Genomic DNA, 68,402 nt, shown 5'->3' with positions numbered 1-68,402 from the left:
CCGGGTGTTTCTCAAAAGCAGGCTCGGGTCTCTTCCACGAAAAGTTTAGGCTCTCGGTTTCCCAGATTTTCCTTCTGGGTTCCTGGGAAATGCCCAGTTGTGCCAAGTGCTACATTTGGACGGAGCGTTTCCCCCAATTTTTGCGTCTTTTTGTTTGACTGGCTATAGTGCCGCCCACCTCAGGCAGACAGGCATAAATGGAGTCTCGGGGGTGATCGGTGTCCCTGGAATGGGGGAGCTCCTGGCAGAAGTATCTATGGAGTCTTCATGCTTACATGAGATCTGCCAGTTTCATCAGGACAAGGTCCGGGTAGGTGGCTGGGACAAAAGTGTCTACAGGTGCCCATAGGAAGGCTGGAAGTGAAAGTCCTTCTGCGTGCCTAGCCATCCCCTTTCCCTCCTTTCACTGTGGCCTGTGGTGTCCCCATCCCCCTGGATGCTGCAGATTTGCAGGGCTGAACAAAAAGACCACAGCCCTCCCCCAAGGCCTCAGGTAGAGCACAGTTGTCCAGGCACCCTTAAGGTGGACTACAGTTCAACTATAGTTACCAAACCAGCCTAGCTCGGGGATTTCCACTCAGGATCTCCGTCCCGAGAGAGATGAGTGTTGGTGGGGTATACAAGGAGCATTGGGTGCCCCAGCCCTATAGTCCTTGGGTTCCATAGGACTTACTCCATTTGCAGGAGCTGGGCAGAGGGGGTACTTTGCTAGGCAGAAGACCTAATCCTTCCTCCAATCTCAAGGTGGGCTGTGACAGCCTCCCTGTCTGTCCTCTGCCCTTGTCCACTCGATGGTTGCCAGCCACACTTCTGCATAAGACAGCAGAGATTCCATAGCAGTTCAAACCTACAAAATTTGGACTTCTCCCTGCCCTGTCTTCTGAGAAGAGGCAGGCCAGGCCTGCACCCAGAGCCCAGGGTAGAGGATGGCACTTGTGCGCAGTGAGTCACCAGCATCTTCCTGAGGAATCCTCAGGGCTCACTCAGGTTTCCACAGAGGAGACTGCGCACTCTCGCCACTCCATGCTCTCTCCCCTGCAAAGACCCTCGTGGTGGCGGCTTCTGGTTTCACACCCAGTGTGATCACCCCACTCTGCACTCACACACTCACCACGGAGCCTGTGTGACAGCGCACCTACAAAGTAAGGAGCCAGGGTCTAGAGAGAGGGAGCATGCAGTCAGGAGAGGGACTGAGGGCTTCCCTTGGGGAGACTCGACTTCAGGAACATAGGAGGAGGACCACCAGTCCAATCATAACACTCTAGGTAAGTATTAATAACTCATGACACAGGGGACAGGGGAGAATCTAATTACAAGGACGCCGTGCCGTGCCAACCTGCAGCACTGCAAGGGAAACCACACTGCCCTGGCAACCCAGAGGCACTCCCACTCCAGGAGGACATCATGCCTCTCACACTAGTCCCTCTGAATCTACCTACCCCTTTCCCACTCCAGGAACCAGCTGTAGCCAGGACACCTCTCCCTCAGCGGACCTTCTCTGTCCTTCTGAACCACACACACACACACACACACACACACAGAGTGCCACGATGCCTCTACTCCTGTTGTCTAAAAGTGCCTAGGGTCAGGAACCTCCATTGACCATACCTAAGTGGGGCAAGCAGTTGGGCGTAGAACCATGGGATGACATCATCAAACTTGACCTCTTCCTGTCCCCGCAGACGGTTCGTACACGCACTGTGCGGCTTCAGGCGGCTGTCTTGAACATAGCCCTTACAAGTCCTAGGGTTGGGCCTGTGCCTGACCTCTGCCCTCCTGGACAGTTGTCAGCCAACAGGGTCTCTTTTCGGGGGAAGAACAAACTTCGATCACTTTCGATGCAGTGGCGTTCTTTGGCCAAGACAGCGAGATGAAATGAGGAGAAAAAGCCAAACCAAGCCAGCCTCAGACCCTCCCTGGTCGGCAGAGCCTTACCTGGCTCTGGTTCAGCCTTCGCCTGGGCCCTGGGTAGATGGACCCTGTAGAGGTAATACCGGGCTTCTGGGCCTAAAGAGTCCCAGGACAGGCTCCTCCTCTGAGGTAGAGGAGTACGTCTCTGTGGACGCACACTTCACCACCTCACACCAAGTACAATACTCGCAGAAGAGCACACTCCTAACCGTTCCTTTAAAACCAAGTTCCTCAAGGAGGCAGGAGGCCCAACTGCCACTGACCGTGTTCCCCAGGAATGAGGAGCAGGGGACACACTGAGCTCACAGGATGGCCTTGGGGACCACACCTGCTCTCTCCGGGCCTCAGACGCCACCTTTGTGTAAGTCACAGCTCTTGGCTGTTTGCAGAATAATAAATTAATAAACCAGGGTCCTTGGGGGGGTGGGGAGGAGGTCAGCCAATAGCATCTCGTTGGAAGAATGTCACCACCAATAAGAACAAAGCCAGGGTACACAGATCATAAAAGAGACAGAGATGTGTTGATAAGATTGTCCCTCAGGCATAGAATCTGCCTGAAGCCCTGGGGTTGGTACCCACTGCACATAAACTGGGAGTGGGGGGGAAGGTGGGGAGTGTACCTGTAATTCCAGCAACTGGAAGGTAGAGGCAGAAGGATCAGAAGTTCAAGGTTACCCTCAGCTTGCTGTGGTCTATATAAGACCCTGTGGGGGGGGGTAGGAATTCAGAGTCTTATTTACAGACCATCAAGAGAGACAAGGGGAGATGGAAGATGTCTTCTGTGCACAGCCAGGCCTGAGAACTGTGCCTTGTATTCCATTCTAGGAATCTCTTTTGCTGTGTGACCTCAGGCAAGTTGCTTAGCTTCTCTGAGTCTCCAAAACTTACCTGCATACGGAGAGTGACAGCACCTAATTTCTCCAACTTGTTCTCCACAACAAAGAACGGACCCATAGCTTGACCCCTGTGTGCTCAGTTATTTTGTGGCAGCCTGAGGACTGGGGGGGGGGGTGTCTAACTCATTGAAGAGAGCCTTAGAGAGAGGGGGTGGATTGGGTGGAGTTCTACCTAAGTGTCTCCATCTTTTGCTAAAATTCTTTCTGGGAGGGGGAAGGTATAAACAATGTCTTCCCCTCCTCCCAAGGTCCCAATGACAAAGGGAGGCAGGAACACACTCAGAGCTTGCTCTGGGAACAAATGAGTTTATTGGGTTTCCTTAGAGAGCACAGGCGAAGGGTGACCTGCAGGGGTGCGGGTGGGTGTTCCTGCCACAAAAGCCAGCACTGGAAAGGACAGGACAGTCTCTACTCAGCATGGGTGACCCATATTGGCTGTCATCTTTCATTCTACCCTGGTCTACTACGTACCCTATCCCTTCTCTCGTGCACTTAGGGTAACGCAGGCAACAGCGGTAGGGAGTGGCTGGATACTCAGGTGACCCTACCCTACCTCGCCTGGGGTGGGGTAGGTAGAGGTGGGGGCAGGGCATCAATAGCCAACAAGCCCAGCTGTGATGGTCTTTGCAAGAGAACACAACTGCACTCCCCAGCGTGACTGTCACTGGGTTCAGAGGACAGTCACACGCAACACTGCCTCAAGCCCCAACACACACAGCCAACCCTGAGCCTCCATCACCGCAGGCTGAGGCAACCTGGCCACGGGTGTGATACAGACGTGGCCAAGTGCAGGGGTCCGGAAGTCTGTCTGTGTGCAGTTTGTCCTTCTTGGAGTGCCTTCTGCTGTCTGTGGCTCTTGCACATCTCTCAGAGGAGCAGAGGCGCTAGGGTGGGGCTTGATGTCACCACTCAGCTACAGAAAGAGGGGCTCCCATTCATAATCAAACCATAGCAGGGACAGGAGACTCCTGGCCAGTCAGGGATGAGGACACAGAGGGGCAGAACAGAAGATACCCCAGACCTAGGCCACTAAGGCCTGGCTCAGTCTAGGGGCAGTGTACACCATGATCGACCACCGTCTGTGGCTCTGGGGCATTCAGGTCTCCAGTGGCTCAATCCTTTGCCCACAGCCTCTTGCTCTGGCTAGGGGATCATGAAAGCAAGAAGGCCTAGATACAGCCTGACCTTGGTCATGGCAGAGGCAGGGTTTCCATGCAGCATCATAGGATGTCTCCCCTAAAACTGATGTCATTCTCAGTCAAGGGGTAGTGCGGTCAGAGATAGTGATTGGCCCTGATGGGTTGGGGAGTGGCCACGTTCCCTGGAGCCTTGTAGAAGGCTCTTAAGAAGAGGGGGATCCTTGGAAGAGGATGGCGGTGGGGCTGATGACCAGTGACCCCACACTGGGGGAGGGACAGGCTGGGACCCTAAGCTAGCAGACTGGGATACTTCAAAGGAATGGTTGGCAGAGCTCACTGGCTGTCAGTCAGCTGACCCCCACCTCCCACCCCCCCACCTCCACGACTCACAGAGTAAAGGACACGTGTGTGACCCGGCATCAGCCGCCTGCTCTCAGTGAGAGCCAGCACAGGGACTCACTGATAGCTAGCACTGGCAAACACAGGCACAGGATCCCTGAGGTGCTGTCTGTCTACAAAACTGAGATCTGGAGACACACCCCCATACAGTCTAGAACTGAGCCAAGGAGCCTCAGTCCTTCTTCATCATGGCCGGGAGAGGGAGAATGGTTCTCACCCCCATTTCCCAGATTGGGAAACTGAGGTACAAACAGACTAAGGGAAGTGCTTGCGGTTCCACAGCAGTTCTTGACTAGCTGGATTCAAACCAGGTGGGACAGGTGTTCAGCTCAGTAACAGGTGTTCTGGGGGCTGGGCGGGAGGGGGGGACTGAGGTCCCCAGTGGGGAGTGGATCACTGACCAAACCTGGGACCCAGACCGGAAGGGAAGGCAGCTTCCATGAGATCTCCCGGGACTGAAAGAAGAAACGTGGCCACAGAAACTTGGCCTGGGTTCTCCAGGTGCCAACTGAGAGAAATGTCCAGATGGACATGGGAAAGGGTGGAGAGCCTGTTGTCACTGTCCCTAACATACCAGACGGTCCAAGGGACAGCCTCAGAGAACAGAACACTGTGGTCAGAGGGGAGCTCTGAGCCCTGGCTCCAAGCTCACGCCCTAGAAATGGCAGCCTCTCTCCCTGCCTCTGTTTCCTGTCTACACTGGACACAAATGGGATACAGGGTAGTCAGTATGTGGCTGCCAGCTTAGAGTGGGAGACAGACTCTGGGTTGGTGCCATCTCACTGTCCTGACCCCCTTGGGGCACAGGATGTGAAGAGAGATAGACACAGGAGTCTGCAGAGCTGCTGTGGAGGGCGGAGGGGGCCGTCCCGAGTCCCTGGCGTGGTCTCTACTATCTCGGGTCCTTGAACCTTCTGTTCTGTTTTGCAATTGGTTCACAAGGCCTGGTTTCCTTTCCTGCCTCTGTCCTTATCACCCAGACTTCTAACAGGACCACAATGACTGATTGTGCTCCTGCTGGTGCAGCAGAACAGCGGGACACCCCCCCCCCTTCCCCAGCCCTACTCTCTTTCTCTGATGGCTTTGGGACTATAATGGATCCCATTGTGAGTCATTCGTTCAGGTGACAGTGTGGCCCTTGAGTTGAAGGGCAGTGGGGGCTCTGGAGAGAGTAGCAGAGAAGCCCTCACTCCCACCCTGAAGGTACCAGGGAGGTGAGAGAGGGAAGTCTCAGGATAGCTGTTTCCTGTGTCTAATGGAGAGGGCTGCTCACAGGCCGTGTTTAAAATACTCGGTTTCTTGTGAACAAAATACATTTCTTTCTTTTTTTTTTTTAAGATTCAGTGTTGACGAAACAGGATAAGTTGGTGACTTATATTCCTGCCATGGCTGGGGCTTGAGCGACTCCAGGGTGACAGAGTTGCTGGGTGGGAAAGGTATTCAGACGGCACCTTCAGGGAGTCACTTGCTGCCATAGGGAGCACCATTCAGCCATGTCCTGAAAACAGTGGCCTGGACTAGTTCTGGTCCAGCCCCTGTGGACCCACCCGGGTGCCTCACTCTGAGCATTACCAGCTCTGTAAATAGGTCAGGTGGAATCCAGACAGCCATCGAAGTGTGTCCACAGTCAGAAGCCCCGGCTAGGCCTCCCAAGCTACCTCTCTGCTCATCAGTCTGGCCCCTAGCTAAAGCTCTCCAGCCCCCCAAGAGTTCTACGTGCCACCTGCTACTTCAGCCAGGGCCAGGGCCCCAAGGCACTTCCTGCCTCACGAGGTTTCTAGAGAAAACCCCACAGGGGATTTCTCAGAATGTTCTGCAGTTGCTGCTACTGCTGCTGCTGGAGGGACTTGGCAGCCGCCCCAGAGGACTTGGCAGGAGCCCTGGTGGCCTGGCCAGAATAGAGAAGCCATCCAGGTTCCAGTGTCTGGTATAGGGGACAGAGACTGTCATCAGGTCCTACCTCTCTGCTCCTTGGTGACTGTCTACACTGGATATCCCTAGCTAACCGGAAGCCTGTGCAGAGGACTTTAGCATCATGCCTGGGGGCACAGACGGCAAAAGAAACCAACATCCTCAAGGACTCGGTGTTGACCAGCTTCTGCTTGTTTGTCTGCTGGGCTCACTGGGTCTTCCTGGTGTGGTTACTTTGGAGAAGAAATGGGATTTGTTCATGGCTAGACGTACAATCAATTCCCCACCCACTGGGGCATGAGCTAAGGAGGCCTCCTCACAGCCCTATCTCTAAGCCCTCACACCCAGAGAAAGCCTGAGACAGATGGGGAAGAATATCCTCCTGAGTGAGAGGAAGAGGCTTTGGGCTAGAATGGATTGAAGAGGAGATTATGTGAGAGACCACAGAACAGACTGGGAACTGCCTTTACTGGGCTTGCCCGTCTGCGCTGGGTAGCCTTCTGTAGACAGTGTGTAATCTGGAAATCGATCACTGCAAGAAAGGACCTGGAGTCAATGACCTCCCATCCCTGAGCAGCAGTGGGAACCTAAAGAAACTGCCCAGCAGGCCCAGAGCCTCCCAGGTGAAGCTCTGAAAGGCCAAAGAGAGCTCTGCTTAGATCAGAGCTGCTGTCCGGAGGGAGCCCGGGTTTGAGGGAGCCAAGAGGACTTGAAAACCTGTTTGTACCATGCCTGGCGGGGTTAAATGACAGCACCCAAGAGCTGCATGAATAGAGCCAAGCATAACGAGGTAGGGGACTGGCCCAAGTGGAGACTTTGCAGAGTAAATAGCCAGGGACCTGTGACTACAGCTCATGGTCAGGTTCAGGCGGGTGGTCTGAACAAATGCAGGGCTGGCAACGGTGTTCCGAGGGCCACCAGGGTGGGTGGGAAGGCTTCCTGAGGGAGGTGACCTTCTTGCTGGTGGTAGGGTATCACAGTATTTCTTCGTAGCTGTGAGTGGTTTTTTTGTTGTTGTTGTTGTTGTTGTTGTTGTTGGTTTTTCTTTGGTTTGTTTGTTTGTTTGTTTTTTTGAGCATAACCACAGACCAGCTCTGCAGAGACAGGATGGACAGAAGTGTAGGACAGAAATGCCTAAGCAGTTTAGTTATTTTCTTTTTTCTCTTTTTAAGAGACTGATTTATCTTGTTTTATGTATACAAGTATTTTGCCTACATGTATGTGGCAATGCTTGTGTACCTGGTGCCTGGGGAGGTCCAAAGAGGGAGCCATATCGCCTTGGGATTGGAGTTAAGAGATGTTTGTGAGCCGCCATGTTGGTGCTGGGAATGGACTCCAAGTCTGTAAGGGCAGCACGTGTTCTTAGCTCCTGAGTGGTCATCTCCCAATCCTTGGAGAGATGACTTCTGAATGTCACTGTCCCCATTTCCAAGAATATGACTGACTGCAAGGCATTTATGCACACCCCGGGTTGCACGGCCATCGCTGGTGTGTGCCCGAAGTGTTCCTATCACCCGGGAGGAAAGTCGCCACCACTGTGGGTCTGTCTGCCTCGTTCCCACCGCTCTGCAGCGCCTGTCAGTCATGCTCAATCATGTCAATCAGAAGCCTTTGCCACGTCTTTGTCTTGGTTATTCTGGAGGTGGGTGTGGTGTGTGCATGGGTGCCTGCTTTTGTGTTTGTGCACAGCGTGTGGAGGCCATACAGCCATGTCAGGTGTCTTGTGTGTGCACACACTTAACTGAGCCAGGTCCTCGAGGCTCTTCCCTGTTGATTTCGGTGCCTGGGGTGTTTTGCCTGTACATACATGTATCTCTGCAACACATTCCTGCCTTGTAAGCACAGAGGCTGGAAGAGGGCATCGGAGCCCCTGGAACTGGAGTTACAGGTGATTGTGAGCTACTGTGTGGGCACTGGGAATTGAACCTGGGTCTTCTGCAGGAACAGTTCGTGCTTTAGCCACTGGGTCACCTCTCCATGCTCTTGGTCTATTTGGTGACTCTTGGGATGGAATGGGTTTTGTACAAACCAGGCAAGTGCTCCACCACAGAGCCATATCTAGCTCCTCCTGTGGCATTAAATATATATATATATATATATATATATATATATATATATATATATATATATCTTTGCTGGGATTTGCTGGGGTTGGTGGGATTTGAACTCGGGACCTCTGGAGAAGCAGTCAGTGCACTTAACCAACCACTGAGCCATCTCTCCAGCTCCTCCTGTGGCATTTTTAAAGGCATGAAGAGAGCCAAGAGGAGGCACTGGGGCTCTGTTTGAACTGTGTATTTCCAGCTGTGCAGGTAAAGGCATAAGACTCTACCTCCTGCCTCAGTTTCCTCAACTGTAAAATTGACTTAAGAGTGCCTATAAGAGGGTCACCTAAGAGGAATGCTGAGTATCTGTCACTGGGAGTCCCAGGGCATGTTAGACTCTACTGTTTCGGGGTGAGGGGTCAGACTGACATGGGACAAGGAACGTGGACCTGGTTCTCTGGTAGGCACAGTGCACAAGGACAACTACACACATCACAGGTCTGTCCCAAGGCTGCATCTGTCCCTTCTAGACTTCAGGACATTGGGCGTCAGTTTCCCCATCTGTGGAATGGCTTCTAAGAGCCCACAGCTCGGCAGCACATTTAGCACATTAGAGAGGGGTGCCCAGGAAGATGTCTTCTGTCCCACAGCAATGGGGAGGTACTGGGGTGGAGGGGATGGCAGATGCCCCAGGTCAGGGTAGTAGGGAAGGTTGTGCCCGAGATATGCAGCAGGACCTGGATCCTTCAGCGTGCCCTTTGGCTATCTGCGAGCTTTAAACAAGTGGCTGGATGCCTCCGGTCCTGCCTCCCCTTCCCAGCGATCCATCAGCTCAGCTATTACTGTCCAGAGTCAGCTAGTGGCTATAAACGCTCTGAGCCCCCCTCCGCAAGTCACCCAGGTTTTATGTTGTAAGAACACTGTGGGGCATCTCAAACACACCGCTAATGACAGGCATCATGAAGCAATAAAAGTGAGGCGGCTGATGGGCGGGGGCTGGTGGGCGGGAGCTGGTGGGCGGGGGCTGGCGGGAAGGACTAGGACTGCCATCCCGGTCCCGGCTCCCCTGGCGACTGCAGGAGCTCTCTGAGAATTGATTAGTGTTGGACGTGCTGACCTTTTTGCTCTTGAAAAATTGCTTTTGAGCAGCTGAGGCAATAAAAGTAAATTGATTCAGAGAGGGCGAGGATGAAATTTGCGTTAGGTGAGGAGCAGTAGATAAACGCCCGCCCGTGATGTCAGCGCAGCCACCCCCGCAAGGGGATCACAGGAGGGCAACCCTGGGGAAGGGGCAGTGGGCGCTGATGGGGATGCCAGTGGGGCGGGCCCTCTGCAGTGTTTGCTTGTTTGGAGAAAGGAGACCTTGCAAAGAGAGCTGGGGGGGGGGGGGGAGTGGTGCTGACAGTGGTGTAGAGAAACAGGAAGGAGCTGAAAGAGAAGAACCTGGGCTAAGGAAAGAAGCCAGGGGGAGCTGCGCCGAGGCAGCAGAGACCCAGTGCTGAACAGCAGGACAGATGCCAGTCAGAAAAACCCTGTGCGGTACCCAGAAAGGCCTTGTGTTGCCCCCATTTCACAGAGCAAGGAAATGAGGTCCAGGGAGGTTGAAAAGCCACTCAAAGTGATAGCATTGCTGGGGCTTTAGGAAGAAGCCTTCTCCGGGTCAAGAGAGGCTTTAAGATGTTCAGCAGTAGGAGCAGGGGTGTTCTCCAGTCTGTGGAGAAGCAGGTGCAAAAGATGGCCGCCATGGCCCAGAGATTAGCTGCAGAGAGGTGGCATTGGGACACCATCCTACTTAACCCATTCTACGGGAGGATACCCTCGGACCAGTCTGAGCTTGTTCTTGCCCCTCCCTGAAGCTCTGCCCCGTCCTTGCCCAGGGACCTTGGGAAAGGACCTCTCGCTGCTCCAGTCTGCGTCAACTGAGACTGTACACCATGCTAAGGCATGCCACAGGTTGAAATCCAGTGCAGGCCCAGGGTAGGTAGGGGAGAGCTGGACCTTGGCCCCGAGGTGCCCAAATCCTGCTTCCACAACTCAAGCGAGGGCTCAAATGATTCTCCAAGTTCAGGGACCACACACCTGGACTTGGTAGTCCAGATTTGAAAGTGCTGATTAGGTGGCTTTGGCAGGTTTTCGGTGGATGTTAAACAGGTCTGGTTTAATATCCTACTGAGGTTCAGGCTTTCACTGCAAAAGGAAACCCAGACAGAATGAACGACACCAATAGCCTTGGACTAGATGGGTGGTGGCCCCAGGGTCTGGAAGGAGCAGGCCCTGCCGGGTTTAGGCTATCCATCTCCCTCTGTGGCTGGTGGCCTGGTGGCCACCCAGGGGCTACCCCTGCAGCTCCAGTAAGGGGCCTCCCTTGGCACCCATGCCCTGTCCCATCATTGCCAGACATAGGAGTGCCTGAAAGTCACGCAGACACACTTGGGCTCCTGGGGGACCTCTCTCTCCTTGGGGCAATGCAGACTCTGGGGGTGGCAGGTTGCTGGGAGACACTGTTGTTGCCAAGGAGACATCGGATTACAAGCTCCCCTGGTGAGCTGAGACCCATACTGTATAAGGACAAGCAAGGAGTGGTGGGCCTGGCCAGGTAGTGAAGACTCTCACTTCTACTCCCGAGTCCCCGCCATTTGGAAGCCTCTCTGTTGGGATAGGAAAATGACTAGAAGGCCACCTGCTCCTCCAGGCCTCTGTGGTGAATAGAGGGGTGATCAGGAGAGGAAGCAAAGGCAGGCATGTGCACGTTCCCCTGTAACCCCAGTCACCCAGACTCTGGTCTGCAGAAATCCCAGGGAGATGAGGAGAGGCCTCACAGAGAGGCAGATGTTTCAGGGAAACAGAGGCTGAGTGATTCCATGGCTCACGTGGGCTTTACTGTGAGCAACCTGCAAGCTTGAGATGGAGCCCAGATCACTCTCAGGTTCTCTTGCTCTTCCTCTTGGTAAATCAGCTCCCTGGTCACCAAAAGGGATGTCTCCTCTGCGCAGCTGTCAAGAAGAGGTGAGGAGCAGAGAGCAGGACTTGCCCTGGGCACGGCTCCTAGAAGCCACATCTCTGCCCACCTCCCCCAAGAGGCCCTGATACTGGCAGTGTGTAAGGCTTGGCAGAGTGCCACAGGATGGGGCACAGAGGTCAGCGAAGGAGGGGGTTGGAGGAGTGATCTTGGGACAGGCTGCTAGGCGCAGTTGGACCTGTTCTGCCTAGGCCTTAGCAATTTCACCCCCAACAAGGGTAGATCAGGCTCGGCCCTGGGGGGTTTTGTAACATGGCACTTGCCTGGGGCTCACCAGGGCAAGGGAGCAATGCATTGATAAGGCTGAATGCAGTGTCTCACCAACTTCTTTATTAAGCTGGTCTGGAGGCTGGCAGAGACCACTATAGGAGGGGCCATCCTTGTCCTGACAGGTAGCCCCAGCCTGTGAGTCCTATCAAGAAATCACAGCAAGCTCCTGTCATGAATGTCCTGGATGGTAGAAGTTCTAGGCTCTCAAAATTGGGTGGAGGGAAGTCAGGAGAACCCTCCTCTCTGAGTCACTCAGTGGTTTCCAGGTGGCTGAGAGCCACTTAGATAAAATACAAATCCCTCTTAGCAAGCTGGAAAACAGAGACTGAATAGAATGCTCTCAGATATTAGTGGAGATGGCAGTGGGGATGTGAGTTTGGGCAGGTTCATCTCCTCAGGACCTTCTCTTCCTTTTACAGAGCTGGGTCAGAACCCAACACCCCTCCCCGACCGCATGCTAGGGAATGGTCACTCACTGGATCACACCAAAGTCAACTCCAGGGTCAGCATGACGGTCTCCAACCAGGAAGGAAGGATGTGCTGGTAACAGTTGCTGAGACATGGAAGAGGCATTCCAGACATGCCACAGGCTGAGCTGAGCCTGTCAGTGTAGAAACAGCCCTGACCCGTGTGCTACCATCCGGCGTTCCTTGAGCACCTGCTGCCCGTGCACTGGGGGTGCCTTGCAAGCAAAGTAGAGAAAAAAGAGCCCTGCTGTCCTGTGGGGGAAAAAAGTAACTATGCCCTCTTCCTGGGGTGAAGCACTCTGTGTCCAGAGGCCAGGTGGCTGCTTGTCTCAACCTTTATGTCCCCTCCTCCAGTAAGATCACAGAGCCGATCAAGACTCCAGACAGCCAAAATACACTATGCCAAATTGCCACGTAGCCACTATTCACCATTGCCAGCTAATATGGGGGGCGGGGTTCGCAAAATGTGTGCAGTCTCAGAAGGCCTTTGCATGACAGGAAAACACCCAGTGAAGCAGACCCACAGAGAGAGAAAATAGTTGGGGTTTGCCCCAAGGGTCTGGGAAAGAATGACTGCTAACAGGCACAGGGAATGACTGCTAATGGGCACAGGGGTGCTTTGGAGAGCTATTAGAGTGCTCTGGAATTAGATGAGAGTGGTGTTGTGCAACTGAAGATTTACTAAAAACAATCAGATTTTTTTTCCCTCTCTTTCTAGAGAAGGAATCACGGTCGGCTCTTACATATCTCAGTATATCTGTTGCATGTTCAAGTGTCCTGGGGAAATGTTGCTAGGGTGGTTGTCGTCATTTACGCATCAGCCTCGTTAAAAAACGTGCACCGATGTGCATCGTAAAAAGACCAGCAGGAAATATACCGGACGGACGCTAGCATCAGTTTTGTGTGGGTAAAAGAATCGTAGAACATTTTATGTGCAAACAGCCAGTGGGTAGGATCCACCCAAAGTCCATTGGTAATGGTGACGTCTGAGGCCAAGCCCCTGGACCAGCCCCTTTCTGCCCGAGGCCAGCCCTGTGACTCACAGCAGAGGCATCAGGCGACCAGGGGTCAGCTCCTCCCTGGGGAGGGAATGCTGCAAGGCTGGCAGGGCAGGCCATGCAGCAAGCAGGGTAGGTGTGGTGGGTACAGGCTGCCTGTGGGCTCCAGGATAGCCAGCTACCTCGAGGCAGGTGGGCAGGAGAAGAGCAATAATTACCCCGCTGGGTGGAGCTTGGCACCCTCCTTCATTCCCAAGCAGGGAGGTGACCCGTTCTGGTAGATTGGCTGGCAGCAGCCTCAGCAAGGTTGCACGTGACTGGCCAGGTGGCAGTACAGACCTAGGAAGGAGAGCATCAGGGCTTGCAGGAGGACCTAGGCCCACGCGTGCACTGGGCCTCTGGCAAGCCCTCCCAGGCTGCTGCTCCTAAGTCTCTGTATCTGCTCCCTGTCCATTCAGCTGTACCCAGAGGACAGCTCAGAACACTCCGGGGAACAGCAGGCCCTTTCCCCTCTGCTCCCTGCCCCCACTGGCCTCTTCCTTCTGCCTCTACACTGGCCTTTGACCTGGCCCTTAACCCTCTTGGCTTCAACTGCCTTTCCCTATAGCCTCCCCAACATGCCACACACACACACACACACACACACACACACACACACACACACACACACACACACGAGGCGTTAGATACCCCATGGACAAGTATGTGGATGGATATAGGATGTGAGCTGGAGCCCTGCAGGTCACCCCTGTTGGCGGGAGGCACTTGTGGCCTTGTAAGGGAAGGTACGAAGGGTGGGATCACTGTCACCAGGACCATCTGAGTCACTTGGTTATTCCTGGCCATGGGAGTCACCTGAGGTTGGAATGGAACTGGGAATGGGAGGCAGAGAACCTGGGGTGTGCGTGGGGGATGGTGGGGTTACTGGCTTGAAAGGAAGAGTACTGCAGACCCGTAGCAAAGGACTTCAACTTTGCAGGAAGCGGGATGGTGTCAGAGGCTGGGGCAGGGCTTCCAGAAGGCAAGTCGGGTAGTCCCAGAGTTAGTGCATAGACCTCTGGGCACAGTGCTTGGAGCTAGGAGGCTAAGGCTGACCTGGAGCTGTCTGTATCACCCGGTCAGTCTCCTAATCTGGGACAACTGTAGGCGGAGATGCAGAGAGGCCCAGCTCCTGAAGCCACTCAACACCCACACAGCCACCAGTGAACCCCTCCTCAGTCCCCTGGTGCTCAGGCAGCTGGATGTGACCGTGAATAAGGACCATTGATTAGTCTGTCAGGACACTACCAGAACATCCTAGCCAGCGTGGGAGAGGAGCAGCCCTGCTGTCCCCAGAGCCCAGGGGAGCCCAGCAGATCACAGACATGGCCATTGCCAGGGGAGATGAGTCGAAAGAAGTTCAGGGAGTAGGTTGGTCACAGGCTCCCATCAACATCAGGGTGTAACTGGAATTGATGACAGACCCTCGAAATCAATATTTAAATCTGTTCCTCTGTGGCTGTGCGGCCTCAGGGACGTTACCTCCCATCTCTGATCCTGTAAGGTGAGGCTACAAACATTGACGTCTCAGGGTCATGTAGGACCTCACAGATTGAGGGGCGGTGGAGAACAGAGGTGAGCTAACACCAGCTGTCATCCTTCTGGGTGCTTAATGAAGTCATGGTTGTCACGGACCAATCCTTTGTCCCCAGGGTCCACCCTGAACCTTTAGCCCTGGTCCCTTTGAATAAGCTGTAACTTCTTGTCAAGCTGGCTGAGTCCCCTCTCCAACCTTTGATAGCGCTTGCCAGTGTTATGACCAAGCTGACTGGCACCTTCCCCGGTCCCTGGAGCCGGAACAGGGGTGGCACGAGAGGGTCCACTCTAGCTCTGTCCTTGGGCTTCTTAACTTCCTGGGGAGGCCTGAGCAGTAGGAAGAACCTGTGGGAAGACGACTAGGTCAGCTCTGTGAAGTCTTCTATTTTTACCCTCTTCCAGCCTGCCATGCATGGGTGCTTAAAGCCTCAGACCTAGGCTGGGCGTCAAGCGGTTTCCCTCAGACTCGGAGCCTTTGGCCTACAGAATCATGGCGGCTGCAGGTCTGCAACTTTCTGCTTCCCCGGACCCCCGGCTGTGCTGGGTGGCCCACACCCATCTGCTGAGGAGGACGAGGTGGGGAAAAGCCTTAGAGGTCAGTGTCTCGAAGCCAGCCTGGGCAGTACAATGAGATTCCTTCTGTCTCAAATATATAAGTGACTGAATAAGATGTAAAATGGCCAACTGCTGGGAGGGCCAAGGGAAAGGAGCCTCTGAAGGTCTTTTGGCAGAGGACCCAAGGCATGGATGACAGCAAGGTTAGCAAGAAGGACAGGCCCTGCAGATCCACACAGGATCCAGTCTCCGGAAAGAAATTGTTATCAGGCAGAGGCTGCTGTGGGGAGCCTGACCCGGAAGCCTTGGGTTCTTTTCAGGAAGGTCAAGAGGAGCCATCTGGCATCCTCGGCCTAGAAGCTCAGAACTCGGAAACTCTCAGAGTCTCTTCCAACACAACTGGTGCAAAGAACCACCCTCCTTGCCAACCCCACTAGAAAACAGGTGCCAGAAGGTCTCGCCTGTCCTTCCAGTGTCCATGTGAGAAAGTGCTTGTGGGTTGCTGGAGGGAGCTGGAGGGAGCTGGGGAGAGCTGGGGGGAGCTGGAGGGAGCTGGAGGGAGCTGGGGGGAGCTGGAGGGAGCTGGGGGGAGCTGGAGGGAGCTGGGGGGAGCTGGAGGGAGCTGGGGGGAGCTGGAGGGAGCTGGGGGGAGCTGGAGGGAGCTGGGGGGAGCTGGAGGGAGCTGGGGGGAACTGGAGCAGTTTCTTTCTGCTAGTCCCAGAGCTTGTAGTGGGAGAAGTGCACTGAGTGTTAGGCTTAGTGTTCAGGGGCTTCTGGGAGGGACGGGTATGGCCAGTGTAGGATGCTCATGGTCATAGACTGTGTAGCTGTGGTCTGAACAGGGTGGGTGTGTCTAGCGTTAGAGTGGGCTTGGCTGGAGGTAGGGTGGTATGGTTATGAATGGGCTGAGCGTGTCTGTAAGTCAGGTTGGAGTAGCCTTGTATCGAGAGTATGTTGTCCTGAGTGGAGTAGGCATAGCTGTGTACAGGGTAGGAGAGCAGCCAGACCGAGCTGAGACCCCTTGGAAAGGTCTGTCCATGGAAAGGCCCACCGTGAGTCTTTGGTAGAGGCCGGCAAGGAGACCTCTCCAGTCAATACCTGCTTTTCTATTATTTTTTTAAAGACTTATTTATTGAATGTATATGAGTACACTCTAGCTGTCTTCAGACACACCAGAAGAGGGCATTGGACCCCATTACAGATGGTTGTGAGCCACCATGTGGTTGCTGGGAATTGAACTCGGGACCTCAGGAAGAGCAGTCAGTGCTCTTAACCACTGAGCCATCTCTCCAGCCCAACGCCTGCTTTTCTAGACCAAGCTGCTTCCCACTACCAGCACTCAGGGAAGGAGCTGGAGGTGAGGGTGGGGTGGGATGGAAGGAGGATGTGAGCTTTGACAAGAGAGCCACAGACAAGGGGCGTACACCTCCTAGGGCAGCAGGCATCCCAGGACAGAGGCAAGAGCCTCTTATCTCAATTCAGGACACCAGGCTTTCAGAACTCCACTAAGATGTGTGTGTGTGGGGGGGTTCTACCTCAGGACTCCCTAAGTAGGGTGCATCTTCTCTCCACACAGGGTGCCATTTCTCTGCAGAGCCTCCCATGGCAAGGCACGAGGACTCACAACATTGTTCCAGCCCACTTCAGACCTGAGATACCCACAGATGCCTACCTTAGCAACACGATTAACCTCCAGGATTCTTATGGGTTGAATAGTGCTCACCCACTGACTGATGTGTGCTCAGAATCCCAGGAAGGAGGAGAGAGATCTTCATGGGTATCCTTCAGTACGGTGGAGGCCACCTAGGATTTAGGGTGAGCACCGACTTTAACCACCGGTGTCCTTGTGAATAAGAACAGGACACAGACCCAGAGGAAGAGTGCCACACCTGGACAAGGCAGAAACGAGAGTGGTCAAAAGTCAAGGAACACCGGGGATGTTGCAGCTCTCAATCTGGTAGGAGTGGGGCTGTCTGAATGGAGCAGAGAACTTGGTATTCAGGGTGGGAGTGGTGGCTTCAGAACCAGGCAGCCACTCAGTGATGTGGTGAAGGCCAATAGCGAAGGTCTTTAGCCTCAGAGGGAGCAGGAAGGTGTCAGAGGGTCCCAAGAAAGCACATGGGCTAGCATCGTGGGACCTGTACACACCTTGCATTTCATCCTCTGAAATATACATCCAGGGGATGGCTTGTCTGTGTTTTTTTTTTTTAAAGGAGTGTGCTAATACGAACGCTTGCCAGGCCACAGACTATTTTTTTTTAAAGATTTATTTATTTATTATGAGTACACTGTAGCTGTCTTCAGACACACCAGAAGAGGGCATCAGATCTCATTATAGATGGTTGTGAGCCACCATGTGGTTGCTGGGATTTGAACTCAGGACCTCTGGAAGAGCAGTCAGTGCTCTTAACCGCTGAGCCATCTCTCCAGCCCTTGTCTGTGGTTTTAAGCTTCCTTGTTTATGGTAATTGCAGCAGGAGAATTTTAGCGGCCAAGAGGCCAGTGATCCAGTCCTTTGAGCCTGCTGGCCACCGTCCTCACAAATGCTGTCCTCAGCACACCAGGAGGATTGTGGGTGCTTGTTGGCAGAGGAAGAGGGCCTCATATGCGCAGCTGTGAGGCAGACTTCCTGTGAAGGTGTTTAGGAGTCCTGGGGAGATCAGGAAGATGGAGTGGTATTCTAGAACATATGCCTCGAAGCTGGCATCAAACCTTTGCTGGAGAAAGGTGAGGAGGAGGACTGGAGCTGCAAAAGGCCAGCCATGCATCCCAGCATCTCCTTAGGCTGGGTACCTGAGTGTTCCCATGGGTTTATTGTGTGGAGACTGCTCAAGGGAACAGAGCCGGGTACAAGGCTACAAATGTGGCACAGGTCACAGGGGGCAGTCATTCTTGGGAAAGGCTCACTACTTTTTGGAGAATAGAGATTGTCTTTCTGTTGGATCACCTAATTTTTTGGGACCACTCTAGAAACTGGTCTATGTACCAGAGACAACAGCCAGTGCCCTGGGGGTCTTGTACTGACCGGGTTGGAAACATCCTTGTTTGGAACAGGCAAACCTCCTTGTTGGCTTGGAACAGTTCTGGAAAAGGAAGCCTCTAAGACAGCAGGAACAAATGCCTCACAGCACGGGCAAGTTGGAGATCAAGAGGTATAGCCAAGAAAATCTGGGTGTGTTGACACTTAAACAGTTTCTCCCCCCCTCTTCCTCCTCCTCTTCTCCCTCTCCCTCTCTTCCTCTCCCTCCCCCTCTTTCTCTTTCTCCTCCTCCTCCTCCTCCTTCTTCTTTGGTTTTTTGAGACAGAGTCTCTCTGTGTAGCACTGGCTGTCCTCGAATTCTGTCTGTACACCAGGCTGGCCTTGAAATCACAGAGATCCACCTCCCTCTGTCTCTCAAAAGGTGTGTGCCACCACTACCCCTTAAACTTCTTTCCTGACACAAAGACCATGGGGATGGGGCTGAGGTGATGGCTCATCCAGCAAAGTGCTTGCTGCACAATCATAAGGACCTGAGTTCAAACCCCAGCACTCACATAGAAAAGGTCGGGCACAGTGCTATATGCACCTGTAACCCCAGCTCTGGGTGAATAGAAACAAGCTGAGTCCTTGTGGCTTCCTGTCCAGGCAGTGTAGCTTAAATGGTGAGCTATAAAGTCAGTGAAAGATCCTTGTGCCAAAAAAGGGGGTCTGGATGATTGAAGAGGGCACTTGACCTTAATGAGCAGTCTCAACATGCAGGCATGCACACACACATGCACACACATGCAAACGCACACATGCACACATGCACTCAGGCGAGATCAGAGACATTGAAAAGGTGACAGAGCAGTGCCAGGCATGTTGGTGTACTTCTGAAATCCCAGCACTCAGGAGGCAGAGGAGGCAGAAGCATGAATAATTAATGGAAGGATAGTCTTATCTACATAGAAAATTCGAGCCCAGACTGGGCTATGTGAGACCTGTCTCAAATAAAAGTATCAGGGTAATCAGAAAAGACGGGTAAAGAGTAAGGTATAAGGTGGCTTAGCTGGTAAAGTGCTTGCCTGGCAAGAACCGGAGTGAGCTCATGGGAGAACGCCAGGCTTGATGCCACACACACTAATCCCAGCAGCCTTAGGGAAGCAGAAACAGGCAGCTCCCTAGAGCTCACTGGGCATCGGTCTAGCCTACTGTGAGAGCTCCAGGCCAGTGAGAGACCCCATCTCAAAAACAAGGTGGATGGTCCCTGAAGAATGACAGTCGAAGATATCCTCTGGAAAGCGCGCACACACACACACACACACACACACACACACACACACACACACACACACACGCACCCTGTGGTGAACAGAGCTGCCATAGGGTTGGGTGTGGCCTGGGCATGGCCTGGATGTCCGTCTCTTTGAGACCCTACTTCCAACCCAGGAAATTATCCCAGCTGTGTCTCTTTGCCCTAAATCCCTTCTTTATATTCTTTAACTATTTGTGTGTGTGTGTGTGTTTCACTGTCTGGTCATAAAATGCCTGAGGCTCGTGTGTGTGGGCGTGTGTGCTCGCACATGTGCGTGCAGATGTATGCATGTGAATGTGGACGTCAGAGATGAAGGGCCTTTTCCTCAGTTACTCTTTGTTTTTTTATTTTGTTGTTGTTGTTGCTGTTGCTTCTTCCCTGACACTGTCTTCGCTGAGCCTGGAGCTTGCTGATTGGTTAGTCTGGGGACCTGATTGTCTCTATCCACTGACCCCTACCCCCAGCCTAGCACCAAATTACAGGCCTGTGCGGCTATGCCCAACTTTTTTTTTCTTTTTGAGACAGAGTCTGACTTTGTAGCCCTGGCTGGCCCAGAACTTACGGTGTAGACCAGGGTGACCTCAAACTCACAGAGATCCACCTGTCTCTGCTTCCTGAGTGCTGGGATTAAGAATGTATGACACCGGGTTGGGGATTTAGCTCAGTGGTAGAGCACTTGCCTAGGAAGCGCAAGGCCCTGGGTTCGGTCCCCAGCTCCGAGAAAAAAAAAAAGAAAGAAAGAAAAGAAAAAGAAAAAAGCAAAATATTAATAAAAAATTAATTAAAAAAAAAAAAGAATGTATGACACCACCCACACCTGGCCTTTCACATGACTGCTGAAGAGCATTTTACCTACTAGGCCATCTCCATGGCGCCTTTTCTTTTTCTTTTTCATGAAAAGAAATGGCGTCATCATCACCACCACCACCATCATCACCATCATCATCATCAATACCATCAGTGCCGGAGGACATCTTTGGAAGTCGGTTCTCCTCGTCCATCCACCGTTGGACCCAGGAACTGAATTTAGGTCTTCAGGCGAGCACAGCAAGCACAAGCACTCTCACCTGCTGAGTCATCCCTCTGACCCCTTTATTCTTCTGTGCTGATGCAAGAGATGAAAACCCAAGGCCTCAGATGTGCTCCGTGCTCTGCCCTGGGCTCCAGCACCAGAGTGCACGAACTTTTGCAATACCAAGGAAATTAAACCCAGCGTACACACCATTCAGACATACGCACGCACGTATACACGCATGCCACACTTGCTCCGCCCATTTACACTCGTACAAATCCACGTGACTAAATTTGCATCGTGGCTGCTTGAATCCAGACGGCATGGAAACACACACGTCATGCGATCACACACATGCTTGGATGCTCGTGTGTTGTGTGTTGTATCTATACGCCTAGGTGTGCATCACACAGAGAGATGCGTTCAGGGCCCATTCCAGCAGAAGACTTCGGAACAGAGAACAGACGGACGGGCTGGTGATGACATCAGCCTGTATCTGCCTTGGAAAGGGTTGGGGGTATCTGCTGTGGTGTGTTCTTGGCCTCTTGACATTTACCTTGTGGGACCCTGGCCCCTGCACCCCTGCCTGCCACACCTTATTCCCCTGGCCCCTGCACAGAAGGGCTGTCCCATATGGCAGGGAACAGGGGTGACCCTGTTGCCCTGTGAGAATGCCTCGGGAATCCCACACAGATCTCTTTCTGCCTGATGTCTCCTTGGGGCACTAGGGATGAACAGCTTTTGACATGTTGAGCGGGAAATTGCTTTTCCCCTCCTGCTTCTGAGACTCGCTCTTAAGACTTTAATTGCAGAAGAAGGCTCTGGGGTTGGAGACTGTGCAGGTGTGAGTGATGTCAGCTTTCGGAGCCTGGCAGGGCTGAGCCAGGGAGAGGGCTGTGCGGGGAGGGATGGGGGAGTAGGGGGTGGCACCTTCGGAGCCAGAATCAGCCCTGTCATTTAAATCCTCTGTGCTCCCCGCCTCCAGACCTCAGGCTTCTCTGAGGTATCACACAGTGCCCATTAGGGGCCTTCCTCATCATGAACACCTACCTCCCTCTTACCTTGAAGGAGCCCTCACTGTGAGCGGGTGCTAGGTTTGGTTCTGCAGTCTTGTCCCCAGGTCCTGCCTGTACTGGGCACTGTGGGCACTGGCGGTAGGAAGCCAGAGACTCTGTCCTTCCTCAGGGTAAATAGGAGTCGTTCAGACCTGGTGAGTGGGTATCTTGGCAAGGGGAACCCAGGTAAGACCCCACTGGCACTCACGGTAAATAGAGGGGCCCATCAGAAGCCCAGCCTGAGACTCCCTTCCCCAACCAGGCCTCAGGCAAGGTACTCTCCTGCCTATGGCATCTGTAAGTCAGAGAGATCCCTTCACTCACCAGATGCTTCATTTGATCATTTGTCCTGACTCAGGGATACTCCTTTCCCTTATGCAGCAAGGACTCACAGAAGTAAGTCCTCATGGGCCCAGATAAAGCCATTTTGACGGACACTCAGGCAGCGTTGCAAGGACCTACACTGTGGCGGTAAACGGGGCCTATGCACTGAGCCATAAGGCGGCTGCTGTCGGAGGGAGGGGTCAAAGGGGACCGGAGTCTTCTAATAGAGCTGGCTAAATGAGCCAAGTGTGATGACAAAAATGCATCCATCACTCTTAGAAGGGAGGGCGCTTCCACATGCGTGAGAAGAGCCGTGCTGCTGAGGAGGGGAGTCACAGCTGGGAGGGAGCAGGCAGGGACTCAGAGCTCCACAGGCAGGCTTCAGCAAGCAGCCGCAAGCCCTCCCGCAGTGAGTGGAAACAGAAGCTCACCTCAGAATCACCAAGAGAAGCAAAAGGAAACGATGGAGTGGGTTTGATAGCACCACCCTCATTGTCAGGGAGCAGAGGTGGCAGGGGCCAGAACCAGTGACCCCAGGATCATAGGGAACAGGCCCAGCCTTGGCAGAGCCTCAGGAACCAGTAAGCACGCACACATCACACACTCAATGTTCTGAAATCAGAGAAGTGCAAGGCTGACAGAATATTGGGGGAGACAACAAGGCTGCACTGTGTGTGAAGGGGCCTGCTGCCAAGCTCCTGATAACCCGAGTTCAATCCCAGGAACTGACACAGAGGAAGGGAGAATTGACCCACAAAAGCTGTCCTCTGACTTACACACACACACACACACACACACACACACACACATATATATATATATACAGTCACATGGACACACAGAGACACACACATACACATATATACACAGACACACATATACACATACACATATATATACAGGCACACACACAGACATACAGAGATGCACACACACACAGATACGTATACATACATATAGACACAGAGACACAAACACATACACACACAGAGACACATATATACAGACATACAGACACACACAGATACACATAGACACATATATACACAGACACACAAACACAGAGACACACACACATATATATACACAGACACGTATATACACAGACACACAAGCACACACATAGACACACAAACGGACACACACGCACACGAAAATGACAAAGGCCGAAAAACATGAACTTTGCAAAGCCTCACCCACTTCACTCCAGACAGCAAAATGTCAGCACAAGCAGTTGCCGTCATTTTCTGTAATATCCAGGGCTGGTTGTGTGGCTCAGTGATAATGAACTTGCCCAGCAGGGGAAAACATTCTGGGTTCTAGCCCCAGCACCAAAGGAGAAAAGACAGGAGACTCAGAAGAGCCATGGAAGGGACACAATGAAACGTTCAAGGTCGTCCTGAGGACATGAAGACCGGCTGGGGTGGGGACTCAGGTGCTGGAGGGTTAACCCAGCTCTGCCTAGCCAGCAGGAAGTCCCGGGAAACAGCTCCAGCACGGTGTTAACCGGGCACAGTGTTCCATGCCTGTAATCCCAGCAGGGGGAGGTGAAGGCAGGAGGACCAGACATTCAAAGTCATCCAAGTTCGAGGTCAGCCTGGGACACGTGAGAAACTGTCCAGAAAGGAAGGAGGGACAGAAGGAGGGATGAAGGAGGGAGGGATGGAAAGAACAAGCCCGGGTAGAAAACAGTCTGAGTGGCTCACGCCTGTGACTCCCTCACTTGAGAGGTTGAGGCAGAAGGCTCCCCACCGCTCTGAGTCCAGCATGGGCTACATAGCTAGCTCTAGGCTATTCTGGCTTCAGAGTGTGGCCATGTCTCTCAAAAATAAAAATAAAAAATAAATCTGTGGATATGTAATCCCAGTGACAATGAGGCTGGAGACAGGCTGTCCCCGGGGCTCACTGTCCAGCTAGCCTAGTCTACTTGGCGAAGTTCCAAGTCAATGAGAGCCCCATCCCAAACAAAAATTACAGGTCTGTCCTCAGACCTCCAACATGCATGTACATGCGTGTCCACATGTACACCCACGCATACAAAATGAAAATGAGTAAGATGATTTACTTTTTCCAAGGAAGAGAGAAGAGAAAAGCCAAGATAGAAACTTTAGAAACCTATAGATTTTTATTTTATCATCATTTTTGTGTATGTATACAAAGTTTTGCCTCTCTGTGTCTGTGTACCATGTACAAAAAGAGGAGTTTAGGTACCCCAGAACTGGAGTAACAGATGGCTGTGAGCCACCATGCTGGGATTTGAACTCAGGACCTCTGGAAGGCAGTGCATGTTCTTAACCGCTGAGCCATCTCTCTGTTCCTTTGTGGGGCAAGGGGAGAAAGAAGGACAAAAGGAAAGGAAGAAAAAGTCATCTCTAGGGGGTGCTGTATTGTAGTTACAAGAGAATATATATATATATATATATATATAAAAGGATTTATTTATTTCGTGTATGTGAGTACATTGTCGCTGTCTTCAGACACACCAGAAGAGGACATCGGATCTCATTACAGATGGTTGTGAGCCACCACGTGGTTGCTGGGATTTGAACTCAGGACCTCCGGAAGAGCAGTCAGTACTCTTAACTGTTGAGCCATCTCTCCAGCCCCCTATACCTTTTTTTAAAAGTAGACTCTAAATTCTATTTTAAGAAGCCACATTTTAAAGATTTGTTTTTATTATTTTTTAATTTATATGTATGTGCGCCTGTGTGCGTATGTCACATGTGAACAGCGCCAAAAGGGAGTGTTGGATCCCTGGAGTTGGAGTTTACAGGTGGATGTGAGTGGCCAGCGTGGGTGCTGGGGACTAAATGTGGGTCCTCTGGAAGAGCAGGAAGTGCTTTCACCGCAGAGCCCTCTCTCCAGCCCTCTGTGTCATGCCTTATTACATACAGCTATCTAAACCAAAAAGACCAAACTTTAAAGTTACATATGTACATGAGTGTGTGGAGGTGAGAAAACAGCTTCGGGGGGAGGGTTGCTTTCTTGATTCACAGTGTGGGTCCCAGGGAGTGAACTCGGGTTGTCAAGCTTGGTGGCAAGCTCCCTTTCACCCAGTGAGCCATCTTGCCAGTCCAACACTGAATGTTTTTGGAGACAGGGTCTCATGAAGCCCAGGTTGACCCTGAGCACAGTTTGTAGTCAAGGATGACTTTGAACACCTCCTCCTCCCGCCTCCCTCTCTCCACAGGTGCGAGCCACCACACCTGGCTCTGTTTGTTTGGCTTAATTTTTTAGTCAGGGCATCACTATGCAGTCCTGGCTGGCCTGGGACTTGCTATATAGACTAGGCTGGCCTGGGGCTTGCGATTCGTTGCAGACGAGGCTAGCCTCATATTTGAGGTTATCTTCATGCTTCTGAATCCTGGGGAGGGGGGGTGCTCATTTATTTTCTTTAATAAAAAAGTGAGGACTGAAGAACTAGCTCAGCCATTCAGAGCATTGGCTGCTCTTCCTGAGGCTCTAGATTTCAGAAGAACACCCCATGGAGGCTCACAAGCACCTATAACTCCAGTTCAGGGGATCCAATACCCTCTTCTGGCCCATGGGCCAAGGCACACACTACAATGCATACACCCAAGCAAAATGCCCATGCACATAAAGTAAGGATTTAAAGACAAAGATTTAAAAATTAATAATAAACATGGACCTACTGGCACCTTGAAAACTGCAACTGCCTGACTTTACTTTGTCTGTCCATTTGTTCCTAGCTGCCAGCACCCACATGAGGGACAAAGGTCCCTTCTGACTCCTTTGTTCCTTATCCATCCACCCTCTGTGGCCTACAGCATGTCACTAAAGTCAAAACCACACTTCCCCCCCCCCTGGATTCTTCACAAAAGGAAGCCTATGACGAGATGGTCCCTGCACCAGCAAAAGCCTCTCTAGGAAGTGGTTCCAGGAGCCAGGCAGGAAGCCATCAGCAGCCAGCAGCCGAGATGAATCACCAACAAACGGGGTTACCATTGCTATGGCAACAGGTACCCAGCCCTCGGGGGTCTCCTGGAATGTGCGGCAGCAGATCTGGGGGAGGCACTTTCTCATCACGCCTTCTCTGCGCCCCAGGTGACTGCGATGTGACCGCAGGGGTCCTTCTGAGCCTGTGAGTGTGGCACAAGCCCTTGAGAAGACAGCTTGAAAGCCAGACTTTGAATGCCAGGGAGAGGCTCGTGCTCTTCCCTGACTGAGCCCCATCAGCCTCAGCCTCTGGAACATGCATTTCCCGTGGCCACAATCGAGCAGCTCTCAGGTGGGATTCCAGTAGGATCAGACTTGAAGCGCACAACCGGAGTTTTCCCCCAACCCCCAAATCACCCAGAAACGACCCACTCCAGACTGCCATGGGCCTGGTCTCCTGGGCTCTTGAAAATGTCAGGAACACTGTTAAGGTTTGGTCTCTCGCTGTGTATTGTAATGCCAAATAGTGGCCCCCAAGGCACAGACCTAAATGATACTATGTAACCTTGGCTCCCAAGTTCTCCCTGATTGGTGAATAAAGATGCTGATAGTCTATCGCTGGGCAGAAGAGAGATACATAAGGTTTCCCATCAGGTCTTGGGGTCAAGGAGAAAAGAGAGAGAGAAGGTGTAGAGAGAAGACACATGGGTGAGTCATGAAAACATGGCCAGGAGGGCTGGCCAGTTAGAGTCAAGAGCGGCCCAGATGAAACATGGTAAGTTATAACTCAGGGTTATTGATAAGGAAGTAGATACTAAGAGCTTAGCGGGTTGATATCTGCCCAGCTCTAGTGATCTAAGGCTTATTATAAATATAACGGTTTGTGTCTTTTATCTGGGAACTGAATGATCTAAGGCGGGGTAGAAACCCCTCGAATTAAGATTAAATATTTATTACAACTGGACACCCTGAAGTCTCTGGGACCACCTTGTCTCTCCAGTTTCCAGTTCTAAAGTCCCTGAGAGACAGACGTTTTATCTACCTGGTTGGTGGCCGATGCAGGCAGCATCTTAGAACTCCAAGAAGCTAACCGGGCCTGGAGCAAGAGGGTGACAAAGTGGGTGACTGATAAAAGGCTGGACACATGCCAGAGGATGAGAGGGTAAAGGGTCCTCTGTGGCCCCCGAAAACTGTAGCTCTGAGCCTGAGGACACACTCCAGGCCACGGCATGAGCGAGCTCAGAGAGTAGGACCCGGTGTGCGGCATACGCTACCTGGCGGTCATAGCCCATAATAAGAGTACAGGAGCATTGGTCTACAGACCTTGTGGCTATGGAGAACAGTGTTCAGGATGCCAGACTGCCTGTCAAAGATGGTTACTTACTCTGTGTCAGAATTCGTGCTGGGGAGCTACCAGTGTCTAAAGACAGGGGCAAAGAAGTGGAGACCTCTCTACTTGGAAGCAAAAGCCATCATGATTTCACTTCTGCAATACCAGCATGGGTATGGCTCCCTGGACTTAGGAAGCAGAGGAGGCCTGGCCTGGGAGCTCCCTGGGCCTACTTCATGGAAGAACATTGCAGTCCTTCTTGATCCCTCTAAATCATATCTCCCCCTGGCTATGCCCAGTGCTTGCCTAGCATGCATGAAGCCCTGGGTTTGATCCCCAGCTGTGCATAAACTAAGCATGGTGATGCCTACAATCCCAGTGCTCAAGATGTGGAGGCAGGAGGATCAGAAGTTCAAGGTCATTTTGTTGTTTGGTGGCCCGTAGGCTAGTCAGTTGGTGGAACTGTTTGGGAAGGGTTGGGGGTGTGGCCTTGTTGGAGGGGGCGTGTCACTGGGAGATAGATTCTGAGGTTTAAAAAGCCCGCATTATCCCCAGTTAGTTCTGCAGCCCTCCTGCCCTCCCTCCTTCTTGGATGTAAGTTCTCAGCTACTGCTCATCACCATTGCTGCCTGCCTGCCTGCCTGCCTGCCTGCCTGCCTGCCTCTGTTCTCTCCACCACGATGGTCGGTCGATGGTTGTAAACTTGTAACTGTAAGCAAGTCCCCAGTCAAGTGCTTTCTTTCATTAATTGCTTCGGTCATGGCGTCTCTTAGCCGAAATAGAGAAGGAACCAAGGACTCAACTGTAATTGAGCCATCCTCAATTATATAGTAAAAAACCTGGATAGATGAGCCTCTGCATTAAAATGTAAAGAAAAGGTAGCATTACTGTGACTCTGGCTGGGGCCTGGGCATGACTCCCTTTTCAGTCCCCCCATGGGGGCATGGAACCCAGGGCTTAGAGCACGAAAGGCAGTCTTTTTTTTTTTTTTTTCTTTTTTTGGAGCTGGGGACTGAACCCAGGGCCTTGTGCTTGCTAGGCAAGCGCTCTACCACTAAGCTAAATCCCCAACCCCCGAAAGGCAGTCTTAATTAGGGTTTCTGTTGCTGTGATTTAAACACCGTGACCAAAGCAACTTGGGGGAGAAAGGGTTTGTTTCAGTTCACCCTTCTATATGGCTGCTCATCACCAAAGGAAGTCAGGACAGGAGCTCACACAGGGCAGGAACCTGGAGGCAGGAGCTGATGCAGAGGCCATGGAGGGGTGCTGCTTACTGGCTTGCTCCCCATGGTTTGCTCAGCTTGCTTCCTTATAGAACCCAGGACCACCATGCAGTCCAGGGATGGCTCCGCCCACAGTGCGCTGGGCCCTCCCACACTGATTACTAATTAAGCAAATGCCTTCAGCAGGATGTATGGGGGCATTTTCTCAACTGAAATTCTCCAAATCTGATGATTCTAGCCTGTGTTAAATTGACACAAACCTGTCCAGCAATGGGAACCATTTCCGTGCTCCCAGGCCCAGCATGGCGTCCCCTAGTCTACCCTCCCATCTCCTGTGGGTCGAGTGGCCTTGAGCCTCTTTTGAGGCCCACCTATTCTGCTGCTTTGCTACCCCGGCTTTGAGGATCCTTCCCACAACACCTATCCCTAGGTGGAGAGTCCCAGAGGGCATGGCTGTGCCTGAGAGGTCAGGAGAGGTGGACAGAGCTGACCCTTCCACCTGCTTCTGCTAAGCCTGGACTTCCCCTGGGGTCCCCTGAGACTTCTGTTCCCAGGACAGGGAAGGGTGCACTCCTGAAGAGATCTTGTCCATGTCCTTCTTCCTACCCCCTTATCAGGGATGGTGTACATGTGGGTCTTAGGACCTTGTCCTGGACCTCCCTTAGACTCTCAGTGCCTGGGATCTGCAAGCATGATTACACCCGAGACCCTTGGGAGAGAAAGCCAGAGGCTAGTGACAAAGGCCTAGCCTGGGCTGGGAAACAGCAGCTGGCAAGCCTACCCAAGGCCCTGCCCATAGCCAGGCCAACGATTAATCAGCCCTTGAACTCCTAAAGAATCGTTTGAGGGGCTGGGGATTTAGCTCAGTGGTAGAGCGCTTACCTAGGAAGCGCAAGGCCCTGGGTTCGGTCCCCAGCCCCCGAAAAAAAGAACCAAAAAAGAATTGTTTGAGGGCTCAGAAGATGGTGGTGCCAGTCCTAAGGTCCCAACCTTTAAGGCAAAAGGGGCTCCTTATCTAAAAACTATGTGCTCCAGCACCCCTGGAGGTCTCAGCACATCTCAGAGACCTGCAATAGAAGGCCACCAAGCTGGTGGCACTGGAACCAACCCCAGAGCCTGCCTGACCTGGGCCTTACATGCTGTCCACTCCGAATGCCTGGACAAGCTTCTAACTCTCTCAGGTAAGGGAGCTCCAGTCAAGCGGAATGTATTCAGGACTTGGTGTGCGTGCGTGCGTGCGTGCGTGCGTGTATGTGTGCGTGCGTGCATGTGTGTGCATGTGTTTATATATGGGCTTGTGTGTATGTATGCGCATGTATACGTGTGTGAGTATATATTCATGTGTGTGTATGTGCACATGTGTGTAGAGGCCAGAGGTCAAGCTTAGCTGTTGCTCCTCAGGAGCCATCCACTTTTATGTGTAGGTGTGTCTTGTCTGAATGTATGCCTGTTGTCTGTGTACCATGTGCACAACTGGTGTCTTTAGAGGGGGAAGAGAATGTCGGAACCCCGCCCCCAGAACTGGAGATGCAGGCAGTTGTGAGCTGCCAAGTGAATACTTAAGAACCAAACCTTGGGGGTTGGGGATTTGGCTCAATGGTAGAGCGCTTGCCTAGCAAGCGCAAGGTCATGGGTTCGGTCCCCAGCTCCGAAAAAAAAAAAAGAACCGAACCTTGGTCTTCACTACCCCCCAAACCCCCTGAAGAGCAGCCAGTGCTCTTAACCACTAAGCCACCTCTCCAGTGTCCCCCTTTTTTGAAATAGGTCTCACTGGACTGGAGCTTACCAAATGGACTACGGTGGCCAGTGATTGTTAGGGTTCCTGGTTTGATCCCGGGTTTTGGCACCAATGTTAGGTCTTAAATCTTGGTCCGTGCTGGGACAGAACACACACCGTGGTTCCACGTGGAAAGGTTTAATGAGAGAATAGAAGGGCAGAAAGGCGGCGGGCCATGGGCACGTGGAGGGGGCGGGAGATGGCGGAGGGGGCTGAGGATGGGGAAGGGGGCAAGAGCAGCAAAGAACAAAGAGTAAGACGGGTAAGAGAGGGAGGAGAGGCAAGCAAACCCTTAAATAGTCAGGCACAGTTGGCTGTTGCTAGGCGACTGTGGGGCGGAGCATACCTGGTTGCTGCCAGGTAGCTGTGGGGGTGGAGCTTAGACAGAATACCAACAGTGATCCCCAGGGGCCCGCCGGTCTCAACCTCCCTTGTGCTGGGATTACAAGAGTGACCACCATTCCTAGCTTTTTGTGGTTTTGTTATGTTTTTAATTTTCTCTTTCCTTCCTTCCTTCCTTCCTTCCTCCCTTCCTTTCTTCCTTCCTTCCTTCCTCTCTCCCTCACTCCTTCACTCCCTCCCTTCCTTCTTTTCCTGTTTTTGCACTGGTTACTGGAACTGGGTGCTCTGCCGATACTTTACTCCCAGAGTGTCTCCTTAGCCCCAGAACCTCTTCCAGGTCCAACAATCCAAGACAGGATGAGCCTTGAGGCAGTGTCTGCACCGCTCTCCAGAGGGTTAAAGGAACAACCTGGCCTGCTGCCCAGCAGGTAGCTGGAATCAATCCATCCCCAGTGAGGAATTTTAAACACTGTCCCAGAGTCCACCCTGAAGGTAGGACACTGGCCTAAGGCCCAGTGGCTTCCTCTCAGCTCCCAGAGGGCGGGCCCTTGTACGGTTTATAAGCGCTAATCACGGTTGGGAGCCAGCCACGTGATGCGACCTGGGCGTGTCCCAGTTCTGAATCTCAAAGTGGATGCCGGGGCGCTTTCCTTTGATAAGCTGTGCAAATGCAACCCCACAGTGTCGAGTAACTAGGGGTTTCGGTTTTAGTTTTAGTCACTTAAATCTTCTGTGGTAGAGAAAAGCAGAGTGTGTGGGCGTATCGTCACCATCGCTGGGTTTAAATTTTAATGCGAGTTCCCACAGAAAGAGAAAACTCGATACAGACCAAGCAGACCTGAGATGGAGCCGGGAGAGGTGACGAGAGACAGGAAGTCTATCTTCCATTCCTCTCTCCCGATTCTCGTTCTCTGTCTCGTCTGCCTGTCTGTATCTCTCTCTCTCTCTCTCTCTCTCTCTCTCTCTCTCTCTCACACACACACACACACACACATTTTCCAACATTTTTGTAAATGTGTACTTTATAATGTTTTCAGCCACACACATGGAAAGGACACCTGGAAAAGCCGGAGGAGGGAATGGACTCCAAAGTCGTCTTCTGACCTCTACATGTTGGCACAGCACACACATCATGGACACGTGCAACAATAGTTACTTTTTGAAGAATGATTTATTTATCTTATACATATGGGTTCACTGTCACTCTCTTCAGACACACCAGAAGAGGGCGTCAGATCCCATTCCAGATGGTCTGGAGTCACGGTGTGGTTGCTGGGAATTGAACTCTGGTCCTCTGGAAGAGCAGTCGGTGCTCTTAACCACTGAGCCATTTCTTCATCTCAATGATAATTATTTTAATTAAAGAAAAGAGGTCCATCCATATGAAGAATCCCCTTTAACTGTTTTCCTGTTATGAAGTGAGCACAAAACAAAACAAAAGACCAATGAACAACAACAACAACAACAACAACAAAAAACAACAACAAAAAAAACCAAACCAACCAACAAAGAAAACAAAACAAAAACAAACACAGAAAACCATTTCACATGACACCCTCCCTCAGGAAGCCTCTTTCACAGTTTGTCGGTGACCCGAAGGCTGTCGGCTTCCTCTACCTCCCTGCACCTGTACCACGGGCAAGCACAACTCCTAGCACTGAGCAGATGGTGTGGCCAATGCTCTCAATGACTGGGTGGTTTCCAGCCCCAGGCCCTGAGCTTTCAATCTTCCTACTAGTGCCACTCTCCTTGCTTTCTTTCTCTTTAAAATATTTTATGCGTATGTTATTTTGCCAACATCTTCGTATGTGTACTGTGTGTGTGCAACGCCATTGGGGGCCTGAAGAGGGTACCAGATGCCCTGGAACTGGAGTTCCTGAGTTGTTAGCAGCTGCAGGGAGGGTGGGATTTCTGGGAGGCTGTGAACTTGTTATGGTAATATTCTTGCTGCATGAGAGGCCCTCCCTAGAAGTCTGATGGGGAGAAGGGGAGGGACCCAGGGGCACTTCCAGCCAACCATGTAGAGAACACCCACACTCTTGGAACTTGGGTGCTATGCTCTAGTCTTGAGCTCCAGCTCCTCTCCTGGGGGCAGACTGAAGTCTCGTTGTGGTAAGGGGAGGATTTCAGAGCCTGACATCATTCCTAATCTCAGGCACCCGACCGGGCTAGCCTTTTCTGACAGCCATAGCCAGGGAGGCCACCTAGTCACACCTCTTCTCTCCATCGAACTGGCCACCGTTCCCTTTCCAAGGTGGACCATCATCAGCTCCCATCATCTCTTCCCTTTGCTCCAGCCCTTGCGGTCTTCCTTGTCACATGCACCCCTTTGCTGACCTCCTGCCAAGACGACTACCTCTTCCTCCCTCTGTTCTCTGTCCACACTGACACCACCAGATGTTCACTTCAGTCCAGTGTCCGTGTGTAAGCATGTGTGTGTGCGTGCCTTTGTCTGTTTCTCCATGATTCCCCACTGCCCCAAACTGGTCTATTCAAAATCTCTTATTCCATCCCCAGAGCCCCTCTTTGTGCTCTGAATGGGTTCCCCAAAGTCCCCACTTCCTTCCTTCCATCAGTCTCCTTTGCTGTGCCCTCGGGGACTTTCTGGCCTACATCCATCCCTTCTGTGACTTCCTTCCTCAGATACTCCCCGAAGGCTGCCACTGACCTTCTGCTGGGTTTCCACAGACGGTGACTCAAACCTACTCTGCAATCCAGACAGCCCACAGCAGCACAGTGCCGTACCAGGGCATCGAAGGTTCATCATCCTTCTAAGCACCAGAGTCAGTGAGGCACTGTGTGTGTGTTAGGCTTTGTAAGTGACTGTCACGGTCCAAGCAAGGACTTAAGATCTGGGTACTATCTGCATCTGGGAGAGGCAGGGCTGCAAGTCAGACCATCCGACTGCTGTCCCACCCCATCCACTACCCACCGCCCAGCCCCTCTACCTGTGCCTGTGACCACCGTCCCCACAAAGTGTTTCTTCCTTCAGGAGCATGCTCTGCTCTTGCAGGAGGCCTGGATCTTTTTACCTCCAGCCCTGCCACCACCTTGACTCCTGCGTTGCGCGCTGAAGTCGTAATAACATGCTCTCTGCTGCCCGTTCTTGTCCACCGCACCCCAGCTGCCAGGTTAATCTCCAGAGAATGCCGTTAGGACTGGCGCCTTGATCACCTCGCTTGTCAAATGCGGGGTTCTAGCTCGATAGATCAGCATCTTTAGAGTTCAAATAAATCCTTTGGAATCCTGAAGACCATTATCCCCCAAGATGTGTGTGGCTCAGGGAGACTGCTGGGGGAGTTGGTGTCAGCCCTAGCCTGCTGGGGCTTTGCAGTGCTTAGCCAAGGAGCCAGGCAGTGTGAGTCAGTATGTGTGTGTGTGGGGGGGGTCAGTGTCAGGCGAGGGTGGGTTAGTGGGGGGAGGGTCAATGTGAGAAAGTCATTGTGGGAAGGTCAGTAGGAGAGGGTCAGTGTGGGGGAGGTCAGTTGCAGGGAGGTCAGTGTGTGCTGGGTCAGTGTTGGGTGGGTAGGGTGAGTGGGGCTGTCAGTGGGGGAGGTCAGTGTGGGGGAAGGTCAGTATGGGGGAAGGTCAGTGTGGGGTTTGGTGTGGTGGGGTCAGTGTGGGTGGATCAGTACAGGAGGGTTAATGTTGGAAGGTCGGCATGGGGGATCTGTGTGGGAGGAGGGTTTATGTGGAAGGTCAGTGGGGGGGGTTCAGTGTGAAAGGTTAGTGGGGGGAGAGAACAGGGGTCACTGTTGGGGGTCAGTGAGGGAGGGTCAGTGGAGGAAGGGTTCATGGGAGAGTCTTGCTCACAGGGCAGAACCCAGGGGAGAGGGCTGCATGAGAGTTCTGGCTTGGTGTACAAAACAGCCACACCGCTGACATGTTCTCTTGCCCTTTGGAGCCTGTGGGTGGTGTGTGTGTGTGTGTGTGTGTGTGTGTGTGTGTGTGTGTGTGTGCGCGCGCGAGCGCCTGTGTGAGTCTGAAGTTCAGATGTGAGCAAAGGGTGGAGCCCTGCAGGAGGGAAGGGGAATGCTGCCTCTTCCAGCGTGCGGTGCGAACAGCAGCCCTGGGTGCTTCTTAGCAGCGGCAGTGCTCCTATCTCTGCTTGGTCATCCCAGGAAGGGATGCTACATATCTGTATCCAGATTCTTTCTTCCTCCGAGGACACCCATGACACTGAACAAAGCGCCCACTCTCGGTGGGCTTTCATCTTAATTTGATTATGTGGAAAAAGATCTGGTCCCTGCCAAGGTCACACTCCAAGGTCCCAAGATGGACAGGAGTTTAAGGACAAAGGGATTATTCAACTCAGTAGTGGGCAAGATGAGATAAGAAATCTCAAATGTGATGTTCGGGGACAGCCTAGAAATGTCCCCGGAAGCAGAGGGCAGGGCAGCAGGAGGTGCTGATGCCAGGTAAGCACAGGAGCAGAGACAGCCATTCTGGGCATCCTAGAACTTTGTGGGTGGGGCCAGAGGAGCCCCGCCCCACCAGGACATCCGCAGCCCTCCTGGAATCAAGCAGCTGCGGGCTGCCCTGCCTGGCCACCAGCTCTGCGAGAGAGACACATGCGCAGACTGGTCCTTGAGGACAAGCCCCATAATTACCCTCGGCTGCCAGCACACAGCATCCACGTCAGTGATAAGCCAAGCTGGGCGGGAGGTGCACCAGCCCACAGACACCTCAGAGGTGCAGAGGTGGGCCGGTCCTGCTGACATCAGCGGCTCTCTGCCTGAGACAGAAGCTTTGACCATGCTTCGACAGGAAGAAGGCCTTCCCTAGAGGAAACCTGAGCAAGCCGCCTGCGCGCTGCCAGGCGGGCATCGCCAGAGCCCACAGGAAATTGCTATCTTCTGGGTGAGATTTTTTTGCCTAGAGCTGTTCTGGGCAGATGGCATATTACTGATGCGACTATCCAGGTCCAGTGAAGTCTGGGAAGGTCATCTATCCTGCCTCGTTCTCTATGTCCACCTTTGTAGCCACCTGCAGAGGCAAGCTGGGGCCAGCATTGTCTGTTCACTTTTGTGAGGGACCAGAAGTCACATACCAAGCCTGATTAAGGAGCAAGAGATTGTGTGACCACTGCCACTCATCCCCGCACCTGTGCCTCATGCCACGGGACCTGGAAGGAGATGACGTCAGACTCTGATGGGCCAGATCCCAGAATAATTGTCTGGACGGTGAATATTAAAGTCCCAGATCCACATTGTCCAGGAAGGAGACCGCAAGGCACACATGGCTTCTGAGCAATTAAAAGGTGCCGACTGCCAAAATCCATGAGGGGCTGCCAAGACTTCGAAGGGCCACGACGATAAGAAAGACGCCACCGTAATGTTTATATTGACCCCATGTTGAAGTAAAAATATTTGGATGCCGGAGAATAAGCAAATAGAGTATTAACACTTACTATGCTGACTTCTCTTTTTAAAAACATGTTTATATTTTTAAATTAATTTTATTTGTGTATGATTGCTTGTCTGTCCACGTGTATGCAGGCTGGTTTGCCTGTGGAAGGTAAGAGAGAGAATTACCAATGGCTGCGATCCACCATGTGGGTGCCGAAAATCAAACTCGGGTTCTCTGCAAGAGAAACAAATGCTCTCAACTACTTAGCCATCTCTCCTGCCCTACTTTTTATCTTAAAAAAATGTGGCTACCAAAAATTTAAAAATCATAGCCAGGTGTGGTGGATGAATGCCTTACACTTAAAATCCCAGCGCTCGGCAGGCTGAAACAGGAGGAGACAGTGAGTTCCGGATTAGCCTAGGCTATAAAGAAAGATGCTGTCACAAACAACATAACCACATAGTTGAATTAGTCCCAGAACTCAGATGGCAAAGTCAAGAGGGAGACTACTTGAAACTGGGAGTTCAAGACCCTGTCCTAAAATGAAATAAATCTCAGTATCCATCAATCCATCCATCCATCCATCGATCCGTCCATCCATCCATCCATCCATTTATCTTGAGACAAGACCTCCTTATATAAGCCCAAACTGGAACTGAAATGTTTCTCCTGCCTCAGCCTCCCGAGTGCTGAGTGCTGTGATTACAGATAGACACCACTGTGGTTGACTTAAACATTTTCTTTTGAATGGGGTTTTAGTTCAGGGTGAAGTATTTTCCTGGCATGTGTGAGGCCCTGAGTATTCAAACTGCAGGGCTTTAGTAAGTAACCTAACGTAGTTAGAGTCTTCATTCACGAAGCACAGGCTTCCTGTCCAATACCTAGTGTCAAAAAAAGAAAATCTGTCTAAACACGGGTCATCGTGGGGAAGTATAAGTCACCCTTGCCTATTCCGAGATAGAGAAGAACACCCCAGTCTCTCTCCTTTCCCCCATCTCACTCAGGGTCTGCATTGGCCAGGAAGCTGTTTTCAAACTTCCTGGCTGAAACAATACTCCTTCCTCAGCACCTCCAAGAGGAGGGATGGCATTTGCATCAGAAGATCCATTCTGTAACAAAAGGACAGACATCTCTAACACCCTGCACAGTCAGAAGGGCTCAGACCCCTATAACTTGCTAAGAGACCTAAGCAGGTCTGGTGGCCTCTCTGGGCGTCCTGTGAAACATCCCTGTCTAAAGCATTCTGCATCATCAGGGCCTCGTGGGCGGTCCATCAGCAACCTGAAGGGGATGTAACTTTGTTACTAATACCAGCGTTTATGGCACACCTTATCTAGTCCAACAGAAAGAATTGCCAGGCATGCGCCTGAACCCAGCCTGAGACCCAGGGAAGGCAGGGCAGAGATGACAGTCATACCCCCGCCCCATCCCAGTCCTGGATTTATGGCAGGGAGGAGGAGATAAGGCACGAGTGCACACAGATGCGGGAGATTTCCGTGACCCCATTCCAACACCCTGTGATGAAGTGTCCACCCCAGGGCAGCAGGTGAGCTGGTGAGAACAAACATATTTCCCACAGCAGCACATTCAGAGCTAGCGGAGAGGGCTGGGGGAACAGGGCAGGGTGGCACACAGTATGTCTGGCACACAATAAACTGACACCATGTGCCTGGCACATAGTAGGCCTTCCATGTTCCCTCCTGTCAGATCAGGGCAGGAACTAGTGCAGAGGCCATGGAGGGGTGCTGCTTACTGGTTTGCTCCCCATGGCTTGCTTAACTTGCTTCCTTTTTATTTTATTTTATTTTTATTGGTTATTTTATTTATTTACATTTCAAATGTTATCCCCCTTCCTGATTTCCCCTCTGCACACCCCCTATCCCATCCTCCCTCCCCCTGCCTCTATGAGGGTGCTGTCCACCACCCACCTACTCCTAGCCTGCTTTCTTATAGAACCCAGGACACTAGCCCCGGGATGGCACCACCCATGAAGGGCTGGGCCTTCCCCTATAGATCACGAACTAAGAAGATCTCCTACAGGATACAGCCAGATCTTGAACTTACATTTTCTTTTTCTTTTTTCTTTTCTTTTTTTTTTTTTTCCGGAGCTGGGACCGAACCCAGGGCCTTGCGCTTGCTAGGCAAGCGCTCTACCACTGAGCTAAATCCCCAACCCACTTTTTTCTTTTCTTAACAGTTTATTTTCATCTTATGTACGTTGATGTCTTTCCTGCATGTGTGTCTGTGTGACTATGTCTGGATCCCTGGAACTGGAGTTACAGATAGTTGTGAACCGCCGTGTGGGTTCTGGGACTTGAACCTGGATCCTATAGAGGAGCAGTCAGTTCCTTCAGCTGTTGACCCCTCTCCCCAGCCTCCAGAGGCATTGTCTTAGCTCCCTCCTGTTAGATGACTCGAGCTGTGTTGAGCTGACACACAAGCATGTCACTGTGAAACCACAACCTTCCCTTTCCTGTTTGTCACAGAGAGCATGCAGTAACAATAACATCACATAATAGCCCGCAGTAATCGTACATAATAAACATTCCAAATTATTAAAAGTCCCACAAACTTCAAAAATTCAAACACTTAAAAATTCAGTCTCTCGGGGCTGCAGAGGTGGCCCAGTGGTTAAAAGCACTGGCTGCTCTTCCGGAGGACCAGAGTTCAATTCCCGGCACCCATGTGAAAGCTCACAACCGCCTGTAACTCCAGTTCCAGAGAACCTGCCGCCCTCACGCAGATGAGCAGGCCGAACGCCAATGCACGTGAAAATAAATCGCAAAAAATATGTTTATTTAAAATGTAAAAATTGGGGTTGGGGGACTTAGCTCAGTGGTAGAGCGCCAAGCGCAAGAGCCCTGGGTTCGGTCCTCAGCTCCGAAAAAAAAAAAAAATTACGTTTCCTTTAAAAACCTAATGTCTTGAAACTGTGGGCTCCTGGGTGGGGCAGGGGGAGTCAAATTCTTTTTTTTTTTTTAAAGATTTATTTGTTTATTTTATGTATTCGAGTACACTGTCACTCTCTTCAGACACACCAGGAGAGGGCATCGGATCCCATTACAGATGGTTGTGAGCCACCATGTGGTTGCTGGGAGTTGAACTCAGGACCTCTGGAAGAGCAGTCAGTTCTCTTAACCACTGAGCCATCTCTCCAGCTCCGGGGGTCAAATTCTTACTTCAAGAGAAAAGATCCAGACCACAATCATAATCAAATAGAAAAAGCAAAACTAAAAACTTCAACCATGTAAATCACCCTGTATCTGGAATTCACGCACAATCTTCCAGGCTCCTCCAAAGGGCCTGGGTCATTTCGCTGGCTCTGCCCTCTGTGGCACGTGAGGCTCATGCTGGCTCCACTCCCCTGCCGCTGCTGCTCTTGGTGAGCATCCCATGGCTCTAACATCTCCAAAATGCTGGGGTCTTCTGCTGCAACTGGGCTGCTCCTTCACCATTAGCCTCTCCTCGGCCTCTTCAGGGACTTCATCCTTGTCACGCAGTGCCAAGCCTCAGCGGCTCTCCATGACCCCCTCCTGCCTTCAAAGCTCTTACACTAGCAAGTTCAGCTGCCAGTCGGAGGTACGATGTTGGCCACCTCTGGCCCACAGCTTCTGTGTGCCGACCCCGAGGGAACACTTTTTAGAGGGCTTCACCTCAGGGATGCTGGTCTCTTCATAATCACAGCTGAGTCTTCAGCCCTAGCTGACCAGATACCACAGACTCATCAGGTAAAATGCCCTATAGGATCTTCGCGTCCTCTGTAACGTCACAAGCCAGGCCTCCCTCGTCTGCACTGCCCTCCACATTCTCACTCCTACAGAACAGGAGCTCACTGAGCTCTCAACCCTCGATGGCTTTCTAGCCCAGAGTTCCATAATCCTTCCATAATCCTCCCCAAAAACACGTGGTCCAGGTCTGTTCAGCTGGACACTCAAACCTCCATCTGTGAGCTAAAGGTTTTTCTTCTCAAGGAGAACCCAGGCCCTAACAGAGTGACAGCACATTGTTCATCTGTAACGGCCTCTGCTACAAATCCATCACTCTCCTGCACCCAAGAGCTTCCCAGGAGCAAATAGACCCAGTAGTGGGTTCACCCTGAATAGTGGACAAGAAGTCTTCCCCGTGTTAGCATTCTGTCTAAGCTCCGCCCCATGGTTACCTGGCAACTGCCAGGTGTGCCTGACACTATAAAAGAGGCTGCTTGTTCCCTCCTCCCTCTCTTGCTTCCTCTTGCTCTTCTTCTTCTTCTTCTTCTTCTTCTTCTTCTTTTTCCCACTTTGTCCTCCCTCTCCCCGTTCCCTTCCCCCCCGACTTACTACCCTCTTTTTTTAAAATTTTATTTTATTTATATGAGTACACTTGTAGCTGTCTTCAGACACACCAGAAGAGGGCGTCGGATCCCATTACAGATGGTTGTGAGCCACCATGTGGTTGCTGGGAATTGAACTCAGGACCTCTGGAAGAGCAGCCAGTGCTCTTAACCACTGAGCCATCTCTCTTATATTTCCCTCCCAGTGCCCTAGATAAACTCTATTCTATACTCTAGAGGGGCTGTAGCCCCCCCTCAGGGGGAAGGGATGTCTCAGCATGGGACCGCTGAGACACCGCCTTTCTTTATCCTTTTATTAACACAACACCCTGTATCCAAATGTCACCCACAAGGCTGGCAGTGCCAGCCTCAGATGGTCCTGCTACTCTTAAGTCTGCCCTGAGGTCTCCGCACCTGGAAGGTCTCCACAGTTCAGGGCTGAGACCCCATCTCATACGTGAGATGTCACGTGTCACACATCTGACACGTGTCTCAGCTTCCCCAGGGACATGACAGACTTGTCACTCGGCTAGTGGGGAAGGGGCCCAGACAGTCACAAGACAGGATTTATCACCACAGGTTCAGGGAGGCCTTCCTTGAGCCTCAATTCCACCCCCTCCTGATGTCCATCAGGGATACATGACCGGCGACCTGGCTGCCCTGGTTTCTGCTTTATTTGTTTGTTTGGTTTTTTTTTTCTTTTTTTCGGAGCTGGGGACCGAACCCAGGGTCTTGCGCTTGCTAGGCAAGTGCTCTACCGCTGAGCTAAATCCCCAACCCCGTTTGTTTGGTTTTTATATAATTTTATCTATTCTAGTTTTTATTTTGTGGATGTCGGGTTTTCCTTGTGTGTATGTATAAGTATGTACCACATGCATTCCTAGTACTCATAGACGTCAGAAGAGAACATTGGATCCCCTGGAACTTGAGGTACAGATGGATGTGAACCACCATGTGCATGCTGGGAACGGAATCCTGGTCATTCTCAAGAGCAACAAGTGCTCTTAACTGCTGAGCCATCTCTCCAGACCCCTGTCCTTTAAAACAACAACAAAGGTTTTGTTTTAAATCATGTCAGGGGTGGGGAGTGTGTATGCTGTGAAGGCAGGTGATGGATCCTCTGGAGCTGGAATTATAGGTGGCTGTGAGTTGTCACATGTGGGTGCTGGAGACAGAACTCAGGTCCTCTGCAAGAGCAGTACACACTCTTGACCATGAGCCATCTCTCCAGCCCCTGCCCTGTCTTAATAGGAAAAACAACCAAAGCATTACTAACGAGAACAGCTTGTGTGTGGCACCACCTTCCCTCCAGGAGCAGTCTGAAGCGGTCTGCCTATGAGGCCAGTACCCCTCTCTGAATATCAGACATTTTATCAGCGTAGGGAAACTGAAGCACCAAAACATAGTCCCACTTCAGCTCTATCCTCTGACCCATGCTCTCAGAAAGGAGATGTGGGGCTTCAGGAAAGATGACCAAAAGAGAATGGGCGGCAGAGGCCAACAGCTGGCAAGCACTGACCATATAGGCTCTTTTACACACACACACACACACACACACACACACACACACGCAACACACATGCACACACACATATACACATAGGAACATCACATATACACACACATAAAGCCACACACACACACACACATATACAAACATACATAGACATGCACACACACATATATACATGAACATAGACACATGCACACACATATACACAAATGCACACACTTATATACACACTTGAACATACACATAACATGCACATATGCACACACATATACACACATGAACATACACTTTTGCACACATATAAAACCACATGCACACATATACAAACATGCATACATACACACATACATGCATATATACACATATACAAACACAACATAAATACATACTCATACACATGCACACACATACACCCACACATACATGCATACATACAAACACACACATACACCCTCTCTCTCAATGTAATTAAAAATAAAGCCTTTAGTCAGGCAGTGGTAGCACACATCTTTAATCCCAGCACTCAGGAGGCAGGGTTGGGCAGAACTCTGAAATCAAGGCCAAGCTGGTCTACAGACTGAGTTCCAGGACATCCAGGGGTACACAGAGAAATCCTGTCTCGAAAAACCTAAATAAATGAACAAATAAAAATCAATAAAATAAAAAATGTAAGGCATTCAGGAAGTCAGGTCAGAGCTGGAGTGTGCTGGTAAAATGTTTCCCTAGCATGAACGAAAGTAGTTTCAGTTCCCAGTGCCTCAAAACTGAGCATCATGGTGCATGCTTTCAACTCCAGAGAAATGGGAGGGGATCAGGAGGAGTGCAAGGCTAGCCTGGGCTACATGAGGAATTCAAGGCTAGCTTGGGTTACACAGGATGGCATGGCTAGAATAGATACAACCCTGCAGCTTGTGTGTTCAATGTTCGAGTCTCAGCTGGGAGCACAGCTTTGGTGGGAGATGGGGCTTTGTTGAAATGGAAGTCGCAGAGGCTGTGTCAGTGAAGTTCACGCCGGGTCCCTAACCCCTCACTCACTGGTTCATCAAGCTGGACTCTCGTGGTATCCATACTCTGGCCTGTCGTGGTCTTCCTATCTGAGCCGAGTATACATGTGTGTCGTGTCTCTCCAGGAGAAATTTTGTTGCACAACAGGGTCCCAGAGATTTGAACTCGGGGTCTCACGTTTGCACAGGAAGCTCTATCTGTCCTGCCAGCCTCAATTTTTGGACATTGCTTATCTTGTTCTTAATATAACTTACTTAATGGAAAATTTCTACCATTGATTGCATTTAACGACCAGTTCACAAACATCTTGAGACTGTAGCCTTGAGCGCCAGCAAGCCAGTGCCCCACACACCCCCACACATGTGCTAACCTACCTGCTCTGGATAAAGCCCTGTATATCCACTGACCAGCGCACGGTGTCACCCACTGCATTCCAGGCACTGCTCTAGAGTCTGGGGACAGAACAGAGACTGAGCTGGCTCCTCTGCTGCAGGGCTCAGCAGGAGAGGCACAGGCTGCAGATGACAGAGACACAGGCTGCAGAGGATCCTGTCAGACAGTGGAGACGCCCTGGCAACAGGGCAGGACTCTGGGAGAACTAGTAGGAGCAGGCTAGAGCCAGAATAATAACATGACCCGAGTCTGCTCTAGGAAAAGATGGCAAGCACAGGAGACCAAGGCAGGAGGAGCAGGTGACAGCCTGGGCTACACAAGACAGAAGAAGAAAAGAAGAAGAAGAAGAAGAAGAAGAAGAAGAAGAAGAAGAAGAAGAAGAAGAAGAAGAAGAAGAAGAAGAAGAAGAAGAAGAAGAAGAAGAAGAAGAAGAGGAAGAAGAGGAAGAAGAAGAAGAAGAGGAGGAGGAGGAGGAAGAGGAGGAGGAGGAGGAGGAGGAGGAGGAGGAGGAAGAGGAAGAAAGACAGCAAAGCGAAGCTTAAGTGAAAGGAAGGCTACCTCAGAGTGCAGCCACCATTAGTACAAAGGCCTCAAAGTGAAGTGGGCAGCCCTTGCATGTTGACCTCCAGTGGTGATCCTCACATGGCTGCAGGACTGAAACAGGACTCTGTAGGGTGTGAAGCCAAGGTCTTCTCTCTCTCTCTCTCTCTCTCTCTCTCTCTCTCTCTCTCTCTCTCTCTCTCCCTGCAAATGAATAAACTGGGGCCTCACTTCATGAAACATGGGGCCCAGATTTGGGGTGTGGGAGTGGGGAGACTTGGCCCGACTCTAACCACTTGGCACCCTTGTCTCTGTGCTATTGGCTGTGAGCAGAGATCAACAGGCCCCATTGCCTCCCATTCTCCTCCCTGAGAGGGGCCAGAGCCCTTAGACTCTCCACTCCTCTGAATAGGAACTCCTAGGGCAGCTTCGTGGGTATCAAGACCCAGGATGGACACCCAGTGTTGGGATCACAACTGGTGTTCCCACCACCATGACTGGAAACTGTGGTCAGCTCCACTCCTTTGAGCGTCTGCTGGATTGGACTGGTCTGTGTGGGCAGAGGGAAGCAGAGAGCAGACAGGGATGGAGTCACACACAGGGAGAGGCAGCAGACATGAGTAGTATGCTGCTGTCTAGCAGGGCAGACCAACTTCATGGGTGTGAGACCCAGCCCTGAGTGTCTTCACTGTTCACCTCTCTCACGGGCAGCACAGTAAAGTCACTTGTAGAGTCTGACGGACAAGGCACTTTTATTGTGCCTCGCAAAAAGAAACGAGCACGTAGCCCTTCCCTGTACTTGTCTGGCAGGGGATTGAGAAACTAACAAATGGGTTCCTTGTGGGTAGGGTTGTGTGGATTAAGGATGGGTGAGGAGATGAGGACACGACTCAGTAGTCATTTGCCAGCACTCACAAGGCTCTGGGTTCAGTCCCCTATAGTGAAAAGAAGGGGAAGGAGGAGAGGGAAGGGGGAGGGGAGGGAAAGGGGAGGGGAGGGGAGGAAAAGGGGGAGGGGGGAGGAAGAAGACAAAAAGACAAGAAAGAAGAAAAAGATAGAAAGAAAGAAAGGAGGGAAGGAAGATGGATAGATAGATAGGCAGACAGACAGACAGAGAGACGGATGGATTCTAGGGATCTGGGTGGGTTCCACAGGGCCATGAAGATCCTTCTGTGGCACTGAGTCATTATAACAGGGGTGGGACTGAGAGAGGAGGGAGCCACAAGGTTTGGGGACAGGTCTTGCAAGTTCTGGAGTCTGATTTTTGCTTTTCGTTTTGATGCTTTAGCTCAGCCAGGACCCTGAGTCCTACGCACAGTGCGAGGAGGGCCACAGGCAGGCTGCTTGAAGCAGACAACTGTGGCGGCTGAGCCCAAGCCGGTTCGATATTGTATTGACAAATTCACCTTGGCAACCTGAAGCCCACTTCCTCAAGAGCGCAGGGACCTCACGGTGATACTGTGTCTTAAAGGCACCTCCAGAGCCTCTCCTAGCTGGCCTACGAGTAGGCGAAGGGGGACAGAACCAAGCAGGATCTAATGAGGGGGCCATTTGTGTCCCCACCCTCTCTGGGCCCAGAGACCTCACAGCAAAGCCTCTAATCACAGTTGCCAGACACAGAGGCTCAGCTTTAGTGCCAGACTACTGTAGAGATGGCATCTGAGGGCCAGAGGAGCCCACTGAGGGAGAAATCACGGTCGTACGTTACTACTGATCAGGCCTCTAATGAGAAACATGGAAACTGCGGCGACTAATCAATGTCGCTCAAATCATCGGATCGGGCTCTGTGGGCCGTGTCCACAAATGCCTCCTTTTCTCTCTGAGGAGCAGGGCTGCCAGGAGCATGGGATGCAGGCTGCAGGACATGCCCAGGTCCATGCAAGGTCTTTCCTCGCTGACCCTTCAACCCCTGAGAGTCAGAACACAGGCATGACTCCAACCCCTGGGTCAGCCCGAAGAGCTAGTGGGGAAAAGTCTGGGCCCAGCTTGTTTCTCGGTAGCTTAACTCCGTACAGCGTAGAATCCGTGTCTGACTGTCAAGATCTGTTTGGGGAAAAAAGGCAGAAGGCAGGCAGGGCACAAACGGAACGTACCTCTGGTGGGAAAACAGGAAGGAGATGAGAAGAAAGCCACTGTAGCCCAGTGTGGGAGGGAGAATCCTCAGCCTGTCTCTGTGTGTACTTAACAGCTGCGGCTGTCTTTTAGAATTCCAAGAAAGCGTGCTCTCCCACACCAGCTCCTACGGATGATTTCCGTGGCTCCATACAACATTCCTTGGCTTTTATAGTACTAATTCTTGGTCCCCCGGGGTGGGAAAATAAAATCCAGCCATCACCAGCAGGTTGAACATCGGAAGTATCTCGCCTCTCTATGGCACTGCATTTGAGAGGCGACTCCATTCTCTCTAATAGAAGCTAACACCAGCTTCAGGCAAAGGGGTGGGGGTGGGAGGCCTCTTCTGAACCTTCCAATTCAAACTAGTCAAAGAATATAGAATCACCCCCATTACAATCATTACTGTCAAGTCGCAGGGCAGTCAGCTCACTGACATAGGCCAGACGGACATCCGGGAGAAATTGGTACTGCCAGAGCCACTTCTGTGGAGAGAAGGGAAGCAGCAGGCTTGGTGCTTCTATTCTGGCTCCGTCTGTCTGCTGCTTCCACAGCCCCTGTACCTGCTGCTTCCACAGTCCCTGTACCTGCTGCTTCCACAGTCCCTGTACCTGCTGCTTCCACAGTCCCTGTACCTGCTGCTTCCACAGCCCCTGTGTCTGCTGCTTCCACAGCCCCTGCAGCCATAGGTTCAGAGAATTCTGCAGGAAGGGGAAGTGGCCAGAAGATGCCCACGTTTCAGGCCTGGGTCCCAGAGATGTCCTTCCACAGCCGGAACCAGCTTACATTCTGACCTTCATGGAGTCCCACTACATCAGCCCTCATGAAACAGTATTAAAAAGTGTATCTTTGGGGGTTGGGGATTTAGCTCAGTGGTAGAGCGCTTGCCTAGCAAGCGCAAGGCCCTGGGTTCAGTCCCCAGCTCCAAAAAAAAAGAAAAAAGGGAAAAAAAAGTGTATCTTCAAGCTGGCCTGGTGACACATGCCTTAAATCCCAAAATGTGCAGGAGGCAGATACAGGTGCATCGGAAAGTCGAGCCCAGCCCGGCCTACACAGGGTTCCGGGACAGACAGGGTGACCCAGTGAGATCCTGTCTTAAAAGAAAAAAAATTATACCCTCAACCCTGTTGGCATAATGACTAGCAGGCTACAGTGAAAACTAAAAAGTTCCCTCTGACCTTGTTTGTGGTCCTGATCTCAACGACACATGTCTCTACCTGTGATGGAATATTATTCAGGCTTCCTAAGGAAGGGGATTCAGACACCTGTTACAGCATAGAGAACGCCACGGGCCCTGTGAGCAGGACACAGGAAGGCAATGCTATGGGATTCCCCTTATAGGAGGCCTTATGGCAGTCAGATTTAGGGGTGGAGCCACAGCTGGCCACTCCGTGGTGATGGAGGGAGGGAGGGTGATTGACAGAGAGGCGAGACTTGTCGCCCCTGCAAGAGGCCCCGGTGGGTATCCCAGCACCCCCATGGCAGCTCATAATCATTTACAACTCCAGGGGATCCGTTTCCTTACACACACCACATACGTAATAAAATAAAGATCTTTCAAAAAGAGTCGAGTTCACAGAGGCAATGAAGAACGGGGACTGTGAGTATTTAATGAAGACAGGTCTCCGTGTGGGAGAATGGAAGATTCTACAAGTTCGGGAGTGGCCTGCCTAACAACGTGTGTGAGCTTAACATAGCTAAACTAAGCACTAAAAGACGAAGCCAGCAAACAGTGTGCTATGTATCTCACCCAGTTTTCTTCCCACTGCTGGGGTAGAACGCAGGGCCCCCCACATGCTAAAAAGGCCCTGCCCCTGAACCATGTCCTCAGCCTGTTTGATCATCCGTGTATCCGTGTATCTTTATTCTTGTTTGTTTGGTTTTATAACAAGTTTTGCTTAATTTCCCAAACCGGCCTTGAACTGAAGATGGTTTTGGGGCGGTGGTGGTACACACCTTTAACCTCGGCACTCCGGAGGCAGAGGTGTGCAGATCCCTGAATTCTGGGCCAGCCTGGTCTATGGATGTATAGATCTACAGATCCAGATCCAGGCCTGCACAGGGCTACACAGAGAAACCCTGTCTGGGGAGTGGGAAGGGGGAAGAGGAATAATTTAAGATTCTCTCCCCTCGAGGGCTGGAGGGATGGCTCAGTGATTAAGAACACTTGGTCGTCTTCTATCTGTCAACCAGGGTTAAGTGGCCTCAAGTGATTCACCACTTCCTGTAGCTTCCGAAGGACAGACCCAATACCCTCCTCTGGCCTCGGTGGGCACTGAACATACACATACACGTACACCAAAGGAAAATGAAGAAAAGATTCTCCTGCAGCAGGCTACTAAGTAGTTGGGATGGCAGGCACGTACTACCATGTAAAGATCACCACAAATTTTAAATATATGATTTCTAAAAATAAATTATGACACAGTGTGATGCCGCTGCACACTTCTGATCCCAGCGCTCAGGAGGTAGAGGCAGGCAGAGCTCTGTGAGTTCAAGGCCAGCCTGGTCTACATGTCCAGTTCTGTGCTAACCAAGGCTACATAGTGGGGGACCTTGTCCCGACCAAATGAAAACCCATCAACCGAAAAGTAATAAAGGAAGTTAAGACTGGGGACGCAGCTCGGCTGGTAGACCGCTTTTGTGACACGCACAAACACCTGGATTTCATCCCCAGCACTGCGCACAATCCAGGGTGGTGGCACACAGCTGTAATCCCGCCAGCTCGGGAGTCAAGAACAAGAGGATCGGGAGTTCTAGATCATCCTCGACTTCAAAGTTTGAGGCCAGCTCGAGCTACATGAGACCATGTCTGGAAAAAAAAAAAATGAGAACATCTTCGGAAATCCCTGAGCGTAGTGGGCACTGCACTGGAAATGGAGAATTGTCCCGAAGGATTGCAGGGTGGCTCCCCACAGGAGCCTGCCCTTTTCTCATACAGGCAGTTCTTCCAGCCAATGGCTAGGGGCGGAGGCAGGGGGTGGGGTGTGGGATGGGGTGGGGGGGGTTATCTGGAAGGTCACCCGGGTGATTATAAATACGTATCTTTCAAGACACAGTCTGAAGCTGGAAGTCTGAAGTCTGATGACCCCGGCCTGTAATCCTCCCGTTCAGGAGGTAGAGGGAGATGGACAAGGTGTTTGCAGCCTAGGCTACAAGAGGCCCTGTCTCAAAACAAATAAATAAAACCCAGAGAGACACGATGTGGCCCATGCCTCATCCTTCTGAAGGTCATGATAATTGTGTAAGTCTCTGGGTCACTCTTCCCCTACCTAAGGTATCTCTTGGGACTCTAATCTCAATCATGGTCACCATGAAGCAGCCATCGGTGAGGAAAATATGAACACTTCTCTTTGAGATGGGGTCTCATGTAGTCCAGGCTGACCTTGCACTCCTAGCTCTTCCTTTCTTGTCAACTGCTTACATTAGAGATAGGAACTTCTGTACCGTGTTAGGCTTCTTATAGAAGGCCATGCGTTTACCTGCTGACCTTTTCCAGTTCTCCCAGGACCCTCCACTGCTGACCCCACTGCTGGCTTCCCCACATACCTGCCCCTTCTTCGAAGTTCTTTTGAGAACAGAACAAGGGTGCCTTGAACTCTTTTAAAGGCTTCCAATTTAACAATGAACACTTGCCTCTCAGGAGACTCCTTTCTGGGTGGAAGGGCACCAAGCTTGGGGTGGGGGGTGGGGGTTGTGGAGAGAGCTCAGAGGAAACAATGGCCCTCACCTAGAATGTGTTCAGTCTTGAGTGTTCAGGAACTCCTAGGGTTCAAAGTCTCTCAGAGGAAGGCTGTTTCTATCCAAAGGCTCAGGAGTGTGAAGGCGGGGTTGAGCACAGGAGGCAGGGCCTTCGAAGATTGCTCGGCCAACCCCAGCGACAGGGAAACACCCCTACAAACACACTGGGCCCAGCTTACAGTCAAAGAGACTAAGGACAGACGGGGCAGTCTGGGACCTCGAGCCAGCCCGAGAGGAGCCCGCCCCCTAGGGGAGGGCTCCGCAAGTGCAGGCCTCTGCGCCCCTGCCCCAGCTCCGACCACTGAGCACTGGAGCTGGCAGGTGAGGGGCCAAGCGGATGTCCCAGGAGTCCTCAGGGACCACCCTGGAAAACATCTTGGTGAAGTGAATTGAGCCAGGGACTTCTTGACCGAGACTATCTTTCTGGAGGTGGAATCAAAGGGACACCCACACATCTCAGGATTCAGGAGGGCCAGAAGGTTGGACTGAGTGACCACATCCCTCGACTTCGTCATCGCGCGTGGGGGTGGGGCCTGGACCCGGGATGTTGGGGGCGCTCCACGGGGAAGGACGAAGTTGCACCCAGGTCAGAGTAGGTTGTAGAAATGCCCAAAGCCCAGTTCCACAAACACGATGTAGAATTTGGGGGTGTGGGGGTGCTCAAGGCGTAATCTGCAGGCCAGGCAGCAAGCGTGGGCCCTACCAGCCGCCATCCACCGCCAAAAGATCCCCGACCACCATCTTCGTTCGGTCCTAGGTCCTGCGGGGGACAACCCCCCCACTCCACCCCCAGGTGTTCAGCGTAGCTTGCGGCGCTCCCTCCCCAGGGGATCGATCGGCTGGCGGCGACGCGCAGCCCGGGCTCCCAGCCTTCGCCTCCGCCCCCTCCCCCGCTCGGGCTGCGCAGGACGCGGCCTCCGAACAGCGTCCTCGCCGTTCCGGGCCGCGGCCAGACCGGGCTCCGGGCCAGCCAGAGAGGTGGAGACGCGCCTGGCCTTTCCGATCCGACCCGCCCCTCTGCCCAGGGTTTTGGGGGAACCAGACGAAACCAAGCCCAGATACTCTGCCTGCTGCGCCCGGCGCCCCCTCTTCTCCCACCTAGGATTCAAATACCCCCCTCGGGCGCGCGCTTAACCCTGTGCGCGCCGTGAGGCTGGAGCTGGGGAGGCGGGTGGGGGCGGGGAGGCGGGGGCGCCTCGGCTGACGATCTCTTTGGGGTCCGCCGGAGCGATTTTCATTTCATTCCGGGGCTGGCTGCAGCAGCTAGCTCTGGTTAGGGGGAAAAAAGAAGAAAGAAAGAAATCTGGCTTGTGTGTGGGCCCCGCTGGGTTTGGGCGCACGACGGGGGCACCCGAGAGCAAAATGCAAGGGGAGGGTGTGTCGGGGCGCACCTCCAGGCCAGAGGGGACCCTGGGCCAGGCGGTGGGCTAACGAAACCCAAATAAAAAGCACAGGGTTTGCCGAGGCCGTTGTTCGCGCGTGCTAGCAGCAGCGGTGGGCGATTGTGTCGGCTTCAAAGATCATATATAAAATATGGTCCCGGGGGCGGGGATCCCCAGGGCCGCGGAGCCTCCCGATTGAGCGCGGGGCACGAGGCGGGTAGGCTCCTTCAGGCCAGCCTGGGGAGGCCTCTTGAGGTTGAGCAGTGGACGTCGCAATCCCCCACCAGTCCGGCTTCGGCGCCCGCGGACCCCGGCGTGCCGCAATGCGGAGGCACGGCCCTACAGGGCCTGTGTGGCCCCCAAGGGTGCCCAGGTCCTGCCAAAGGGCCACTGCTTCATTGCCCCCTCCCTCTGAGCCCGCGGCCCCGCCTGTGTACCCTGCCATCTCTAGTCTATCTACACCGCAGATCCAGCACCACGCGGGTTCTTAGAGTGGGACCTGGGGGTGTGTGGGGGGAGGCTTCGCGGTGCAAATGAAAACAAATCCTTCGCGGGTGGCGTAACAGAGGGCAAAATAGGGGTGGGGGGGACGCGCGGAGGAGATCCCTGGCAAACAAAGCCTTTCTTCCTGGAGTGTGCAAGGGAAGGAGTGTAGGGCTCCCTCCCGCACGCCCTCTTCTCCACCCCACCCCCAGCAGTTTCACCCGGTCAGCTCCCCCCTAAGCTAAGCCGCCGCTTAAAAACTGTTTTACGAACGTCAGCTCTCAAGTCAAAGACAATTTCCCTACTAAGGACGTGGCAGAGAAAGGAGCCCTTGCAGTTTGGTAGTCATACCCACTGAAATCCCCTTGTCTGTCTGAAATCCACCCGGGGCTGCTGGTCCCGGAAGCTTCAGGCCCCCTCCTCCAAACAGAGCCCAGAGTTGGGGGTCAGAGGGTGGCGATGGCAATCTCCCGTGGACCGAGAACCCATTCACCGAGACGGCTCCTTTAAGAAGTTTATCCCCCCCCCCCCAACCCCGGTCGGCGCGGGTCATGCTTGTTCCAAGACTGGATTCTCAGTAACTATTCTCCACTCTTCGGCCATTAAAAAGTTCCCAGCCTCTCCGGGATCCGTTCCTTTGCCCCACCTTTCTAAACTCGAGCCTACCGCTGGGCGAGGGAACATCGCTCCTCTCTTGGGGCCCCTGAAGGCCCCTGGGGGCCCCAGCCCGTGGTGGCATCTGGAGGGCTTCTGTTTCTCAGTAGAGCGGACGGAACTACTCACCCTGTCTGGAAAGGGGCAGTATCAAGTGCACTGGATTAAGGAGTCATATAAAGGTTCCCGTGGGGCCCCTGGGCATCCCCGGTTGAGGACAGGGGCCCCAGTAGAAGGCTCTGGGAATCCCGGGTTTGGAGTCAGTCTCTCCCGTGATTCCCTCGGAGGTGCCGAGACAGGGGCTTGGAAAGGTAGGGGCCGCCCCAAGGGAGGCTTTCTAAGAAGGATTTGGACATATCAGGTGACCTCATTGGCCACCCCCGGGCTTCTGCCCGGCTTTCTCCCAGCCTCGTACTCGGGCTGGTGGCTCTGAGCTGTCCCTACGGTAGCTGTCACAAGAGGGTTGGTCTAGGACTTGCCTTCATGTAAGGACAGGGATCCAGGGTAAGTCACTTTCTTCATCTGCCCACCCTCCACGAGGACTAATAACAGCCTGAGAGAAGAGAGTTGCTGCGTTGGCGAGCACTTCTGTGTTTCAGTCACCTCCAAAGCTGCCCACGGCGAGGCCTTTGGAGGGCTGGGCAGTGGCGGGTGGCAATCGGTGTTTGAGGTGATTCCAGGAGGCCCCCTCCGCAGTTAGGGAGCCGGGAGGTTCCTATGGTTATATCATATGCAACTCCAGAAAAGATCCTCTGACGAGCTCTTCTTTCCCGGCTTGCCGAGTGGTTCCTGCGCAAACGCGGCGTCGGTGCACCTAGCTCCTTTCAGTGGCCCCTAAGGTTCAGATCTGGGCCCCTGAGGGCCCCGGACCCAGTGAGCGCAGCTGTTGCTATACAGCCCAACGCCCCTGGTGGCGGATAGGCTGCAAACGGCTGCCCTCCCTCCCCTGAGCTTGGGTTCTGGATAACGCAGGAAACACCCAGAGTAAACAGATTTTCCTGGGGATTTTTGAGTAAAGAGACCGACATTGTTGGGAAGCTCAGCTTCCCAGACTGAGGAACTGGCCTACACAACGTTGCTCCAGACCTCCTGAATGGCCGGCTGTGCCAATGACCTGGGTGGCTGAGGTTAGTGGGTGCTTTGGACAACAAAGCTTCATTCACCTCGTGACCTTGAAGACCCCTCTCTTTCTGACTGAGCTGTCCCGCAACAGTTTCTGGACTTGAGCATTCATTAGGCACAGTGTGTGTGTGTGTGTGTGTGTGTGTGTGTGTGTGTGCGCGCGCGCGCGCGCGCGCGCGCGCGCGCCAAATACAGTGTTGGGGGGTGACCCAAGAGTTGGGGCGAGGGTAGTCAGCCACATCGGCTCTCCCTTTCTTGGGGACTCTTAGGTTTGGGCCTCATGATAGTCAGAGACTAGCTTCTGCACACTGAGTACTCTCTTGCCTCCGGAAGACGACCCCCTCCACTTCAACACTCTAAGGAGTAAATACGGAAAGAGCTGCCGCTAAGCAACAGCTGAAGCCACAGTGTTGCAAAGTGGAGGTGCGTGGAGTCAACCTGTGTGTGCAACATCAAACCGTCTGAAGAGTTTTCCTGGATTCCTGGGAACAACACAAGCCCTGGCAGGCTTTAGGGGTTCTCTTCTGCACCTGGCCCTTCGCAAGTCACCTCACAGTGTATTCCTCACCAGACATTCTGAGAGGCAATAAAAGCAGGGAGAGAGAGCCGGGTGGCTCCTTGCCCTCCCTCTTCCTCGATCCACTCTCCTCTTTTGCGCTTTTTCTGTCTCTGTGGACGCTCAGCCAAGGGATTGCGCAAGCTTCCTGCTCCCTGTCCTTCAGGAGCCCTGAGCTGGGGCCCCGGACGCGCCGCAGGCAAGGCACACCCTTACCTCTCCCACTTAGAATGGCATGTTCCCTGTCAGGTCTACCCACTGTGACCCCACGGATCTCGCGGACCCACCGGTGGCGCCCTCGGAAGGCCACGTCTGGCGCAGCAGCTCCCCCAGCCGGACGCTGGAGCTGAACGTGCGGGGCTGGGCGGCTCCGAGGTGCTAAACTTCACACTCCAGGTCTCCAAAGGCTGTGTCAGCAGGGCTTGGCTGTCAGAGACCAGGGGACGGAAATTCAGGAGGAATATGTGGCTCCCTGGCCATTCCAGTTCCCCTCCCCTTCTCGCGGCCCACTCATCCACCAACCCTCAGCCTCAACTTTCTACTTGGTCCTCCCTACTCTTTATTTTGAGGTTCTCACATGTACCCCCACGAAGTCCTCTTGGACCTCCAGTCAAGTCAGACTCATACACTCCCCCATATTATCATATCTCCTCTCTCTCTCTCTCTCTCTCTCTCTCTCTCTCTCTCTCTCTCTCTCCCTCTCCCTCTCCCTCTCCCTCTCCCTCTCCCTCTCCCTCTCCCTCTCCCTCTCCCTCTCCCTCTCCCTCTCCCCCTGCTCTCCCAGCGCCTCAGACTCTGGGGGACTTGCTAGAAACTGCCCCTTCCCTGCGAATGAGTGGGCCAAGCGTAAATTAGAAGCCATTCAGAAACTTGGGTGGGATCAGATTCAAAACCCCTTTCTGCTGAGGTTCCTGAGTGCTAATGCCCTTGGCCAGCTGCTTCTTTGTCCCTGTCTTCGCCTCTTCGTGCTCCTCGACTTGTCTAAGTCCTCTGTCTTCTGGCTTTCTCTCTCCACCTCCGCGGCCTAAATGCCCGGGGCCTGGCGGGGCGGGGCGCGGCTGTGGGCACCGAGGGTGGGGGCCTGAACTGCCCCCGCCTCCATTCTGCCCCCTGCCGGAGAGTCCCCTCTGCTTCCAGAACCCTGCTGGACAGATGTAGTTGGGAGCAACTGTAACGTGCAGCGGGTGATTCCGTGGCCCCCAGCAGGGATCCCCGGGCGGTGCACAAGCAGAAACAGCGGCCGAGGGTGGGGTCGGGAGAGTCCCAAGTGTCCAGCTGAGGATCGTAGTGGGCCCGGTGGAGGTGCCCACCCTGGCCGCCTAGGCAGACACACCTTTATTCCGCGGCCCCAGCTCACTTTCCCGGCTCTCAGATCCCTCCCCTGCACCTCCCCGCGCCCTCCTCCTCCCCAGCCTCCTCCCGCGCCCTCCTCCTCCCCTGCCGCCCAGACCGGGGGCCTCCGGTAGGCCGGGCTGCGCCAATCCGAGGCGCGTCCCGCCCCCCGACGCCGAGCTGGGCCCTGCGAGGCCCCGCCCGCTGACGTCCGGGATTTGCATGAGTTCTCGTGCCGCGGCGGCCCGGGCTCAGTTGTCTGAGCGAGAGCGAGCAGAGAGCCGGCGGGTGCGGGCAGCGGCGGCGGCCAGGCTGTTGAGGGGCGAGTGGCGGCGGCGGGGGCCGGGCGCGTGGCGAGGTCCGCGCGCAGGACCGCATCGGGGCGCCGGCGGGAGCCAGCTGTGTCTGCAGCCGGGCCGGCCGCTTGCGCCCCTGCGTGCTTGGATTCGGCCATGGAGCTGCCAGCTGTTGGCGAGCACGTCTTCGCGGTGGAGAGCATCGAGAAGAAGCGGATCCGCAAGGTAGGGGTGGCGCGCGGGTGGCGGCGCCGAGGCGCGGGAGCGGCGGCGGGAGCAGCGAGCGAGAGGCGCGGAGGGGGTGGGGAGGCTGCGGGCCAGAGCTGGGGATCCCGCGGAAGCTGATGGAGTGCTGTCTCTTCCCCCCTACAGGGCAGAGTGGAGTATCTGGTGAAATGGAGAGGCTGGTCCCCCAAGTAAGTGGCGGCGGGGGCCGGGTGCCTCGGCACCAGGCGCCCTGGCCGGCGGACCCGTGGAGCTGGTGGGGTGGTGGGGGAGCGGACGGGAGGCGGGGTGGAGGTGGGGTGGAGAGAGGAGGGGGTGGGGAAGTCGGTGGCAGGCACTGGGAAGCGGAGCAGCGGAGCCCGAGCCGGGCGCCCTGTGTTGTGCTCCGCTCTCCGGGAAATGCCATCACTAATTTATGCGCTAAAAGGAGCCGGAGGAGCTGGAGAGACGCGGGGCCGAGCCCGGGAGGCCGGCGGAGGGAGGGAGGGCGCAGGCACTGACTGATGTGCAGCAGAAAATGGCTCCTTTCCCCTTTCCCTCCACCGAACGGCTCCATATTGCAAAACCAAAAAAAAAAAAAAATTTAAAAAGCGACGAAAATGCAATTGTGTGCGTCCTCCCTCCTAGTGGTGCAGGGTAGGGAGGAAAAAAGGCAGAAAATGTTGGGAACTGTCACTGCAGCTCTTTCGATGGGGAATTTTTTCTTTAATTTGAAATGCGAAAGCACCGGATGGAGACGGGCGCAGGCACACACACACACACACACACACACACACACACACTCACTCACACTCACACACTCGGAGAGGGAGAGGGAGAGAGAGAGGCGTATTTTTGTACTGCTGAGTATTTGGGGTTTGCTTGCCAGTGACAGCGGTCTCCTGGGCCTTGAGGGGGTGGGGGTGCTGAGCTGTGAGTTATCGGATTAGGGGTCCAATGCAGGCCAGCTGAAGCCCTACTGGAGACTTGGGCTGGGGTTCGGAGGGGACTACGACTTTGCTTTTGGTCTGCTTTGCACGAAGGGTTTCTGGAGAGGAAAGTGGCCTTGGAACACGTCACAGTGACATGCTTAAAATTCTTGACGACTGCAAAATAAACTGCTAGTTTCGTTTTCCTCACACCCCCCCTTTCCTCCTGTCCTTGTGTGTTTATTTTAACTTGGGGGGTAATCAAGGACTGTGCTAGGCCTTAAGAAACCTACGGTCTACCCTCCATGTCCACAGCTTTTGATTCAGGAAACCACATAGGGCCCTATGTCCCCAACCTGGCTTTTTTTTTTACACCCTGCCCCCCCTTTTTCACTTGCAAGATATAACACGTGGGAACCAGAGGAGAACATCTTGGATCCCCGTCTGCTGATTGCCTTCCAGAACAGGTGAGCATCCCCTGGCAGCCTGCTGCCCTGGCCGTCGGTGGGAATAGCAAAGTGGATGACTGCTTGCAGCAGCAGGGAAGGGGGAAGGGGTGGGAGGGGGCAGGCAGGAGCCCCACCCCCAACAAACCCGGATGGGCAAGGCTGCGGCCTGGGCTTCTCTAACCAATGTCCTTGGCGGTTGCTGCAACTTGGGAGTGGGGGCAGGGTAGGGCTGGGGAAGGTAGGCTTGTGTTTTGGGAAACTGCTGGAAGCGTGCGTGGGGGAAGACCCCGGATCTGCCTAGGAATACTGTACCTGAATCCCCGTGGCCCCCTCCCTTGGCAACCTTGGAGCCCCGCCCCCAGAACCTAGGTGTTGCTTTCTGCAGCCACTGCTGGCTTGGCACGGGCACCTCGCGGGGCAGCTCTGAAGGAGCTGGCATTGTGAAACCGCCCTGAACGTCATGGAACTGAACTTAACCTTTTGGCAGCCGGATAAAAGTTGACAAGGCCTTATGCCCCCCCACGTGGGGGGGGCGGGTTGGCAGTGAATAGATGCTATCCTGAGCCTGAGCTCCTCACAACCCTCGCTGCTGTATTTTGTGGGGGGTAAATTGCTCTATCAGATCAGGGCGAAGGTTGGCCCGAGGGCATGAGTGAGCGCTGCCTGGTGGTTGTGGAGGGGGGGCTGCCCATCCTCCTGCAAACAGATGCTTGCCACGCTGCAGCTGCTGCAGCTGGATTCACCACTGGTGGCTGTGGTTCGACGTTTCGTAGAGGGTAGAGGGGGAAGGGCGTGGAGGAGGGGAGGAGACCTCAGAACCGAGCCACTCCCCCCACGCCCCAGCCTTCCATCCCTCTTTTATTTTGAAGTATTTCCTGTGGAGCATTTGCCACTAAAACTGTAAACTCTAGACCCTGAGAGCTAAAGTTGCTTTCCCGGAACGCTGGGAGTGTAGGACGGGGAACTCGCACCGACTTCACCTGGGACTTCACCACCCTGTAACCATGTCAGCGGCTGATGCCATGTTGCATAATGGGTCCCCGAAGAATTAGAATCCAGGCTGTTGCAATGCCATGCAACTTTGGAATCAGACCCCAACCCGGCCCCAGGGCATGGCAGAACTCCCCCGGGTTGGCTCAGGGGCTTTGGGGTGGGGGTGGCGACTCGGGTAGCTGGAGACTGGGCCTCCGATCCAGAACTTGACAACCTCTGGAGGCTGGTTCGTGGAGGGCTGGGCAGTCGCTCTTTGGGTGGCCAGAGCTAGCGAAGTTTGCTGGTGGTGATCAAGGCTCCCCCACCCTTGAACTATATTAATTTGGAAATCCGGGTAGAAAGGGCCTCGATCCTCTGAGGAGGCGGGGCTTCGGCCAGCCACCCCGCCCACTGGCTGGGGGGGTGGGGTAGTGCCATTTCTGGTTCACCAGGTGGCTGAGAACCTGGCTAGACCCTAGCCAGCTTCAGGGGCAGTTCCCATCCCCAACTCCTAATTGGCTTATTTGCCGCTATGTAAACAAGGGCTCAGTCCCTCCGTTTGATGCCTGGCCGGTTAAGAAAAGGAGTCCTCCCATTCAACTTCGGCTCCCTTTATCTGAATCTTAATGAGGTAGTTAGCATCCTTGCTTCTGATCTGGAAGGGTCCTGAGGTCAGCACACACCTCCTGTTCCCTGAATTCCTAAACCCAGTACACTTGTCTGCGGAGCCACAGGCCCAGTGCTGTGCCCAGTGCTGTCTGGTCAGCTCCAAGCAGCAATATCCTGGACACCAATACAGTGTTGCAGCAGGTGGGGGAAGGGAGGGAGAAAGTTTACATCTGAGTGTGACGTGGGGCTGGGGGCTTTCTCAGAAGTGGGAGTGTTGTTGAGAACTTTAAGGTGCAGACTTAGGCCATCTTTCTGTCTCCAGATGATTCCTTCCTTTCTGAGAACAGGGTGCTACTGACCTTAAGGAAAACTGAGAACACTAACCCTGCGACTCTCTTCCCTCCCTCAGGGAAAGGCAGGAGCAGCTGATGGGATATCGAAAGAGAGGGCCCAAGCCCAAACCGCTGGTGGTGCAGGTGAATACTTTGAGCTGTTCTCTGGATCCCAGCACAAGCCCTTCCCTAAACATCGCTTCCCAAATTACTTATGGTTCCCCGGGGGAGCACCCCAATTGCACTAGAACTTCTGGCCCCACCCCCTCTGATGCAACCTCCACCCGTGGGAGCTGGCGCCTTCCCAATGTTCCTGGCCTGCCATAGGGCCAACCTTTCCCCTTCTTTCTCCCCCTTAGGTACCCACCTTTGCCCGCCGCTCCAATGTCCTGACTGGGCTTCAAGACTCCTCCGCTGACAACCGTGCCAAGCTGGAGTTGGGCACGCAGGGCAAGGGCCAGGGGCACCAGTATGAGCTCAACAGCAAGAAGCACCATCAGTACCAGCCCCACGGCAAGGAGAGGTCCGGTAAGCCGCCCCCACCAGGGAAGAGCGGCAAGTATTACTATCAGCTAAATAGCAAAAAACACCACCCCTACCAGCCAGACCCCAAAATGTACGACCTGCAGTACCAGGGCAGCCACAAGGAGGCACCCAGCCCCACCTGCCCAGACCTGGGCGCCAAGAGCCACCCTCCTGACAAGTGGGCCCACGGAGCTGCAGCCAAAGGCTACCTCGGGGCAGTGAAGCCCTTGGGGGGAGGGGCAGGAGCTCCAGGCAAGGGCTCGGAAAAGGGCCCCCCGAATGGCTTGACACCAGCCCCTAAGGAGGCGGTGGCCGGTAATGGCATTGGGGGCAAGATGAAAATCGTCAAGAACAAGAACAAGAATGGGCGCATCGTGATCGTGATGAGCAAGTACATGGAGAACGGCATGCAGGCCGTGAAGATCAAGTCGGGCGAGGCAGCCGAGAGCGAGGCGCGCTCCCCCAGCCACAAGAAACGTGCTGCCGAGGAGCGCCATCCCCAGGCCGACAGGACTTTTAAAAAGGCAGCCGGTGCTTCTGAGGAGAAGAAAGCCGAAGTGCCCTGCAAACGCAGGGAGGAGGAGGCTCTGGTGTCGGGGGACCCCCAGCCCCAGGACCTAGGGTCTCGAAAGCTCTCCCCGACCAAGGAGGCCTTTGGTGAGCAGCCGCTGCAGCTCACCACCAAGCCAGACCTGCTGGCCTGGGACCCAGCCAGGAGCTCACACCCGCCCGCCCACCACCACCATCACCACCACCATCACCACCACCACCATACGGTGGGCCTGAACCTCTCCCATGCGCGCAAGCGCTGCCTCTCCGAGACCCATGGCGAGCGTGAGCCCTGCAAGAAGCGGCTGACCGCCCGTAGCATCAGCACGCCGACCTGCCTGGGGGGCAGCCCGGTCTCTGAGCACCCTGCCAACGTATCCCCCACCGCAGCCTCTCTTCCGCAGCCGGAGGTCATCCTTTTGGACTCAGACCTGGATGAGCCCATAGACTTGCGCTGTGTCAAGATGCGCAGCGATGCCGGGGAACCGCCCAGCACCCTCCAGGTGAAGCCGGAGGCTCCGGCAGTGGCGGCAGTGGTGGCGCCGGCCACTGCAGCGGAGAAGCCTCCCGCTGAGGCCCAGGAGGAGCCAGCGGAGCCCCTGAGTGAATTTAAGCCCTTCTTTGGGAATATAATTATCACTGACGTCACGGCGAACTGCCTCACCGTCACTTTCAAGGAATACGTGACGGTGTAGTGGGAAGGAGTCGCGCCCGCTGGGACTCCCGCACCTGCAATCTCGCAGAGGTTCCCAAGGAGAGGACTCCCCAGTCGCGGTGGCCAGGCCCCTGCTCACTCCCTGGGATCCCGACTGAGCTGTCCATCTCTCACTCTCCTTCCACGTGGTGCCTGCGGTCTCGCCGCCACCTCCCCCTTCCCTATAGGAGACCCGAGCCCTCCCTGTGGACCACCAGAACTGACCCCGCAGCCCCGAGGCGGTCTCAGCTATAGTATTATATTTTAACCGTGCTAACTGTCAAGTGCTGACTCTACTCCGGTTTGTACGTGGTGTTATTCTTGAAATGTATTGTTTGAGCTCAGAAGGCCCGACTACCCCCCTCGGGCTGATATATATATATATTTATTTGTAGGTATTTATATATTGAAATATAAAACCTAGATTTATGGAGTTTCCTCTAGATCATGTTATATTCTATATCAGACAGACTATTTTCAGTTGGCCTTTTCCTTTCCCCTTCATTCAGTATTTTGATTTTTATTTCCTCTTCTCCAGGAACTGCGGCACCAGTAACCTTGGTATATATTTTTTGATACTGTACACATGGGTGTGTTGTTTCTATGTGCAAAAAAAAAAGTTTGTTAAAAGGCTAAAGAGCTCTCTAGAACCTGCTGCTATAGAAATGTCTGAACTATAAGCTTCCAATTATTACCTGCTTGAATGTAAATATTAAATGGAGATGTTGAAGGTGCAATCCGGTGTCCGAGATTAGCTCCAGGGGGATATCGGAAGTTGGGGAAAGGAGGGTGGACCCTCTCTCACCCCACTTCCGCCTAGGTCACATGGAAAATGACTCTCTCTCTAAAGCTAAGTCTTTGTACAAGCCAAGCCCGTGGTGTCTCCAGAGCTGCCCCCTCATTGGAAGGTGACTCTATGTGGGAAAGTCAAGAGGTGCTGGCCTGGAAGGGTGGAGTGAGGGGAATGTACAGAGTCACTCTAGTCCCGAGGGCTTTCTAGCTGGCGATGCCCACGTAGCTGACAAACCCAGTAACTTCTGGATTGTGGAGGGGCGAGCAATGGGTGCGCTGCACCCCCCTTCCTGGATTCTGACTCTCAGGCCCTTGCCCCGCCCCCATCACAACCCAGCCAGAAAGTTCCTCAGCCCTCCTTGCTGTGGGCCAGGATACAAGTGGAGTGGACCCCAACTCTTCGGGGCTGCCCAGCGCTGACACTGTCGGCCCCGCCCCTCCAAGGAAGCAGAGGAAGCCCTTTCTCTGCCAGGCTCTCTCCCCGGAAACCACCAGGCCAAAGGCCAGGGCTGGAGCAAGTGAAGTGTGGGGTACTGAGGGCCTTCTGCTGGATGGTTTGGGAGGGAGCGACAGGGCGCTGAGTTTGGCCTGCCACCCTCACTTCCTTAGCTGCGTGAGCTGCCACTGACTGTCCATCTCCTTGGTGGCGACTAGGCTGAGGTGCTAGGTGTAGTTGGAGAAGGGAAGAAAGGGGTTAATGGCCCCTAGGCTAGGGGTGCGGCTCGGCCGGCCAGGAAGCCACCACCAGCGGCCAGCTTTCTGCAGACACAGCGATCTTCCTCCTGGTTCGGTGGCTAAACAGGCCCTGGGGCCTCCAGCCTGGGGAATCTGGTGAGCTTCAGAATACTCCCGGCTTGCAAAGCTTCAGTTCGGACCGAGGGCAGAGCCTATGGTGGCACCAGAGCAGAAGATGACAGCATGGTTCAGAGTGTGTGGGGGGTGGGGTGGGAGGTGGGGTGTGCTGAGGTAGTTGGAGGGGCAGAGTTGGGAAGGCTGGGGAAGAGATGGAGAGGAAGGCCTAGAGGGCGGGAGGCTGGATGCACGGAGTGGCCAGTGTTGGCTGCAGGCCATCAGCGGCTGGGGCTGGGGGAGGGGCGCGGGGCGGGGGAGGGGAGGAGGGAAAGGGAACCGCTTTTTAAAAAAAGCCTTTGGGAGTTTGTAGCCCCGGCTTTTGTGAATTGTCCCTCCCACTACCCCATCCCCGGGAGCCCCCTTCAGAGTGAGTTAAACACCCCTCCCCCTCTGTGTAATGAACGCCCTTTGCCACCCTGTGAGTGGAGGAGGCTGATCTCGCTTCTGGCAACCGGCCTGCTCGGCGCTAGAATTGGGCCTGTCCTTCACTGGCTGGTGCACAAAGGCCCGTGCCAGGCAGGAACCTCAGCCCCGGCTTTTCCAGTTCATGAGAACTGAAAACTCACGAACAGACCCAGAGGTGGAGCTTTGATAGTAAGTCTGGCCCCTGAGGTGGCCCCTGCTCTGCCAAGCTTGGGGAGAGGACCGAAGAGGCAGACCATGGCACTCCTAGGTGACTACTCATTCACTACTCTTCCTGGAGAAGCCGGGTCTCCAGGTGCCATTGAGTCTTTGAAAGCTGGGTATGGGTGCAGGGTCCTGGGATGATCTGGGTGACTGGAGCCCCAGTCAGAAGGTAAACAGAGGGGTAGAAAAGTAAGGGAACAGATAGGGTGTCCAGCCTGGCTGTCAAGACCCCTCATCTGTCCCCAAAGGGACAAGGGCTTGCCATTTCCTGCATTCCTTTGATGTCTCATGTGCCTATCTGAGCATCTTGACCTGTTTAGTCCCCAGAAGGACAGCTCTCTGTGACACAGGTTTGAGGTCCTGATGGTCATTCTCTAGTTCTTGCCTTGGTTCTGGAACCAAACTGGCTGATCCCTATCCTTCAGAGAGGTCGCCTAGGACTCTGCCCTCTCATCTCTTGGTACTGGTTTCAGAAGACAAGTCTAAGGGGTAGAAACAGACTTCTTCCTCTAAGGGGCACTGGGGCAGAAAGAGTCCAGAAGGCCCAGCACTCCTGGTGTGGGTGGTCACTGACCAGCACTTTACAAACAGCTGAACACAAACTCTCTCCTTGAAGGAGAGAGTTCACACACCCAAACCATCCAAATGTCTTCCTTCCCCCACAATCAAAACGAACCAAGAACCAACCGTTCTTATGTGGTTAACCCTCAGACACAGAGAGAGCCAAGAGCTAACAGTGCAAAGGCCCGGATTATTTGTAAAGCCTCCTGTCCAAAGCTGGCTTGACTGCAGCTCTGGTCTACCAGTAGCCTGCCCTGACTGTCTTAGCTCACTTCTAGAAGGGACAAGTTCATCCCAGAGTCTATCCATCCTTGGACACCACTAGTTGGGGGTTCCCACAGATACTGGGTTCAGAGTTGTCAGGCCAAGCAAATAAGTATCTAGGGTTCTGGGGTTGGGGATTTAGCTCAGTGATAGAGCGCTTGCCCAGCATGCGCAAGGCCCTGGGTTTGGTCCCCAGCTCCGGAAAAAAAAGAAAAGAAAAGAAGAAGAAGAATCTAGGGTTCTTAGTTCAATTTGAATAGCATGTGAAGGTAAATCAAATGCTCATGAATAAATACATATTTTAATGATCGATTTATTTTATGTGTATGGGTGTTTTACCTACGTGCATGTTATGTACCTCACCTTTGGGCTTGGTGCCTGCAGAGGTCAGAAGAGGAGGTCAGAATTGAAGCTATAAATGGTTGCTGCCATGTGGGCATGGGATCCAAACCCGGTCCTGTAAAAGAGTAGTTGGTACTTACCAAGTACAATAATACATTTCGTGTGTGTGTGTGTGTGTGTGTGTGTGTGTGTGTGTGTGTGCATTTATATGTAATGTACAGATGACAGAGGATGAGGATGACTCTGAAATTCTGTTCCTCCTCCTTTTACATCTTGAAAGCTGACATCACAGGCAATCCCCACCATGGCTGGTTTTAGGCAGTGCTGGGAACCAAACCGAGGGCTTCTTGAATGCTAGACTAGTATTCTACGTCCTCAGTCCTATAATGAGTCATATATTTTTTTTTCTTTTTTTCGGAGCTGGAGACCGAACCCAGGGCCTTGCGCTTCCTAGGTAAGCGCTCTACCGCTGAGCTAAATCCCCAGCCCCATGAATCATATTTAGCAAATCTATACACATATATGTCCCCGGAAACATTTCGAGACATACTTCTAAAGCAGAGAAAAAAATTTGCGCTATTTTAGGTGAGAATGAAGTTCAGCTGAGTACCCTAGATTCGGTCTGGAAATGATTCCAGTCCCAAATAGTCACCCTGTCTGTTCCTACAGAGACACCCCAATGGAGAAGCTTGGAGCCCTGTAAGGCAAACCACCGACCCTGTAAAGGTGCCATGAGTTAAGTGGCAGGAAAGGTTGCTGGGTGGCACGGGGCTGTGATTGGTCTCGGGGGTGGGGGGTAAAGTGGAAATTCTCTGAGCTTGTGACACTCTAAGACAAAGGAATTGGGAAGGCCTTTGTCAGCAAACATGGAGGACATTCAGGAAAACAGAAAAGGTTGAGTTGCTGAGCCTCCTGCCTTTACCCATAATTCTTCACCTTCCTATGCAGAGCCATTGAGGGAGAGGACAAACTACATCAGGAGTCAGCTTTGAACATTTTGGAATACTCAGGTCACTTTTTGCCTGGGAACAATTAAACACCCCATGTCAAGTGCAAAGTCTCTCGGCAGTTCTGGTCCGCAGTGCTGGCTTGACCAGATAGAGATGTCCAGCTCCACATCACTGTTGTCCTAGGTCACCTCTCCTCTAAACCAAATCCCTCAGCTCTTCCTTAATCCCTGCAGCAAGGAGTGCTGAAAGTCCAGGGAATCTCGGTCCTCTGGATGTCTGGGAATGGACGCTGGGGCTGCAGAGTGGGGATGAGGGTCTCACAGCGAACGCGTCCTAGAACGAAGCTGAAATCTCAAGTGTCTCGAAGCGAGTGGATTCTGTGATCCAGGGACAGTGCTTGCCGTGTGTCTGAGGTGAAGACTCTAAAGAAGAAATTGATATTGAAGACTGTTATTCTTGGATGCCAGCGTCTACTTCCTGTGGCCCCTGGTTCAGAACTCTACTCCCTCCCCTCCCCCCCCCCCCACTGTCGTTTTCCTTCACAGTAAAAGCATAAGTTAAAATTGGTAGCTTCTTGGGAGCCGTGTACTCTAAGGGGACTATTGTGCCTGCTTTCCTTGCCACCGTGAAGTGGGTCCAGTTGCTGCATTACAGGTGGTAATAATGAAGGCTTAGCGGCTAACCTGTGCTAAGTCAAAGAGCCAGGTAGAGGGTAAGCATCAGAGCTATACATCTGCCTCTCCAGAGTCCTGTTCCCCATCTCCCAGAGTCTGCCAGTGGGTGCTTCAGAGGCAGGCACAGGTCCCATGACCTTTCTGAAGCTGTAGATTTTTCCAACATGGTGCCTGCCTGAGGAACACCTAAGATTTTAACCTTTCATTGTCACCTGTTGCCTCTGCCCAATACTCACCGTCAGTTGCACGTGCCAACAGATGTGTGCCTCTGGACCTTGAAGCCCTAGGGAGCAGTTCTCAACCTTCCTAAAGCTGTGACCCTTAAATATGGTTCCTTGTGCTGTGGTGACCCCCGAACCATGAAAATTATTTTTCTTGCTACTTCATACGTGTGATTTTGCTACTATTACGAATCGTGATGTGAGCATCTGCTTTTTCCAATGATCTTAGGTGACCCCTGTGAAAGGGTCATTTGACCCTCAAGGGGGTTGAGACTCACAGGTTGAGAGCCTTTGCCTCAGGGCACTAAGCTCTTGGAGGTTGGCTATGTTACTCCAGGTCGTTTTGTTTCAGGCAGCTGCTACAGCTGCTGTCTTGCATCTTCTTGGAGAGGGGCCCCAGGGAGCCCAGGTTGGCCACGAACTCACTATATAGCCAAAGTGACCTTAAACTTCTGTTGAGACCTGGTCCTTCTGCCTCTGCCTCTCACGTGTTAGGATTTCAGGCATGAGTCATCACATGTACCAGGGGTGAGAGTGGGGTTTTGTGTAAGCACTCTAACAATTGAGCTACATCCCAAGCCTCTTGTATGTAGCTCTTTTAAAAATGTTTATTTTTTATCTGTGTGTGTATGTATGTGTATATATGTGTGTATGTATGTGTGTATGTGTATATATGTGTATATGTATGTGTGTATGTATGTGTGTGAATATACATGTGTGTATGTGTGTGTACGTGTGTGTATGTATGTATGTATGTATGTGTGTGTGTATGTATGTGTATGTATGTGTGTGTATGCATGTGTGTGTGTGTGTGTATGTGCCTGTGTGTGTGTGTTACATGCACTTGAGCACAAGCATTTGCCAAGGCCAGAGGCATCATCAGCTCCCCTGGAGCTGGAGTTACAGGCAATTGTGAGTTGGGAACTGGTAATTAAGCTCAGGTCCCGTGCAGGAGCAGGACGTGTTCTTGACTGCTGAGTTCCATCTCTCTAGCTCTTGTATGTTCTTTTTTTTTTTTTTTTGGTTCTTTTTTTTCCGGAGCTGGGGACCGAACCCAGGGCCTTGCGCTTCCTAGGTAAGCGCTCTACCACTGAGCTAAATCCCCAACCCCGCTCTTGTATGTTCTTAACAGAAGCCCTTAATTCTGGTGCCTCGAGTATGTGTCTATGTGTGTCAAGTTCTGCGTGTGCGTGTGTATGTCACAGGGCCGCAGATTGCTAACCATTAATAACATCCTCAGCCCAGGGCTGCCCAGGAGCCTAGATCCAGGCAGCTCACTCCCCCAGGACACCAGGCCCATCTCTCCCCCACCAGGAACCAAGCAGATGTGCTATGATGAGCTGCTCTGGATCCCACCGCCCCCTCACTCCACCTGAGTGGCTTGTGCGGATTTCTTGAGGCTCCAGGTAATTATGTAGTAATTGAATTTAAAGAAACAGACCCTGAGGATAATCCTGGAGAAAGATGCAAGGAGAACCGTGGTTTAATTTCCGCACAGCAGGGCAGCCATCTCATCCTTATGGATGTGGTTTGAACATGTGACTCGGGATGCTGGACTCCCCGGCTCCTTCCGTGCGCACACGCGCACACGGCTTTCTGTTCTCGGGCAGGTGTGCTGAGCTGTGAGCATAAGGCCTCAAACACAGAGCCTGCTCTGCTGGGGCTGTGATTGTCTGCAAGAGTTCATATCTAGGTTGGGGCAGGAAGCTGGCATGAATGAAGCGAGTTCTAGAATGATGAAGATGTGTGTATGTGTGCGCATTCGGGGCTGGGGGGGGTTGGGGTGACAGTGCCACCACCTGTAGTAGCACAAACACCTCTCCTGCACCACACCGTGGAGCTTAAAGTCTCACACACGCACCCCCCACACACACCCCCGGAGCCTTTCAACCTGCGCCAGGTGCCCTGTAAACCTCCCTGGATTTGCTTCCTTTCCTGTTTCATCTGAGAAATTCTTCACTAATTCCATGGTGTCTGGTTTCCCATTGTTTCTCTCTGCTTCAGACAGCCTCTTGGTGGGGGCGTGGGGGGTTGGAAAGCTGTGTTTAATGCTCTGGTCCTTCCAAAAGGATGCTTGAGTACGAACTTGCTTTGGCGGTCCTTGGAGACATTGATAATGTGGGCCATCCTCTCCTATGGACAGGAGCAAACAAGCTGTCTACCACCGAGAGTGTTCAGTCAACTCAGTCCCCTAAAGCAGACTTCAACCTGGAGAGCAGCCGCCGGTGCACAGTTCCCTTGGGTTATTACGCTGTGAGCAAATGAAGGCCACACATAATGCTGTTCTCTCCACTCTTTTGGGTGGTGTGCTGCTGTTGGTTGAGGACAAAGGAAACTGCAGCCTCTGGGGAGGAAGCCTAGGTTTCTGAAGTGTGCTGAGGACCATCTAGTCCTTCATGAAGCCTCTCGAGGTGGCTTTAAAAAGACATGAAAAGGCTGGGGGTAGGGGAGGAATACTCTAGTGAGCAGAGCCCCCTCCCATGGACAGCATAGAAGCACCGAGTGTTTAGTGTGGGTCGCTATTTCCTGCTTTGTTTTTGCCGCTCTGCCCTCCACCTCCCACCAGAGCTGGGAAGGGCAGAGGGAGGACCCTGCAGGGTGAAGGAGACTCCAGACCAGCTGTGTTCACCTCAGCCTCCTGTGCTCCTTC

General features: G+C 53.1%; 1 protein-coding gene and 3 long non-coding RNA genes across 14 annotated transcripts; 3 read left to right on the top strand and 1 right to left on the bottom strand.

Annotated features, from left to right (window-relative positions):
• Positions 1 to 11,474: 11,474 nt before the first annotated feature.
• LOC102551272 (uncharacterized) lies at positions 11,475 to 26,614 on the top strand. The gene is made up of 5 exons (XR_358053.5): positions 11,475 to 15,665; positions 16,762 to 17,142; positions 18,240 to 18,337; positions 20,361 to 25,830; positions 25,916 to 26,614. It is a non-coding gene; the product is annotated as an uncharacterized LOC102551272 (long non-coding RNA).
• Positions 26,615 to 30,440: 3,826 nt separating this feature from the next.
• LOC120095222 (uncharacterized) lies at positions 30,441 to 33,675 on the top strand. Of its 3 annotated transcripts, none has more exons than XR_010055909.1 (2): positions 30,441 to 30,911; positions 33,063 to 33,675. It is a non-coding gene; the product is annotated as an uncharacterized LOC120095222 (long non-coding RNA). The 3 variants fall into 3 exon arrangements; XR_010055911.1 differs by having other exon boundaries at positions 30,458 to 30,847; XR_010055910.1 differs by lacking the exon at positions 30,441 to 30,911 and adding an exon at positions 30,930 to 31,277.
• Positions 31,572 to 54,935, bottom strand: LOC103693490 (uncharacterized). 9 transcript variants are annotated; one of them, XR_010055902.1, is made up of 4 exons: positions 53,866 to 54,928; positions 45,622 to 52,755; positions 42,970 to 43,047; positions 42,081 to 42,218 (listed from the first exon to the last, which is right to left on the bottom strand). It is a non-coding gene; the product is annotated as an uncharacterized LOC103693490 (long non-coding RNA). The 9 variants fall into 9 exon arrangements; XR_010055908.1 differs by lacking the exons at positions 42,081 to 42,218; positions 42,970 to 43,047 and adding an exon at positions 31,572 to 31,827 and having other exon boundaries at positions 51,913 to 52,755; positions 53,866 to 54,926; XR_010055903.1 differs by lacking the exons at positions 42,081 to 42,218; positions 42,970 to 43,047 and adding an exon at positions 31,572 to 31,827 and having other exon boundaries at positions 52,030 to 52,755; positions 53,866 to 54,926.
• Positions 54,936 to 55,163: 228 nt separating this feature from the next.
• Positions 55,164 to 61,206, top strand: Cbx4 (chromobox 4). Its single transcript, NM_001427455.1, has 5 exons — positions 55,164 to 55,431; positions 55,579 to 55,622; positions 56,741 to 56,806; positions 58,779 to 58,845; positions 59,061 to 61,206. The coding sequence occupies exons 1-5, from the start codon at positions 55,363 to 55,365 to the stop codon at positions 60,468 to 60,470; spliced, it is 1,656 nt and encodes a 551-aa protein (NP_001414384.1). The 5' UTR covers positions 55,164 to 55,362; the 3' UTR covers positions 60,471 to 61,206.
• The last annotated feature ends 7,196 nt before the right edge of the window (positions 61,207 to 68,402 follow it).

This window comes from Rattus norvegicus, chromosome 10 (assembly GCF_036323735.1).
Source record: "Rattus norvegicus strain BN/NHsdMcwi chromosome 10, GRCr8, whole genome shotgun sequence".
Taxonomy (NCBI): Eukaryota; Metazoa; Chordata; class Mammalia; order Rodentia; family Muridae; genus Rattus; species Rattus norvegicus.
Note: the sequence above shows the minus strand (reverse complement) of the source record. Positions and strands in the feature narration are given on the sequence as shown.

Coding starts and splice junctions, on each gene's coding strand:
- Cbx4 (NM_001427455.1), top strand. CDS start 55,363: ATGGAGCTGCCAGCTGTTGGCGAGCACGTCTTCGCGGTGGAGAGCATC. Junction 55,432..55,578: donor AGAAGAAGCGGATCCGCAAG/GTAGGGGTGGCG, acceptor TCCCCCCTACAG/GGCAGAGTGGAGTATCTGGT. Junction 55,623..56,740: donor TGGAGAGGCTGGTCCCCCAA/GTAAGTGGCGGC, acceptor TTCACTTGCAAG/ATATAACACGTGGGAACCAG.